Raw genomic sequence first — 72,089 nt, 5'->3', positions numbered from 1 at the left:
ACAAATTGAGTTCCATCAAGACATGCTTTGTCAGGGTTGGTATGGAAGAACTTGTGTCCTGCACAAAGTGCTGACCTCAACTCTGAACACTGTTTGAGATGAACTGGAAAACCTTCCCAGATGAGTGGAGGTTATTATAACAGCAAAGGGGAACTAAATCTAAAATGGGAGGTGTAAAAGTTGGCGTGTCAAATGTGATGGTCAGATGCCCACATTCTGTTAACCAAGTAGTGTACTAGTGTATTTCAAGTAGAAGGCATATATGCTAAGCCACAGAGAAACAGGGCACAGTGCACACATTATTTTGCTCTAACAAGAATCTGAACATTTTACATTGCTATACTGGCACCTGCTGGTCTGAAGGGGTACATTTATGTAGCACAGGTCTGTGAATCCTTAAGGTATACACCTGAAATCTTAATAATACTACTAAATTTAGAAATGCGTCCATCTAGAGTCTGTTTTATTTGTCAACATAAAATATAGCTAAATAGCAAAAAAAATTGTAAAAAGGAAGCTGCATATATCACGCTCTGATTCCTCACCTTTTTAGCTGCTCAATTTACACTTGTTTATATAAATGTACATTGGTTACTGTTAAGCTACCATGTCTTACTGAGTATTCTACGTCATCATATCAAGCTCACTAATTATGTATGGATCACTAGAAACAAATTAGTTCTAAGCATTTTATTGGAAAACAATAAAAGGTTATTTAGTCTACTAAAAGATAAATGCACCAAAAAGATGGACAAATTAAGTACCATTAAACCTTTTTATTCTTTTTTTGCATTATGCTTTGATGTCAAACATCAGTTTATAGAGCATGCTACAGCTCATCTGGGATCAGTTGAAATTGCAGAGGGTTTCTCAGACTAGTGTTAAAGTTTGCTGAGAAGTAATTTGTTCATAAATAAAACTGGTATTGATAATATTATTAATAATAAATAAGGAAACCTGAATTATTAATGCTTTACCATTAATAATGTATTTGAATCTTTTAACCTGATACCCAAATACAAATACATTCTTTTAAATAGTCATTAATCAATTTTTTTTTATTAAATTATGCAATTCTTGCTTATAAATAGATCATCACCAAGCATTAAGTTACCAAAATATATGTACTAGGTTCAAACAGCACCCACAGGCCATTCGGTCTTATCTCAAATAGCCATTTTATAAATTAGACAGTCAATGCATATGTTTCTTTTTATATCAAGGAGCTGCACTAATATTATTCCATTCAGCTAAAAGATGAAGTGTTTAGATTACAGAAGAACAAGATGCACTGTGAGACAAATATTTACAGAAATTATTTGGGGTAAGAGTGCTCATTACAAAAACTAAACAAGTACACACATTGTTCTTGACTGACAGACCAAAACTGTGTAGCCAACAACCAAGATTGTGTAGTAATAGACCTCTATTATTTGTCAGCCATGTAGCTCTAGTGTTAAAATAAAGAAGCAATCATTGGACACCAAACAAGTCTTCGCTGATTTACATGCATTTGATGATAGTGGGAAATGATTGGGATGCCCTGTAGTTGCACAGGCATATTAAAAATCTTCCACTCTCTGGCACGTTTAAGAGGTGGAAGAGCCAGGGGAAAACCCATAGGGGCAAGAAGAAAATGTGAACCTCCACACAGTCAGTACCAACATCAGTAAACCGTTGCACCTGGAGCTATGATGCAGTAACTCTACCTGCTGTACTGATGCCTTGCCCTGTTAATGAACTTCAGCCAAATTTATACAAAAAGTCCCAGAAACATGCAGAAACTGAAAATGCCTGAGAGCATTAATATAAAAGACGCTTGCTCAACTAGACCAACAGTACATTCACCTCCAGCAAAGGTTATGGCATTATTAACCCTCACTAAACTAACTATCTTGTCAATTATTATTATTATTATTATTATTATTATTATTATTCATTCATTCATTCATTTTCTACCGCTTATCCGAACTACCTCGGGTCACGGGGAGCCTGTGCCTATCTCAGGCGTCATCGGGCATCAAGGCAGGATACACCCTGGACGGAGTGCCAACCCATCACAGGGCACACACACACTCTCATTCACACACTACGGACAATTTTCCAGAGATGCCAATCAACCTACCATGCATGTCTTTGGACCGGGGGAGGAAACCGGAGCACCCGGAGGAAACCCCCGAGGCACGGGGAGAACATGCAAACTCCACACACACAAGGTGGAGGCGGGAATCGAACCCCGACCCTGGAGGTGTGAGGCGAACGTGCTAACCACTAAGCCACCGTGCCTCCATATTATTATTATTATTATTATTATTATTATTATTATTAAAATGATTTTGAACTTTTGACCCTTTTTTGTCATTACAAAATAAAGTACTTTATGTCCATTAGATATGGGACATATAAACTCTAGATGGCAGTATAATCACAATTTTAGAATTTTAGATAATGGATGTAGTTTAATGTTGTTTATTCTATCCATTTTCATTGTACGTCTAACAAGTGTCTTTATTTATACTCCAACCTGTCAAAACTTATAAAGAAGAATTTCATCTATATATTATTTCTTTTTTTTTTTCAAACTGATTATAAGTAGTGCTTTCTCCTTCATGTCTAAAAGAAAACAGACTATTAAAACAACCCTTTAGAAAGTTTAGAATATTTTTATATTAACAAGACTTATTTATGAATCAGAGTTAATCTGTAGATGTATGCAGCTGTAATCCAGTCAGAAAATCAGTTTTTCTCTGTTCGTCACTACAGACTCTGTTAACCCTCAGACTGTAACAATGTTTATATTATCGTAAGTCGTAATTTGTGAGGATTTATCAGTTTAGAATAAATGTATACAGTGTTTATTTATGTTCAGCTGGGCGTTTCAGCCGTTTCTAGAGGATCCAGTTGCAACCCATGACGCGTGGTGGATCTTCTTGGTAGAATGTTGGAAAATAAATCTGAGAAAAGTACAGGTTTGACACATTTGAATGAACTGTTTCTGTTGCCTTACTGGATTTATATTAACTAGCCTGACACGTGGTACTTACTGATATACGATATTCAATACTTTTTTGACATTCATATTTTATAAATCGTTTAAAGCGTTTATTACCTGTAGGAACATAATGATATTCTTTATAATTTAGTGACGCAGCTCCATTTTTCAGCAATAAGCTATAATAAATGGTTTGGTTGAAGGAGGTCCTTGGGACCTTAGCCTAAAAAAATATTTACTTATCACCATCGAAATGTTGGGAAACTGATTTATATGGTTAAAACTGTGGGAATCACGTGCATGTGTTTTCTTTTTAATTTAAAATGTTCCCTGTCTTGTGCACGTTTGTGGATATCAGATTCACTGTAGCTATGTACCATATCATTAGTGTAAAAAGACAACTCCAGTCAATATAGTTTTTAGTCAATAGTTGTATATTTTATTCATGTATAGCAAGATATATCAAAAACTATCAGATGATTTATAATGACTTATCACGTAAGCTTAATATTGAAGGTGTACCTCCTCTTCTTGCCTGTAAGGCACAAACAAGATGAATGTCGCCCTTCGCTCTTTGGTCTTTTTTTGAAAATCGGATATTGGTTTTGTAAGACTACACGGTGTCCCAACACATAACATTTTCAGTGAAAATAGTCTGGCAACAAACCGTATTTCAGTTTAACAGTTGGGAAAGTAATGCATGGTTGTCTTCGTCTTCTTTGGTTTCAGGAGTTAAATGGTCTTTTTACGCATGGATCAGGCGCTGTAACACCGTCAAAATTGTTAGGAGCCAAGCTCCACAAGGCTGGCCGCCATGGGGTTGAGGAGAGCGTCGTGCATAGACAGATGCTGCTGCTCATGGTGGCTGTGCTGCTGATGAGGGTGAGGGTGATGAAGATGATGATGAGGATGATGCGTATCGGTGGCGCTGGGTCCGGCCGGGGGCGCAAAGCTGTGCAGTGGTGGCAGGCCTGAACTGGTGGGTAGAAGCAGAGCAGGACTCATGGATGGGTGATCTGGGGTCCCTGGTGGAGATTTATCGTCGTCTGAGCTCTCGCACTGAGATTTGCTCTCGGTCATTTGAGACGGCAGTGTGTTGTGCCCGTTCTGATTTGCGCCCTCGTTTTCCCTGAGGAGCAGATAAATGGTTCATTAAATAAGCAGTACAAACAAAACAGCTATGGTGTTTTCATTCCTCAAATAATAGATCCGTCTTCAGCTAAATTCGTACCTTAATTTGTTACGTAAATAAACTAAGCTAAAATAAATGTAAATTACAGCCCGAAGTAACTGTATATTAAATAAAACCTTATGATGATGATGATGATGATGATGATGATTCTTATTATTATTATTATTATTATTATTATTATTATTATTATTATGTTGTTGTTGTTGTTGTTGTTGTTGGTGCTGATACTGGGCTGATGATGATGATGGTGATGATGATGATTTCATTTTTAAGTTCATTTTCAACTTGAGTGTACTATAAAAACACTTATAAACCTGCTAACCTGCCATATGATAATCAACTGATGAGGAAATGTGGATATTGCTAGTGGTGATCATTTGAATGTCTGAGACTGGATGCTGTACTGTATCCTGGAAGTGTGAGACTGTCCTTTTAGAGCATGACTTAGCAGATCTCTAAATAAGAGGGATCAGTCTGAGTTCCCCTGGGTTCGACTTACAACAAATTCAATTACACCTTTGCAGCAGCCTCAAGCACGTTTCTGATACTTGCAAGGGGCACATAGTTAGTGTCAGTTAAACTAGTTTTACTTGGATTAATTCGTGTCCGTGTCACTTCATTTGGAGGATGAAAGAACTCCAGTAAATCAACCCCTCACGCATTTATTTGTGTTTAGATAGATGTACATAAGCTAAGATCAGTTTTAAACCATTATAATCAATTGTAATGTTTACTGTCCAAATTACTGCCAGTAGAGAAAGCTTATTTTCAGTTGAAAAAGTATACAAGTCTTTTTAAGAAACAAAGATCTTTGGTATATTTACTGTAAAACACAAAAGTCTCTAGATTGTAAAAAACACCTATAATCCGAACTACGCCACATAGAAATGAAGACATACAATAGAGTTTTCCGTGATAGAAAAAAGTAATTTAGTTAAACTTGAACTAAAAGTCATGCGCTATAGATATCAAAATGATTTTTCTACTGCATTGCGCAAAAAGACCATTTGTGGTAAGATCTTCAATAATGTAAAAAGAAAGGTTGAATATGACGAAATATTTTTATATGAAAGTTTAACGGATATTTAAATATAACACAAAAATTGAGAAGCTTTTAAAGCCTGTGAGAGCTTGTAAGTGACACAAAATATAAGGAGAATGTTACCTCTCCTTGGCCTCAGCGGCGCGGTCTCTCTGCCTGCGGTTCTTAAACCAGTTGCTGACCTGCGTGGTTGTGAGCCCTGTGGCCTCGGCCAGCTCGCGTTTCTCTCTCGGTGAGGGATAAGGATTATGGGAGTACCATTCTTTAAGTACGCAGCGACTTTTCTCCTTGAAGCAATAGCTCGTCTCCTCGCCATCCCAGATGGTGCGCGGAAGCGGGAATTTCCTGCGCACCCGGTACTTGCCCACGGCACCAAGCGGTCTCCCGCGCAGCTTCTCTGCTTCGATGTAGTGCGCCTTGAGCCACAGCTGCTGCAGCTTGGCGTGGTTATGCGGCGAGAACTGGTGGCTCTCCAGCACCTTGTAGAGTTCGCGAAAGTTCCCTCGGTGGAAAGCCACCACGGCCTTTGCTTTGAGCACAGACTCGTTCTTGTGCAGGTGCTCGCAGGCGGGCAGCGACCATAAGAAGCGGCCAAGGCGCTCGATGCTCCCTCCCTGCTGCAGCACTTCGCACACACACGCTACTTGCTCCTGCGTGAAGCCAAAGGTCGGTGGCACCGCGGCCATAGTCGCGCGCGCTTCGCGTGTCCTGTTCCGTGCTCACTCAACTCCGCTGGCACGCTACAACTTAACGTACATTCACACGTTCACGCTTGTGACTCAGGTGTCCGAGTTGTTCCCACGGGCGAAACTCGATTCTCTAGGGGTTTCTAAAAAATGCATGACCGATGGGACTGTTGAAAATTATCCGATTGTCACATTAATTGCTATGCGTAAAAGTGGATCATTGTGTCCATCGGATAATTACATGATCTAATAAAGCTAATATAGAGTGCAGATGATCTTATTCCTGCTGTGCGTCTTCACGTTGTGCGCAGTAGTCCACATTATTTCCTCGATGGTGTTGAGCTGTTAGCCCGCCCTTCGGTAACCGAATCTTCTTACAGGAGCGCGTCCTTATGAAGGGCCATTCGGCCAAGTTTGTGGAGCAGTTGTGTATATCGTCACGATATGAACAAAATACTGTGTATATGGCTATATATTCCAATTTATTAAAACATTTGCTAGCCAGTAAAATGGTATGACATGTTTTCAGAATTTCTTTCTTTATTCTGGGCATCTCTAATTGACCTGGGTCATGTGAACAACACTATCTATTTGTTTAAAGCTTCTTTAGCATACTTCTCTAATTCCAATATGGTAAAGGCTGATATCTTGATTGATAATAATAAAAAAAATATAGCATATATTCTTCAAACTATAGGGCACAATCTGGCCCTCTAACCAAGGGTAGCACAGTAAAAACTTGGCACATACAAACTTATAGTATAGTTACAAACAGCCAAAGATAACTGAAAACAAATGCAAAAACCCTAAAAGAATCATATTTAGCAAATAGGATTTAATTTGATATACTGATACATATTAATTTAACAGGCGATAAATCCTTTCTGAAAATGTCTATAAGTAAATAAAATATCAAAATTTAAAAATCAATCTTCCTATTTTTACTAATCAATACTTTTTGTAAACCCTGACACTGTTGTAAAATGTATATCATCAACAAAAAGAAATATATAATAAAAAAGAAGAAAAAAAATGCTGTCATAAGTGCTACTCAGTTGGCCACTCTGAACAGTCAGCCACCAGAAGTGTGTTAGACTGATAGATGTGACGAGAAGTCACCGGTATCATGTATCTGTTGAGTTATTTTGGAATGTAACATTAGGCCTGCTTACTTTTTCATATGGACACTGAAGCATTTGCTTCCAAGGGTACAGTGAGATGTTTACTAATTTAGTTTTACTGATTTTTTACCCTCAAATATCACTCAAACCTTATTAAAATTGAAATGTAATTTATTTGTGTTTATATATAAATATTTAAAAATAAATATACTCTAAAATGTGAAAATCTAACCAATGAGTATGAATAAGTGATAAGATATGATGAGAAATTTTAGACATTCAGACAGTTTTATTGGAACAATAGAGCTAATTTAAAAGGCCAAAATCTATATCACTGTAATAATTAAGCACTTTCAGCACCACAAATGAGAATTTGAACGTGAACGGTGTGCAATGTATGAAGTTATGTAGATTAAGAGATTCAGTTAATGTTCATCAGAACATAGAAAACAAAGTGATCTCAGTGTTTTTAGCCATGGAATAGTTGTTGATGCCAGATAGGCTGGTTTGAGAATTTCTGAAATTTTGCTAAACTATTGGGATCTCACACACCAGTCTCTAGAGATTACAGAAATTGTTACCAAACAGACAGTTTTGTGTGTGGAAATGGTAATGCCATGATGAGAGAGATTAAAGAAAAATCGTCAGATCTGTTCAAGACAACAGAAAGGATACATCAACTCAAATAACCACTCTTTACAACTGTGGTGAGAATAAAAGCATCTCAGAATGTGCAATATTTCAAACCTTAAGTTCCATGCCTGTCAGCCAAGAACAGGAGTCTGAACCCACAGTGGGTTCCCAAACTGAACAGATTCAGGAGTGAGGTCTTTTGCTTTTGAAGTCCATCCACCTCAAGGCTTGATGTTTGTGTGTTCTGGGATGCTTTTCTGCTGACCATGGTTTTAAAGAGAGATTATTTGAGTTACTATATCCTTGAACCAATCTGGCGATTTTCGTCTGATCTCTTTTATTAATAAGGCATTTCAAACTTAATAAATGTTTAATCACTCACTCAGTATTTTTTTAGCAGCTTCAGAAATATTCAAAACAACAACCATGCCATGGTCAAAATCACTGACATCGTATTTTCTTCCCTTTGTGATGGTTAATGTGATTATATATTATGATTGGTTGATTTAATAATTACACATATAAGTACTGTAGATGTACATGTGTTCTTAATAAAATGCTTGATAAATGTATATTGTTATCAATGCTACAAGTCTCTGGGACTGCACTGGTAGGATGAACATCATTAACTCAGAAGATTGCATCAGTTGGTGTTTTGATGATTGTGCTATAGAACACTGTCTGATGTCACTCCAAAATCTCCTGTAGGTGCTAAATTTTGTTGAGATCTGGTGACTGTGAAGACTAAAGCATGTAAACAATATCATTTTCATTCTTATGAAAGCATTCAGTGAGCCTCATGCCCTGTGGTTGGGGTTGGAATCATCTTGGAAGAGATTACTCCTATCATGATAGAAATAATTCATCACATGATACATTTGATCTCAGAACATTCAGTGTTGAAGAGAGCTTTATTTTCTGTTAAATAGTGAACCATGTTAAGTGATAAATTGTTCATTTGTTTATTCATTTATCTTCAGTAAGATGAGTAAAATCTGCTTTATCCGGCTCAGGGACAAGGTGGATCCAAAGCCTTTCCTGAAACACTGAGTGTGGTGGGAATGGGACAGTAATAGATCAGGTTTCTGCATTTTATTTGCAGATCCAGAAGAAGTGTAGTTTGTTATCCAAGAGGTCTGGAACAACTTAGAAGCTTGTTTTCTTTTTTCTGATTTTATTTTATCAGTTGCTTTACTGTTTACTGCTGAATATAGTGAATGTAAAATGTATGTATAAAGGCACACTTTAATCGAATGATTAATTATTAATCATTTAATTATTATTATTATTATTATTATTATTATTATTATTATTATTATTATTATTATTATTATTATTATTAAATTTCAAAATATTCTTGAATATCTTGGAACTAAGCATGCTTTATTTTAGGTTTTTATTTTTCTATTATAATATTTTTAGGTATGTTTAAATGTCACAAAATGATTCACATACCAACACTATCTAACATAGAGTTTGCAGATTTTGCAGTAAATAGGGCTGATTGATTGTACATGGTCAATATCAGTTTATTGTACATGGTCAGTATCAGTTGATTGTACATGGTCAGTATCAGTTTTCCAGACGAAGGGTAGCATTGGGGTAGGAGGAATGCATGAGCAAATGATGACCGTAGCAAAAGAGCTGTTGCAAGTTTGTAGAATGTACAAGGGTGAATTGGTCTATTCTAAATAGTGTTTTTTATTATTCAGAGGCCTGATCTGCTTCTAAGCATGCTGTGTCATTCTAAACCCAATAGCCAAAACTTTAAACCAGGTCTGACTGCTATAACTAAGCTTGCTAATGAAGTCAAGAAGACTAAGAAATACAGAAACAAAACCTTCCTGGTTATAGCAGGTGAAAATATCACAGATATATTTTATCTTTAATTAAGTTTCCATAAATGTAAGTTTAATTGGTATGACAGTTCATAGTACTGTATATAGACAGGCACAGAAATCTGGATTTTCAATGGTTCAAAATTGAACCTTTGGTCTGGGTTGAAAAAGAAAAATATACATATTTTAGAATTTTGCCACAAATGAAAGTTTCCAAAACCTAAAGCTAACCCTAAAAAAATATCCAAAGGATTATTTTGCTATGCCTAAGGAAATTTTCTTTTAGTCCATGAAGATTTCAAACTTTTGAACAAAATTATGTGTATGCCAATTTCCTTACATTAACTACTTCAGACTTTAACTACTATCCAATTATCCACACCTGCTTCCTTAAGAGTCTGCCAAATAGAGGAAGCATTTGGCACTATGGAGTTGAGCTTCCTGTAAGCACTACATCACAACCTGGGCCAAAGGTAAGAATGAGTAGGTCAGCCTGTGCTCTGCCTCCATCTGCACCTGGCTCCTGTTTCAGTGGACTGTGAGAGAGGAGGAACTCTGTTAATCCAGACGGCTCTGCTGTGCTCTGTTTCAGTAGAGGCCTGGTTCTGACTGTGCTATGGCCTAAGCCTTTTTTTCTATTCAAATCAGGGCAGTTGTGTGGGGGCCATGGGCAGAGACACCCTACACTCAGCAATCACACTGACCTCCACTCACAGCGCACACTCTAAATGATTCATGAAGCTGGCTCACCTTCCCTCTCGGGAGGGACGCGATACCTGATAGCACCGGGAGAGGCTGCCGCTAAGCTCTGTGTGTGTGTGTGTGTGTGTGTGTGTGTGTGTGTGTGGTGTGTGTGAGTGAATATGGGGGGCTGGCTAAGTTCATAAGTTTACTTCTAGCTAATTTAATATAAGCAGGATTTACTTTGGTTATAGTTTAGTGTTTGTTTAAACATTGATTAAAGAACTTTAAAAAAAAAAAAAGCAAGCCACAACAATTGCTATATCATAAGAGCATTCAGTTCGCCCAACTACTTTACATATTCCTTTTGGTTAATGCATAGGTGATGATACTGGTGATACCACTTCACCATTAGCTAACATAAATCTTGTCAGTGCTTGTTCTCTCTCTCCCTCTCCCTCTCTTTTTGACTGTGTCTCATTCTCCTTCTCTTGTCCTCCTGTCTGTTGGCCCCTTGGGAGATTAGGTTTCTCCTCTCCATCCTCCTGGCAGGCAGAGGGATTAAATGTGCATGCATAGGGAAGTGACACCGCCAGTGTCTGGGCAGGAACATGCTTCTCAGACTGTAATCAAAGCAGTATCTTTCATTCTCTTGCTCTTTCTTTCTCACTCTTCAGCTCTCTCATAGATACTGACTCACTCTCTGAATGTCTCACGCTCATTCTCTTAATTACTGCAGCATACTTTCATATAATTATTTAATACTTTCTGAATAAGATCTATTTCTGGGTGTGAAAGAAATTGTGATCGGAAGATCATCAACCACTCCCTCCTAACAAACAAATTTTAGCTTATGGTAATGAACAAGGTCCCATTTTAACACTTTGGTTACTGCATATGTTGTGATGAGTGGCACCTGTTGTATATAAATCAAATATTTCCACAGCGCTTAAGACTAGCTGATCTTTTACATTCCTATAGGTCTTTATTGAGAAGGCAAAGCTGCTTCTTTGCAGATGGACACTCTGGTGAAGTCACTCCTATCTGTTATGTATGTGAAAAAACCTATCCATATGCTCACAGATTGCATATAGCTGCTGCTATGAATATTGAGATCTATGAGATATATGAGATCTAAAAAAATATTAATCAAAAAAGTTTACTGCAGTATTTCCTTCTCTCATTCCCTGTAAACCTTCAAAGCAAATGACAGGCTGACACACTTCCATTCATTAACTGCGGTGTCCAGTTGACTCATGGTCATATTCCAGGTCAGCTGGGCTTCTAACTCCCCTCTTCCTGTCCATATGCCTAATGCGGGTCAACATGTTTAACCCTAAATTGCGAGAGCAATTTGAAAAATAAGCAGAGCAAGTTTTTCAGGGCACTTGGGGGATGCAGCATATGATACACTACATGCCTTCTGACCTATCAACTGTGTCACTTTCACTGCCAATTCAAATTCCAGCCATGTTCAGAAACACAATGAATACTTATGCCAACCAACTCCATTTGCCAACTTCACCAAGCTTCATCAGATGAAGGTAAAAATATATAGCAGGGTGTCACTTTTGGATGATGCTCTCTTGCGTGACTGTGTGTTATTTATGTTGAAGAGGAGTGTTTTGTATATGGAAGTGTCCATGTTTAAACGAGTTTGTCATACTGTACCTGTGTTGATATGTCCAAAAGTGTGCTATGAGAAGGTGTTAATGGAGGTTTCGGTTTCCTGTGTCACTCAGGTCCTAATTTGACAAATAATGATAAGCATATTTTATGTACAGTTAAAATGATGTTACTCCAGACAAATGCTTGTACTTGACGAAAATTTATTTAAGAAAGCTTTCTTAAGTGGGGTTTTTCGTTAGAAAACTGGTGGTGTCACTTGTGAAATCTAACCCACAGGAATCTGGTTAATGATAATTTATAGTGAGGAGGTGTAATATAGCTTTAAATGAACTGATCAGGCTGCATTTTTCTTCTTGTTATTGTCACTGAAAACTGAAATGTAACTATAGCCGGACAGAGTGTGAGGAAATGTAGTGACACAGATTACAGCATTTCAAGTAAATAATGAAAAAAACATACTTTGAAAACATGTATTCGGGCATTATTATTGATAAATATACTTCTGGACCAAATGACTAATCTTGGGACTATAAGGGACTATCAAAGAACAATTAATTACATGTTAATTGAATGAGAACTCAACATGAGAACATCAATATGTAATAACATGTAGGATTTGGAACTTCACACTACAGTGATCAGCAATTTTCCACATTATTCAAAATACATTTGGACAATGATGTAAATTGATCAAAACCTCAGGTTTTAGTTTGCTTCTGCAACTGTTAGCCGTTGAAATGAGTTCTTTTCTGGCCGGTGACACATGCTAGCCTGTTTTGGTTGCCCCTCCTCCACCTGTCCTGAAACCCAATGCCCTGAACCCAGTCAAGCTCTGTGGGGGCTGAGAATAAATCATAAAAAATAACACATGCTATATTTTCCCCACAATCACATTTTACACCCGTACAACACCAATTACAAATAAACAACAACATTAATTAATTATAGTGTATCGATTCTATAGTTTACACTAAATGCAGACACAAAAGCAGGAAGATATATACAGCTGTTTTGGCTTCATGCTGCTCTCCCCCTTGCTTATCAGTATTCATATTAATACACCCACACACTTAGGGCTTTTTAAGCACAGCCAGTTGGCCTGAAATCAGCCGGCTAAGATTTATTCTTTGGGAGAGTTTGGGGTGTATATGTTTACAGTTTGGGCCGCAGGCACATCCTCTCACTAATGTTACAATGCAACGCTATACCTCCATTGTTCACATCTAGAAAATGACACTTCCCCTAAGGACATGCACATCAACTTACATCCCAACCGCTCCCTTCATGACCAACCTAGACCTAGTTGAAAAACAAGAAATATTATTATTATTGCTTTATTTCTTCACCAACATGTTAAAAAACATAATGTAAAAATCCACTCTAGACCTAGACTCTGATTTGGTAATAACATGTTACTTCTTGAACCTGAGACATCTCTTAAGACATTTATCCATTTATCCACCTGAGGATGGAAATATGTGCAAACGCTGTGTCGGTTCCTAACCCTAACCTTAATCTTTAAGGTTTACTTTTCATTACTTTTCATTCTAATTATATTATGCCATTACTGTATCATTACACCTTCATCATTATGCATAGGTCTACAATTTTCAGATATTGAAAGCTCCAAAACTTGGCCATTTATCACGTCTCTCCACTGCAAGCACCTTTTTTCTGTGGGACAATAGCACAAAAATAGTGCCATTTTTGTCTTCTGATTCTGGAAAATTAATCACAGACTTTATTAAACCATCTATCAGAATGCCAGCCATAGTTCATCAATGCCTCAATTAAATCAGACTTTAAACCCTTAATATCCATCCTTCACAAAGCTCATTGTCTTTCTCCAATCACAACTGCAATGGAATTCCTGCCTTATCAAAAATGTTTTGTTTCTAGAGAAAATTGCATAAACATCATCCAATAACTTGGTGGTCAGAGGGCAAGCTGGTTCACCTGGGAAAGGTCACAGTGTGTGACATGCCCTGTTGATAAAAAGACCACACATTTTGGGCAGCTGGACCTTAGGGTTAGTCCGCTTCTTCTATCACTGAGGTCCACTTGTGGAGATCAAATCAATAAACCATTGTGCTTCTCAAGCAGAGAGGAACTAATGCGAGCCATAGCTGAAAACTCAGACTTCTTTTAAATCCTTTACAAGAGACGTTACAGGAGTTTGTTATTAAATGCATGATTTCTGAAAAGAAATCATAAGAAACTACATAATTAAATGGTTGATGAACGATACTATTTAACGTGTCTTTTGCATTAATAATTATTTCGGTTAGTTTCTTCTAGGCTTGGAGCTAATGGTTGGCTGAAAACCAAATACAGTGTAATACAAGTGTTACTGCACACTGAGCTCAATGCAAAATAAATATTGGCTTCATGTTTAGCCAATTGCAGCATAGTGTATATAAGTGGCTCAATGGAAACCCATTTAAGGAAAAAAGAGCACCAGAGAGTGTATCTTACACATCCACACCCACAGCCATACAGGCCATCTTTGTGGGGAACATGTTGATTATTGTAATGGAAGTATGATTAGAGAAATCATGTTCCTCTCCTTCATTGTTCTCTGGAGAGCTTGTATTTCAGGACAGCTTTGCTCCAGCTGTAGAGTGATTCAATCATATCTGACTATTGATAAAAAAACCATAAAGAAATTAGTAATTTAATAATAAATACTGTATAAACAAATAAACGATACGTTACAATGACCAATGAAGTAAATTAATAATAAATAAATAAACATGAACTTAGATCAGGGTTGTCAAACATACAGCCCATGGACTGGAACTGGCCTGATAAAGGTTAATATTCTTGCCCATCACATGAATTTAGGATCCTAAATTTTCTAAATTAAGATTATTTTGTGGACCATAATTGAAATATTTAAAGAAAAGTGCTACTCTTACTTCTGCTATGGTGCAAAACAAAGCAATAAACTCAGGGCTATAAACTATAAACTCATCTACAGACAAAACATATACTAATGATATGAAATATTCCTTTGAAAGTTTTGACTTATAAAGTAATCCATTTTAAAGTAATCCATTATAAAGTAATCCATTTAATCTTTATACAGTTTACGATTTTTTATTGTAATGAATTATAAATAAACATAATGGAACAAGCATTACATGTATTTATCAAGGTAAAGACAAAAGCAAGGAGCTGATCTGAGATGATGATAATGATGATGATGATGATGATGATGATGATGATGATGATGATGATGATGATGATGAGCTTACATCATTAAAATGCAGAAAAGACTAGATCAGTATCACAGCAAGTCTGTGGGGAGAGCATCAGCCTGTCTGAACATGCCTGCTTTGCGCTATGGTTAGGATTGATTTCACCACTGTAAAACTGAAACATGTACACACACACACACACACACACACACACACACACACACACACACATACACACACACACAAATTCTGTTAGCCCTTAAAAGGCCAATTAAACAGTAATATCTCAGTGTCCCACCTACTGTCTCTAGTTCCCCCTGAACTCCTTTGCATTTTTTGTTACTCATCACTCTTGATGCTGTGACTGTGCAGCTTCCAACCCTAGCTGGCACTTCCCCCTTCAGGACAAGTGTAGAAGTGTGTGGACTTAAAAAATCTGTCCTTTTCATTCTTTGTTTGTTCTCAAATTTTAAAGGTAGGGTCTCTGTTGTTTGAAATGTTGACATTTGAAATCACCAAAACAAACACGCCCCTAACCAAAATGGATCGCAACCCTGTATTGATAGCTCCACCCACACATACATATGTAACCCAGGCAACTAAAGGAAAGAAATGTGTCTTTATCATAGCTGAAGGGAAGAACAATACGATTGCAGATAAACAAACAAGCAAAAATTACACACAAGCATAATCATGCAAAGGACGGCATATATTAGTTCTGTGAAACAAAGCAAAACCAACGTTACTCACCTATCGAGAAGGAAAAAGCGCCTCGGCGTCTTAAGTAAAGTTGGCCGCATATTCACAGATTGGAGTTTCCCGAGTCAATAACTCCTGAGTTAAACACTGTTACTACACAAATAACACCTCTTTTCTATCGTAGTAATGTAGAGAGGCAGCTACAATCGCGTTTTGTGTAGTAACAGCGTTTAGCTCAAGAGTTATTGACTCTGGAAACTCAAATCTGTGAATATGCGGCCAACTTCCCGCTCCTTCAGTTCTCTCCAGCGCTGGAAATCTGATCCTATATTAACTTCTTGCCTTATAGTAAGCCTTTCTTCGCTTTCTTTGTTTTTATCCTCCATGTCGATGTTAAAACCGCTTTCTGCTAATGTCACACATGCGCACTGAACACTCTCTCCACCCTTATTGACAAGACACGCCCCTTTCTGCTCATTGGCTACAGGTTAGTTTTGTATTTGTTTTGATTGTCGGCCCGACGCAGTTTTCTGAAGCATTTCTCAAACAACGGAAACCCTACCTTTAATGTCACTATTAAGAACGAGAATTAGCAGATCATCTCGCTGTTTATAGATCTGTTATACATCTAAGCTCACACATTATCTCAGTTTCACACTGATTTTAGGTGGATTGTAAAATAATAAGATAAGATTTCTTCGTACTCTTAAAGGCTTTTTCAAACTCATTTATATTTAAAAGCCATTTGCTGACAGTAAACTTGCACATACCATTTTAACCACTAGAGCTCAGCAAAGTACTAAAGAAGTTCACATGTTTTCTGCAGGTTAGAGGACAGGCCTGACTAGGTAGCTGCATCAAAGCACTTGCACTTCCTTTGAAATGCCTGTGCTGTGATACACACATGTCCACCAAATACCCCCCACAAACAAACAAACAAACAAACACACACACACACACACACACACAGGCACACACACCCCTACTTTTTTGGCTTCTGCAGTATCCAAGCATATGCAATTTACTTGCTCCCATGTATCTTCCCATTTTTTTCATGAGCTCATTGTGTGTGTGTGTGTGTGTGTGTGTGCGTGTGTGTGTGTGCGAGCAGAAAAACAAACATTAGTCCAGCAGCAGGACTGAGAAGTACAGTTCACACGACCCTTTCAAGTAACTTACTAGCTTTCTTAGTTGCCATTTTTGTTAATGTTTCACAAAAAAGTTCAGTTTTGCATGAATAGATGCAGCTAGTTACCAAACTGTAGTTTTTCATTAGGCTATGATGTAATAACATATAGAGCTGGTCAACATGAGGGTATAATGCTAGTAGTATTTTTTTTTTGTAGACATAAAATAATAATGTCATTGAACTGAAGAACCTTAAAGAGAAATCTACTGTTTTTCTGTCTTCTATCAACTTTTTCTTTTTGCCATAACACCTTCCCTTAACGTGTTCCTTTTTAATGTTAAAAAGAAATTTGGCTCTTTAATGATTCTCTGCACAGGAGCTTCAATATGCTTTATTTCTTCTAGGGTCCTCTCAAGCCAAATGTCTATACTCAAGGCCTTTGGTTCACTTTCCTAGTGGCCCTTTAGGCCCCTATGGCTCCTCTAAGCCCTCGTTATCTCTCTTTCCTAGGGATCCATTAATTAAGCACTTTTGCTATTCAGCGATCAACATCATTCCTATCTTCTCCATTTATGGAACCCTATTCTACGAAATGAATGAAACGAAACAAAAACCGCGTGTTCGGTTCACTTGAAGGAATTTGCGCTAAAGAATCGGTACAGTAACGTGAGTCCTAATACGCGTAATTATTTCCAGCAGTAAGAACAATAAAATGTAAGGCAACAGTGTGGCTGACTCAAGCAGTAGGACTTGGAAACACAGATGTGAGGTGCTCTTCGCTTGTATACATACACAGACTCCCCCCATCCGGCGCGGCGCGATCAACCGACGCGTTTTGCGCACTTCCTGCTCCGGCCGTCAGGCGCACGAGAGAGAGAGAGAGAGAGAGAGAGAGAGAGAGAGAGAGAGAGAGAGAAGGGGGGCGGGGGGTTAAGGAGAGGAATGCTGCAGGAAAAATCAGCACAGATCTGGTGTATCCACTGAACGGACAGGCGGCTCAAATGCCGCGTAGGATTCCTCACGCCCATAAAACGCGATCGAGACAAGCGGACTGTGAGCCTGCGAGCTGCTCGGGAAGAAAGAAGATCCCTGAATGGACAGCATGGTTTAATCTTTTTTCTCTCTCTTGATGGAAGAGGAGTAGCTGGAATGCACCGCTGCTTCTGCTGCTGCTGCTGCTGAAGACCTTAACGTTCCATTCGGGGCCGTTTCCTCTGAGCTCAAGAGCTCCGGCAATTTATGTTGGCATCGTTTGATTGCTTTAAGCATAGCCCCGATTCCAGCTTGTTATCGCTTTAGAATACAACTCCATCGAGATTCTTGTCAGAGACAAAGAGAATAAACACATAGAGGAGAGGGGATTCGTTTGTTTACGCGCGTTCACAAACGTAAACAAAAGCAGGAGAATCAAAGTCCTTGCTTTCCCTGCGTGTTCCTTTTGCGCTCTTAGCCCGCATTCATTTGAAGAGACTCTGGGTTACTGGACGTCAGGTAAAACGAAATTTTAAAATACAAATCAAAACAGCATCCATTAAAACTCATCCTTATTAATGACGTGATGGTAACTAAATGCAAAACATTCCCTCTGGATTAAAGTTTCACACTGTAAAGGTAAGCAGTTGCCTGTTCTCGCATCATCATGGTTGTTTTCAACGGCTTGCTGAAGATAAAAGTCTGCAAAGCTCTGGACCTGAAGCCCACACCATGGTCATTGCGCCACGCAGTGGGCCCCAAGACCCAGACCTTCTTGCTGGACACATACATTGCCCTCAATGTGGATGATTCACGTGTAGGCCAGACCTCCACCCGGCAGAAGACCAACAGCCCGGCATGGAACGATGAGTTTGTCACAGAAGTTTATGATGGAAAGAAGATCGAACTCTCAGTTTTCCATGACTCCCCAATCGGCTATGATGACTTTGTGGCCAACTGCACCATCCAGTTTGAAGATTTGCTGCAGAATGGAAGTAGACACTTCGAAGACTGGGTATGATTCTGAGTCAGGCCTGACCATTGCTCCGAAACAGATGTAGTCAAGTTTGGTTATTTTCTTGCTTTAACTGGTCAGAATGAGCTCTTTGATTAACTGCCAGATTTAACAGACGTGTAAGAGAAGGGAAGTAATCAAACTAGATTTTAACCGTGCAGGTCAGCAGTTGGATGCAATCTGAGCTTTAAATCCTACACTGAGTGTCTTGGTGCTCACATAGTCCTTTGGTAGAGAGAGCAGTCTTTATAGCCAGTGTTTTCCACATGCTCTTCTGGGCAGCTTTCTGACCTATCACCAAACATATCATGCTCATTGGATCAGAGAGCGACATTTACAATTTCCATCACATGAAGCTATTTTGCAAACTCAAATCATAAGATGTAGCCTCTCAGTTCAGTGTATTACATCACAGGATTAGATTTAATTTTGCAGAATTTCTGCCACATGCTTAGTTTATAAAAAAGTATTCAGAAGCATATTTTAGAGTAGGTGTGATTAAAGAGGTAGAGGTAAAGGTTGCACTCATTTGGCTTTAAACATCTATTTACTCAATGTGCATCTCTCCATTGTTACATACAATTTTGAAATATAAAACTATACCTCACTAGACTCTTGTTCAAGCTTATGAAATATTACCAGTAACAGGCTTTCAGACAGAGACATGGTGTAGAATAATCAGCAAGTTTTTCTTGTAGAGGAAGGTGTTGTCAGTTTGGGGAATAAATAGTTCACATCTACTTTTGTTCCTTGTAACACCCAATCTAATCTTGGACACCACTCACAGACTGACTACTGTGCACTGTAAATTGGGACCTATTATTGAGTCACATACAGATGGTTGACAAATGAAAGGAAAATTGTGGCATGCTATGTACAGCTTTTTGTTGAACTGAGATAGTTTGGGTCCACTTGTCATCTTAAAAGGAAGTATCAGAGCAAATTAAAACAAATTTCTTATGGTGGGCCACCTTCACCTGACTGTGAAGGCAACGGCATGTAGTTTTCAATGTTTCTAATCTGGTAGTGCTTATGTTCAGGATAAACCTGCTTATATCTATTGTTCATAAGGTCAAACTGAATAATTTGATGAGGATGGAATCATATGCTGTGGCTTTCAGTACAGTTGTACCTCAGCAACACTTATGGGATATTTTTGAGTGATGTCTTAGAGCACACTAAAGCACCATCATGAACACACCAACTAAAAGCATATCTTTTGGAAATGTGCTGAATCTATTACCAAAGGCACACTGAAGCTGTTCTAGTGACTTGCGATGACCTGGAACGTGTAAGATATTTTATCTTGTTCTTTTTTCTTTCATTTGTCAGCTATCCTTTGATGGTTAGCTTCGTTGTGAGCGATAAAGTGGTTTAGGTTATTGTCTGTAGGCAAAAATAAAATTGATTTGCATTACCATCATTCCTTGAACAATGAGCTGCCATCATGTTTTATAATCCCAGTTCAGCAAAAGGATGTGTTATGCATCCAGGGAAATGTCAGTGTGAATTGATTGTGTTCCTGCACTGGTACGTCTTCCCATGTCCATGTCGTCACCTCACTCTATGATGACTGACACAGATGTGTCGTGAGAGTGTGATAGGAGGAAATCAATTTAGTCTCCTCTCTGCTATTAGTTATGCTCATAGACACACCTGTCTTAAGTGCTACTGGCCCAACATGTCTCTTGCTGCCTGATGTAGACTGCCAAATGCCAAAGGCTGCTTTAAGCATGACTGAAAGTATATTAGCAGACGTCTATTTTGGAGCCTCATTTCTGAGTGTATTTCTCAGTGATGTAACCCTGGTTGAACTGAAATCAGTGTTTAAGATAAAGAATGCATGTGTGATGAGAGAGCAAAGCATAGTATTTTGTGTTGTGAGCTGAGGCTCAGTTCTTTAGAGCAGGAATTTTTAGATGAAATGCTGTCTTTTGTGCATATCAGCAGGTCAGTAGAACATGTGGCTAGACATTTACAGTCAAAACCAACTCCTAAAAGACAGCATACATCAATACGCCCACTCACAGATGCACGCATAGACCTTTATTTTTTTCAGACTACATTGTTTGTGTCCATGCATGCAATATAGGGCTTTTCAGGTGAAAACATCATCCATGTGATACAATGATGTTGTGTCAGAACATGTGCAGGACAATAATTATACATATGAATTTTGTAGTGAGAATTCAAAGGTGGGGTTTTTAAAGAAGCAAGAAGTTGTTGGTGTTGTGTCATATTTGTTACATAACTACTTCTTTTTGGTTTTCTGTCACAAACTATACTGAAAACTGCTCAAGAGGATGGTAAATGCTGTGAACCCATAACAATTTCAACATAATCTTTTGCCTGTAACAATTTATCTGTCTCCCTGGATGCCGGCTAAGAGTGTCAGATTTTGTGTTACTCATGGTCAGTGTTGAACTGCTTATAAATAGATTTTTAATGTGTTATGTGCACAAACATTGTCTGCAGAATCAATCCAGTGGTGTAACTAGAGCCGAGGGCCATGTGTTTGTGGATGTGTTTCAGACAACAGCGAGACCTGCTCTCCTGTCTTTGTCGTGTGAGGCAGGAAGGACTTAATAATTCACAGGTCTAATTCAGTCAGACTCTTTGTGTAGCACTCAGGACTCTAGTCTACATCTATGGTTACAGGCGTTTAGGTTTGATATGATCCTTTGCTCTTGTTTTCATTTCTGTCTTAGTTTAAATTGCACTTGTTTGTACGAGGCTTGTCCTGCTATGGAGGATTTCCTAATTGCTTTGCAATGGATTAGGATACTCTTAGATATCAATTGTGTGCTGAGCTTTAAGCATGGTGTTAATGATGCTTTGGGTTGTTGGAATTTGGTCTGATTTGGTTGCACAATGCACAGATCAAAGCAGGCATGTAAGACTACTATGTAGGCTAATGTAGTGTGTGCAAAAGAGCAGTGCTGGAAATATACTTTTTTATTTATAATTATGGCCATGCTCATATGAGCTAGAGCGCTGTTTTACTGAATGTCAGTACTATGTATTATATCAGTATGATATAATATGATATCAGGCTGTATAGACTTGAAGCTGTAGGTCATCATAGTCCCATTGATATTCAGTGCAACAGTGTAGTGAATAAAGTTGCTGACAGCCCATAGTGAGTGCAATGATGGTTTTAATGTAATAAACTCTTGCTAGAAGTATTGCTAATTTTATGTAGCACACAGACATGTGGAGTGATACAAACAGTTAGCTATCCTAATGCTTTTATACTAAATATTAGCGTTCTTGGTGTACATATACACAGAAAGGAATAAAAGTTAAAAGAGAATTCATTTAAAATAGATGAGATGGCAGCATATTTCAAAATGTTGCACTCAGCATTTAGTTTTGTAGCTTGCATATAAGGAAAAAAGCTATAACCCACAATATGGGTTTCATGTCTGGGTTACATCATGTTAATCAAGATTGAATCTGCTCAGCAAAGTCAAACCACACTAGGGTTCATTTAGAATCACACTAAGCAGTTCAACACACCAGATTGCAATTTAAACAGATGAAATATGCTTAGTACTAGTACATTTTATAGGAAATTTGTGTGTGTGTGTGTGTGTGTGTGTGTGTGTGTGTGTGTGTTATGAAGGTGGAGAGGGTAATGCTCTGGCTGGCAAAGGGCTCAGGCTAAACGGGGATCACCCATCTTCCAGGATTACCACCCATTCACCTCATTTCTTTGTTTAGTTTACTTGGTCTCCTTCCTAGTATTGTCTCCCATTTTCTGTCCTCTTACCTCTATCACCCTTCAATCCTGAGCTTCCTTCCTGTATTTCCAATTTTTTTATAACAACTTCTACCTTTTAGAAATTTTCCACAATTCAACATCACTTTCTCATTAGCTCTTATAAAGTCTCTATTTGGATTCCTGGAGACAATTTCACACTGAATGCTTTGTGTAACTAATGGCATTACACAGAAGATCTGCTAGTTGTCTAGTGTGGGCTGCATTACAGTGATCAATGGCGCTTGGTGCTTTAGTGTGTTTTCTGCCCAGCAGCCTCCCCATTTTTTCTGCATTAATATGGCAGGCTGTATTGGAGACGCCATCCACTATATTCCTCTTTGGCACATGGTTGCTATGACAACTCATGGCACTCCCTTGCCAAGGCAGAGCTGTTAACAAGAGTCTTCACCTGCCAGTGAAAGGATGAGCATCTGTTGTGTTCACACATATTTCTCCCTTGACCTTAGCATTTTAACTGTATAAATATATTAAAATACATTCTGTTTAGAGAGAAACCAAGGCATGGATCATTCTGCACTGAAGGGTTGTGAATGTAGCTGGCTTGTTCTCGGCACTCAGGATCTATGTAAAGTGCAGTCAGCCTTGGTAGGCTCTTTCTCTGGTGGATGAGGAAGATAGAGCAGGGCATACACCAGTTATAAGAGGTGATGTGCTGGGGAACTGTTATCTTATTTTCCATGTATTATTATCTTTAAACCTGGTCCACCCATAGGCATGTTACGTTGTATTTGGAGCACAGTTGCTCACAGATTATACATAAAGTTTGAGTTGTATGAAACTAGAGATATTATGATAACTAGCAAGACTCAGTTTGTCAGAATAGACCACTTCCTTCTGTTGGATAACTTCTGCTTTCAGATCTTATCCACCATCTTCATTAGTGATGATAAGCATATTGATTTACAAGTTATAGAATATTTTCACAGGTTGCATCACAACTAAGCAGACTTTATAGTGTATCATTCCAGATTCTGTTGAATTCTTATTTCAGATTGGTCAGAAAGTGTGGATACATTTACTGACGCTGTAACACTTACCTTTACAGCTGCCATAGATTCATATCATGTGTATATGAATGCACTCATTCTATATACGTTCTTTTTACACTAATAGCTAATTCTCAAGGACTTTGTAGACATATACGAAGCCTAGTAATAAACCTAGTTTAAAAAATACTTTTTAACAAAGACATATAATAGTATAGTATGCAAAAGCTGAAAGGTTTTATGCAATAGTATGCAAAAGATGAAAGGTTGTAATGTAGGTTTGGAACTTCTCCTTATATCTTATGAAATATCTGTGGATACTTGGTAGTGAATAGGCAACTATTACATCCCATACTAGACTTAAATGATGACTAAAACCCTCTTCACCGAGTATTAAATGAGCACTTTTCCACAATTCCTTATATTGTGTTTTTTATACAGTTCTGACTTCCTCAACAGCACTTTTAGACTGATGGTACTCTTAATCCCTGACCTAGTGAGCAAGCATGAGGTTGTTTTTTGATAGAAACATCACAGCACTCATGTAAGTTGCTCTGGATAAAGGCATCCGCCAAATGCCATAAATGGAAATGGGAACAAAAGGAAAATCAAGACAAATGAAAAGACAGCATTGTTTTTAATCTCGCTTGTTTATTTGATTCTACTTTAATTTGTTTGCTTTTTAGATTTTAGTTAATGGATTAGGTAATGTTTGTTGGTTGACCTTTCATTTTTTAGCTGATGCATCTTTGGGTGTGGTTGTGGTGTGTTTGTGTGTCAGTTCTAATAAGGGTGTTGGATGTTTTACTGTCACATGTTGCTCTGTAATGTTGCCCAGGGCTTGTGGATTTCACTTGCACTTGGTGTGACATTCAAGTGCTTTTGTTCGCTAACAAATACACTAGAGCGGCCCTACCCTCTGGAAAACCACATAACATGCACCACCGTCATGCACATGGATATATTCACATACACATTTAAATGATTGCATTCTCATTTCATTCCATCTATTCATTTATTTTCATTTAATTCAGTCACTTCATTCTTATTTACTGCATATGTACTTTCATGTGCAGGAAAGATTTAAATGATAATGTAGGCAGTGGTGAAGATTAGAAGTAAATCTAATAAGAAGTTCAGATAGCTGGATAGCTAAGGTGTGTGTATCTACAAGGTAAGAACTTGGTGTTGTCCCACTTCTTGTTAATTCACTCTCATGTGGAGTTGCATTCTGAACAGGTGGATGAGCCAGGCGCGCTCTCACCATCTTCATTAATGCCATCATCATCTCTGCGGGATTTTATAAGGGGCCTAGTGAGTTTTCAGCACTCCATTCACACACAGCGTATTCACACTCACACGTCCACCCATGCAGTATAACTGCCTGTGTGTGAGCAGACATACACACACACATGGACCAACTGGCCCTTGTCTCTGTAAAATTCCATCCCATAATTGTGTCTACCTAACTGTCAGCCATTCTTCTTGTTTGGTGAGGATCTGAATTTTGTTATTTACCAAATGAAAGCGTCTGAACTTTTCTCTGAGAAACAAGTATTTATTTGAACACATTCCCAATCAGAACTTCAAAGGAGCCCATTCTTACACCCTCCCATAAATTATGCTAAATTAGCCCTGGGTGTTTGTTGATTAATAATTCATAGCACTTAAACAGTCACACTAGTGTGTTTGAGGCTTGAACATGCACATGTTAGTGTACAATGCACTCTTCTTGTATTGAGTGTGTGTGTGTGTGCATGTGAGAGATAGAGAGTGTGAATGGGTTCCAGGCGTGCGGCCCTGTCTTCATACTGAGAGTGTGCTGTTGACAGATGGGCGTGGGAGGGCTGTTACTGTTACCAAGCTCCAACTGTCCGAGAGAAGTTGGGAGGGGGTCTGGGTGTGTGTGTGTGTGTGTGTGTGTGTGTGTGTGTGTGTGTGTGTGTATATATATATATATATATACACACACTGTATATATATATTATATATATATATATATATATATATATATACACACACTGTATATATATATTATATATTATACTGTTTATATACTATGCATCCTATATATACTGTATATATCCATATCCATATGGATGTAGTGAGGAGTTGAAGGAGAGAGCAGGGAAGCGAGGGATTTCTGGAGTTGTGTAATTGTGGAGGAGTTAATTTTATTAAAATCTGAGCAGTACATGTGTTTAAGGCTGCCTGCATTGCCAGGACCTATTTTTGATTTCCCCTATGCACAGTGGAAATGAAAGAATTTTCAATCACATCACTCTTATTCTCATGGGCTCTCTCTCTCTCTCTCTCTCTCTCTCTCTCTGTTTCTCTTTCTCTCCCCCTCCCTCTCTCCTTTCCTCTAGATGATAACAATTGAGTCTTGTGCTCTCCTGACAGAATAAACAATTTAACAGACCTAAGAGTCTATTGCACTTTTCTATTGTTTCTTCCTCCTGTTCTTGGATACCTCAGTGAATTTTACAGACTCAGCTGCTTTGTGTGTGTGTGTGTGTGTGTGTGTGTGCATTGTTATCTGGGGTGGAACAAATAAGATCTGAGACATTAAGTTGTGAAAATTGTTCTGTCTTTGTGTCATTATTCAATTTGATTCAATTTTAATTATTTCCATCTCTAATGTGTATTTTTTTTATTAATAGCATTGTGATTTGTTTCAGCATGACCATGTGTTACTTTATATTAATATAATTATAATAATTATACTAATTGTTATTATTATTATAATTATATTACAATATATTATAAATATATTATTACAATTTATAAATAAAATATACATATATATGTGTACATATAATATGTGTAAAAATGTGTAAAAAGTATATATAAAATGTGTAATAGTTGCTCAAGAGTATCTAACAATCGATTATTTTCCCATCCCCACCTCGTATATAGCAGTTATGCAAAGCCTAAGATTTAACCTTTATTGGAGAACAACATTCTTAGAAAGTATTCAGAAAATGATCTGTGTTACACAAGCATTTGGGCGTTGGGCAAACTATCAGAGAAACATGTTATGTAATGCTGTTCATATACTATGCACCCTATGTGCCAGTGTTGCACTCTGTGGTTTTACTCTCAGCCTCAAGTTTGAAAAGAAACAAGAAACACTCTGAGTAACTGTGTCAGCATTTTGCAAACATTTGTTGCTACGTTATGCAAAATATCAGAAGCATGATCATGGCAGAATGCTTAATCCAACTCAATATGCAATATGTTTACATGCAGGAGTGTACATCTAATGATCCAGCATTTCAGACCAGTATCAGCCTGCACAGATATTGGCAAAACTGGAAATTGCAAACTTTTGTCCAATTATTTGTCAATATACTGTACATGAAAATGCACAAAAAACTACTAACATCCAGACTAGAATTATGAGCATGAGTTAAGTTCACAAGATAAAGACTTGCAAAAACCTGAACTTAATTCTGATTCCTTGCTTATTTCTGCACTCATATTAAATCAGTACATCCTTTTTTTCCAATTATGTCAAATATAACATATGACCGGTTATGTTGTTAGGCAAATAATCAATGATAAGGTAGTGTGATGCAATTGGCAACACTAGCAGTTTTTTTTTATTAATTAAAGAGCATTGTACAGTGTATTAAAGCATTGATTGTTTTTTTAATGTTTGTGGTTATGGATCCAAAGAAATTTGTGTCTCAACTATTTTTATCACAAGCAAAAAAAAAAATAATATCATGGAAGAACAAATCAAATCAAAACAAAATGAAAGAAGCATTCAAAACAAGTCTAATTCAACCAGCCCTGCTTGTGATAATCATTTATGTTAAGAATAATGCTGAATATTGTAAAGTTTAAGGATGACTAAGCTCTTTGTCTTTTAATTTATAAGACAGCATTAAGTTCATTAAAAGACAGTTAATATTAAAACTTGAATTTATGCAAGCTTAAGAGACACTAGAGAAATGAACTGAGTCTATTTTGAGTCACAATTCTAATTGTGTGTGTGTGCGTGTGTGTGTGTGTGTGCGTGTGTGTGAGTATGAGAGAGAGAGAGAGATTATGTGTGTGAAAGTGTGACCTGTTTATTCTCTTTGATATGTACCTATGTATTTGTACAACAGTGATTGGAGCGGAGGTGCAACAGAGATGGGAGGAGAGCACAGGATGAATGATTTGTCTATGTCCGAGTATTAGAGCATGTGAGAGAGTGCAGAATGTACAGATGGGCAAACAGCATTGACAGCAGCTTAGATTTTGACAAATTACAGGAAAAACCAACAAAATTTTTTCGGGATGTGTTAAGATACTGTGTGTGCGTATGTGCATGCTAAGGATGAGAGTGAGCATAGGTTGATGCATAAGAGGATCTGCTGCTGTCCCCACCTTATCCTTTGCTTTATCCTTGCACCTTATATTCCTTGCTCACACACACAAACACACACACACACACACACACACACACACACACACACAGTCCTTGCTTCCTCTCTCTTCATCTTGCACTGTCTCTTAAATGAACTCAGTTACATTCTGTATTTTGCCCCTTTTACACGTTGTGTGTGCATAAGTCTGTGTTTGTGTGTATATACCTGTGTGTGTAATGTGAGTAGGTGCTGAGCAAAGCTGCTCTGCATTATTTAGCTGACACAAATCAGCTGATTGACAGGTCTGTCACTGTGCTGCATGCTCATTGTTGATGATTTGCCCCCTGAACTCTGGTTTGTTTTAAGAGTAGAATATGTTTTTGTTAGTGCTATGATTTCTCTTAAGTGTCATTTTCAGTGTATAATGTCAGAAACACTGACGAACCGGGATTGTACAATAAACTAGCAAACGAACGATGGCATCAATTATCATATTATGACCAAACTTTAACACCATGGAGGTTTTGTAGGAACTGTAGAGAGTAATTTTAAGGTTTGTTAACTGGGGCCTTATCAAATTACATTACCTTCTTCACTTCATTGAACTTTGGAGTGCTATAGTTTTAACCAAAGGCCTCAGTCACAAATGCAGTCTGACTGATCATGATATAAAATACAAATTTTATTAGTATTTCCCTTTAATCCAGGAATCCAGATATATCTCGAGACCTCTGATGAGCAAGGCAATGGTGAAAGTGGCAAGAAAAAAGCTCCTGAGACAACTGAGACAACCACTTGAGAAAAAAACCTTTAAAGGAACCAGACTTAAAAGATGCATCATCTTCTAGGGGCACTGGATAGTGAGATTATAAATCATTAAGGTATTCAGGTGTAGAAGACTAAGTAGGTTGAAAGAATTCATTCTGCGGGAGTGCACAAGGCAGTCTTTATCTTTGCAGCAGCAGTTGATGCTTCACCCTAAAACAAAGAAAATTGATGTACACAGTAGAGAGAGAATAATGTGAAGGAGGGATGAGCGTGTTTTGAACATTGGGCAGTGTTCTCTTTATAGTTAAGGCTCTGGGTTACTGATTAGAAGATTAAAATTGCCAGCGCTGGGTCCTTGAACATGGCACTTAACCTTCTTTTTGTATCATCTCTGACCCCAGCGATCTCAAAAGCTGTAATACACAAATAGTCTCTCCCCTTTAATTGACTTTCTACAAGCTGAGTTTCTTCTTTTTTTTTCTGGCTGATATGAGGAAATAACGATTGCTCTAAATATTTGCACAGAAAATACACTGCTAACAATTATGGAGTTTAGGAATCATTTATTCACAAATTGACTGTATTATCCAATTTATTTTCTACATATGAGGAATTTGTCCTGCTAAGTGCAGGTGCATTAAATAAAACATTATAATAATGAAGGCTGGATTGCTCCTTGTAGTAGGATGTAGTTTAGTCATGTGGTAACCCTTCATTCATTCATTCATTCATTTTCTACCGCCTATCCGAACTACCTCAGGTCACGGGAAGCCTGTGCCTATCTCAGGCGTCATTGGGCATCAAGGCAGGATACACCCTGGACGGAGTGCCAACCCATCACAGGGCACACACACACTCTCATTCACTCACGCAATCACACAATATGGACAATTTTTCCTGAGATACCAATCAACCTACCATGCATGTCTTTGGACCGGGGGAGGAAACCGGAGTACCCGGAGGAAACCCCCGAGGCACGGGGAGAACATGCAAACTCCACACACAAGGCGGAGGTGGGAATCGAACCCCCAACCCTGGAGGTGTGAGGTGAATGTGCTAACCACTAAGCCACCGTGCCCCCGGTAACCCATCAGTCAAATTGATTTAAGGAAACTTAATGATGAAATGATGAAATAAATGATGAAATAAATGAAACATTCACCAGGATTATATATAAAATATTAAAACATTTTATCTGTTAAACATTCAAGTTAAAAATTATGACTTGCTGTCACAGAAAAGGACTTTCAAAATATGTTAGCTATAATTGTGACACCAATTAAGTGCACAGACAATTTCTGGACTTTATTGAAATAATAAAATGGCCACACTACATTGTAGTGCATAGTACAAATAGTATGTTTAATATGAAATTTTTATATAGAACTCTACCAAACATTGTAAGTGCCACTGCAATAAAGTCATGAAAACAATGAAAATGTCAGTAACAGTAAAATGCCTAGTGTTTTAGACACCAGGCATGTGAGAGTGTCTGGTTCTCTGCCACAGGCTTTGTTACTTTCAGTAATGGAAGACAGAGTTCTGGTGACTCTAGGCTTTGTTTATGTGTGTCGGTGTGTGTGTTGTTCAGGCGTTGTTTGGCCTGGCTGGGAGCACTTTCTGGGTGTGTGAAGTGAAGCGAGGCCATCGCTGGGGCATCGCACTTCTGCCTGCACTCTGTTTGTGTACGTGTGTATCTGTGTGTGTATGTGTGTACAAGTAGTGCATTGACTACAGTCTACAGTCCTCCAGCACCTTCTGATCAGAGTGACTTTGGAAAATAGGACACACACACATACACACACATGCACACACCCACTTGGAGCCAGAGAATCTTGACTGTGTCTTGCCAACATTGTTTAGCTGCAAAGCGTTTACCCCCACTTATACAGACAGTATCATCAGACAAAATTGCACACGTGGAACAAGTGAGGACATACACACACATACACAGGCACGCACACACACACACACACAAACACAAACAAAAGCTTTTCCTTCCTTTGCTATATTTAGTGGCCATCGAACTTTAGAGACAGCCTCACTCGAAGAGTCAGCAGTTGAATAGAATCAGATGACATCACCAGAAGGGGGAGGGTCTTAAATGACAGGGCACTAGACATGTCATCACCTCATTTGTGCTTTAGATGACATCATCAGCTATTCACAGCGAATCTGTTTTTCAACTTACTCCACTGTGACATTTCCAGCAAGGCAGCTTTCCTTAAGCAGGAAGACGTTAAGACATATTGTGTGTTTTGTGGATTTGGCATTAAGTCATGGATATTTATATAAATATTGTAACTTGATATTATGTTTTTTTCTGAAGAAGAATCTGTTTTCAATCATGCAGTTTGTTTAAACATGGGAGAAATTTTAATGCGATGCTGAAACATGGAATTAAACATAATAAATCAGAGCATTATTAAATAACAGCTATCAGGTCAGTCTGTCAAGAGTAAATCTATCTCGTTTCTATGAAACGTTGATAAGCCCCAGTTCATGTCTATTTTCATTGGATGTCTTATTCCCAATTGTGTATGTTCGTGATTTTTTTCTAATCGGCTGATTACATCCAAAAAGGAAATGACAGAGAGAAAGACCTAGCGCTTTCACACCGTACCATGTACGACATCATGCTACGGTAGCTAACTTGAATAAAGGAGTCTGATCGAGTACCTGTGTGATTTTCTCATCACATAATTGTAGCCATGATTGCATGGTGAGTTCCCTGGAGGTTGTTCAGTTGTGGTCATTAGTGATTAGCACAAGCAGCACATACATAAAAACTGGCATGTAGGTTATTTTATTTTAAAATGCCTCTTACACTTGTATTCATTTACATCTAGGGATGTCATGATTTTTCAGAAATTAAGCTCATCGATATTAGGGTGAGCTTGAAGTCACAAAAAATCTGTGAAATCCTGGAGTGACGGTGTATCACAGAGCATCTACAGTGCACAAGACACAGCAGGTTTGTTAGAAGAGAGCCAAGTAAATCAAAGCCTGCCAATACTTTAGCCTTATGTTAAAATAAAGAGAATGTAGTGTGCTAATTTTATAAGACAATGTTATAAAAAAACAGATAAATTGTTATGGCTTACACTTTAATTTATTTTCATCGTTTGTTTTATAGTCATTAAATAAAAATTAGAAAATTGCATTTGAAAAGATGAAGTTTCTGATAATCAGTAATTCTACAACTGAAGACGGTCGTGCTGTAATGAATGGCCGCTATTTGATCTATCTTCTAGTTCTGACATTTCTGTCCCAATTATTTCAGGCTCCACCCATATGTCAGTGTTTTGTACTCTTGTGTAATCAGATTCAGCACTTTATCACGGGATCTATTATGTATGCTGAAAAACATGATCTTTGATGTCTAAATATTCTGTGAATATCTATGATGTAGCATCATGTTTGAAGCCACAGAAAGGGGTAATGTATGTATGATGAATAGCAAATAGAAAATTGTGCTGAAATTAGAAATAATCCTGTTCACAGTTTTGATCTGAACCATCCAAGTATCCTGATTCAGCCATCTTCCTGACAACCCCATCCTCCTCCATCTATTGGACATGCCAGAGCCTTCACTCTTTCCATCCCCCTCATCTCTCACTCTCTTTCTCTGACTGTCTCTCGCTGGATAATGAGATTAAGCGGTGGTTTCCTGTCAGTGTGAAGCTTTTCCCTCTCGTGGCTCAGATGCCCCATGCTGTGCCGATGGCAGGGTGGGCGTCGTGGTAGTGCAAATGATCTGAAGTGGATTTATAAAACATCAGCATTCTCCATGCTAAATGTCTGTAGCTCAGCATGTCTATAACTGAGAGAAATAGCTATATAGGAACATGATGAAGATGCTACAGTGTGGCAGTATAGCATGATAAGAAAATCCGGCATACTTATCCTGTTATGCAACACTAAAATAGATCACGACTGCAAAACATACAAGTGCAAAAATAGTGCAAAAAAAAATTAACCATGGATGTGATATTTTTGGTAAATAAATCAGATTAAACAACCTATTGTAAATCATTCTTGAGCATATAAATATAACATATTTTTTTAAATTATTTAATAGATGCGATATATAGAGATCACAAAGGATAAAAATATTATTGAATGTTTATTTGAATCTTTTTTACTAATAAATTAATAGCACAGAGGTTGATGAGATGCATGGCATTATGAAATGAGCAGTGAATAGTGCTTTCATGTCAGACAGTGCTTTGATGGTTTAATCTCCCAAGCCATCATCTAGAGTGATATTTTCCAGAGTACAAGTCCTCTAATCTCTGATCCCATGTGTGCTCTCTTCTCAGATTGACCTGGAGCCTGAGGGCAAAGTCTATGTCATCATCGAATTGTCAGGATCCTCCAGTGAAGGTAAAAATTAAGTACATATATACATACATATGTACGCACATACATACAAACATAAATACATATGTATACATACTGATTCTAGGTGTCTGAAAATCTTGAAATTGTCATTGTGTCATTTACCGGAGCAACATTTGTTCTGATAAAGGTTCTGTTTTGTTTTACAATATACCTTCTGATACATATGCATTAGAGCAACAGGTTTGGTACTCCCTGTGCTAGCCTGGCTGGTGTGTGTGTGTGTGTGTGTGTGTGTGTGTGTGTGTTGGAGACAGTGTTGGAGAAAGTGGCAGCTATCTGCAGGGAAATCCCACTCTTTTAAACTCTGAAAGTGTGTGTGGGTGCCGGAAATGTGAGGATCATAGCGTCTGAGCAACCTGAAGAGCTCCCACGCAATACTGCAGCTCTCAACTGCAGGCTGGCACACACACAGGCTTCCTGTGCACTGGAGCAAGTCTAATGAACCTCCACATATCAGTTTCAGGATATCAAATGTGCACATTTTGGCTCAGCTTGGCTTTCTTCAGAAGCTTAATATAAAAAGAATATCACTCTCAGAACTTTAAGAAATTGTTTTAAGCTATAGTGAGCATTTCTTTTTCTGAGTAGCAGATTGTTCCTGTGTGAGTTTTCACATGAAAAGTTTTCCTTTGATGCTGAAACACTGAAACACTGAAACCTCTACTGTATATGGACCATATGCTACCAGAGCCAGAATCAGATCTTTATTTGCCAGATTTATTTGACTCATTGAGACTGGACCTAACACTGAGTACAGCATTGAACATCATGCCATGTAGCAGTATATACAAATGCCCTCACACAATAATGAACTTAGAAAATAATGCTACATTTATACTGTACTTAGCTATTTTCAAGTGGAAGGATCATCCAAAACAGATCGTACAGTTTTTCCTGAATGCATGAACAATTTATTAATAAGTAGCAGTCAGAGGCTTATCAACGCATTGCATTTTTGTTTTAAATTCACAGTGCAATGCACAAAGCAGAAATATCGTGTTTACTGATGGTCAAAAATATGATTACATTGTAGGAAAAAAAGCCTATAAATAAAAAATCACATAATCTCATAAAGGTGAAAGTGAAAAATGATTATAAAATCATAATTTTATTGCAAAATGTAATGCTTTATGTTATATTTTTATTTATTCACTAGAAGTAATGTTTGACACTGTTTTATAGTGCGCACTTATTTTAGACACTACAACATGCAGTTAGGTCAAATCCCAAATGGTGTCCTGTGCACTATGAAAGCTCACTGCATGACATCTGATGTAATGATGCTCTTGAAACCTATGTAGTGAATTAAAATACCCAATAGAATGGCATTTGAACTTGAAAATTGTCTGACTTCAATTCGTGTCTGTTGGAAATTAACTTCTGATATAATGATTTTTTTTGTAACTTGGTCATAATTGTATATAATTTTAAAATGTAAGTTAAAAAACTTACATTACTTACATTACTTCCTTTGAAATGGAAATGTGTATTAAAATGTGTTCTAACTAAAAGGATCACATGAGACCTTAAACAATGTAATATTTTTCTTCTATTTTCAGACACAGAAAAGATTATGAACATTCACATATAAATTTGTTTTGACAGCGCTAATGTAGATAAGGCTTTAAACACACAGAGCTGGTTTACCAACATCCTGAGATAATATCCCCTTGAATTCCAGAGGATACTGCCAGGATTAGCAGACACACACACACACCAAAAACAAACACACAGATGGATGATTAGTGTGTAAAACGATAATGGTGGTGGTGTGTGGTTGACACTGTAATCACAGGCCCCTGGCGCGTGGTGTTGGTAACTAATTTCAGTTTAATTCTAGCTTGTCTGTGTCTCACTGCAAACAGCCGTTCTGTGCTAATGTGTGGGTATGGCTCAGCACCCTGTGTACAGTGCCTGGTCACTTTGCATGGACCGTTAATGAAAGTTCAGCATCATTCATGCCTCATTTGAATGGTCTTAAGTCTAAGACTGTGCTAAGCCTGGGCTGTTATATCACCTCTGTTCCAGGAAGCCTACTGCAGTGTGACTCTGTTCGTTCTCATGCCTATTGATTTCTGGTTGATTTGCTACATCGACCGAGAGCGCAGTGCTTTCCTTGGATGGATACCATTACCAGTTTGGGCCTCATTCAAACTTGTAGCCTTGTAGGTGTTTTACCTGGATGCATGCACACACAATTACCATTACATCATGTGACTTAGAATTTATGTTTCAAACACTTTTTGTCAGTCATTTGTATCTACTCTTTACTTGCAATATGTTTTAAGGGTCTGCTTTTGATTTAATGATAAATTACAAAAATCTCACAGTATCATTCATTCAAGGAAAAGTTGTTGCTTTCTGCACAAATGGCTTACAAGTTCTTCTTTTTCAGAAGTGTACACGTTTCTTTTCACACGTGAGCCTTCATGATAGTTTCACTGTAATCATCCAGGAGTCTTGGGGCATCATTTTCCCCAGAATTTCAACTTAAACTTTCAGCCTTTAAAGTCCAAGTGTGATTTATACAGATATGATGTATAACAAATGGAATTTGTAAAAGGTGTATTTTTAAGACTTTAGTTTGTCTTTATTTATCTGCATCGTCTCTTTACTTCCTTTCTGCTGATAAAAAACTGCATCCTGCAGGCCAACTTATTTACACAATTAAGCTTAGCCTTGGCAAATAGCTCTGCCATTTTTTAAAAACCCCACAGTTCCCAGATATTTCTTCAGTTCTTCTTTGTGTACTTTATGTTTTCACCTGTTCCACTACTCTATTAACGTTTGAACTCAGCTTCCTCCATAGGTAGCAGAGCACTGCATCATAAACAGTCATCAAGACGTCATGCTCAAAATTTGCAGTAGGTCATGACCTGATTGTTGTTCTTAGCATTTTCTCATTTTCAAGTTACACCTGTTAAAGCCAATATGAAAAGAGTCCATTAACAGATTATTTCCCTAGCGATGACCCCAACATGACCTTGCTCCTACTCCCATGCCAACAAAAGTGCACAGTATGTCCTTGTGGCAGTATAGAAAAGAGAAACAGATAATCTTTTTCTGTTTCCACAGTCAGACCAATCGATGACACACACAGACACACAAGAGAAACTCTCCAACGCTGTGAGGGGGAAGCTGAGCTATTTTCAGTAATGCCTCAAGCTATGCAGTCCTGAATAGCTTTCTCTGCAGCTCCCCACAATCCCTGAACCATTACCCATAATCCCACCTGCTTGACCCTGTCCTGCTCAACAGTAGTTCAGGCCTGAAGATAAAAGTTTTATCTCCTTTCAAAGCTCTGCTGACTCCACAGGCCCTATGCCAGAAAGACAGACTCCATGTAATTATTAGATTTGGAGTGAGTCCCATTTGGAGCAGACTCATATTCCTCTATACTGCCAAAAAACCTTTCACAGAAACACTGAATTTCATACACAGTGGGCTAAAATTAAAGATGCTTGGACCTGTATGTTGCATCCTTAGGGGATGAAGTTAGTAAAAGAAGATTCACTCAGTGCGACTCATCTGGGCTTTCTGAATCAGTCTATTCCTGATCATCACAGATGACACCGGAGGGATATTTATGATATCTGCCCTTCTGTCATAGCGCTAAAACAAGCATATCATAACATATGTGTGAGACTCACTTATCAATGGATACAAAGAAGATCCTCTGAGAGTATGACATGAGAAGAGTTCATCACACAGTACATGGTCATGTATTTGCTTTTATATATAGACCCAAATTACTCACCTTCTACTAACTAAGGCAATGAGAAGGATTAAGTTAATTAATTAACACTGCCTGGGGAACTTGTGTGCACTAGCGGTGGGCTTCTTTATTGTATATGTCTGTATGTGTGTGGTACATGCACGTATATGTGTGGGGTATGGCTACTAGAAATGTTTCTGTGAGGCTCATTATATCGGCTGACCAGGGTTTATGTGTCTCAAAATAGCAAATGAGATTAAGCTACGGATTATCAGACACAGATACACGCACACTCAACTGGAATCCAAGGGACGTGCAGACTTTACGTTATTTGCTGAGCATCAACTGGAAAATGACATACCTCTGTATCTATGTATTTCTAAAGAGATCATTTTTTTCTAGTTTGTTTGACACCAATCAAAGTTTAAACAAAATAACTGAGTAAAACAAATATGACACAATTATGTAAAGTAAACATTTGTACACCTGCTAAAAACTTACTTTTTCAGCAGCAAAAATAATTCTTATAATTATTGCTCAGTTTAAGATAGCATTTTATGTCAAACACATTTTTTGGAAGATTATTGGCATTCCTAAAGTATATTTTGTATAAATGCACAAAAAAAACTTTAGCCTTGAAAAAAAAAAAAAATCAAAAAACTTTATTTTAAAGTCCTTCTAGGAAATCTACTTTTGCTCTGTTGAATTATAAATATGATATTACACACATGACACAGTTAAACGTTTTGCATTGATCAATTCATTCTTCGGATGTTATCTCAACTGAAACGTGTCTGACCTGTCCACATGAACCGATCATGTAATCACGTGATCATGAGTCAGAATATAAAGGTGTAAATATCTTCTATAAGTGTATTCAAACCTTTTCCGACTGTCAGTGCTATTATAATATATATATATCAATGCTATACACTATATTTGTAAGCTTTTATTGTCTTATTGAATCTGTTTTTCTATGAAGGTGCTATTAAGGGTGGAAATAATATTGGATAATAATCTCTCTCTCTCTCTCTCTCTCTCTCTCTCTCTCTCTCTCTCTCTCTCTCTCTCTCTCTCTCTCTCTCTCTGTCTGTCTCTATCTTATTAACATTATTGGTAATATGGTTGGTTTGATATTAGATATATATTTTTAACATTCACACACACACGCACACACACGCACACACATGCACACACACACACACACGCACACACACTTATGGCTTCTAGCTAGACAACACTCTTTTTTGCAGCCTCAGTGCACACATTGAGGATGAGATATTAAGCCATTGCTTCAGCTAAAACCTCCTACTTTCTGTTCTGTTCTGTTCTGTTCATCGTTATATATTCAGTGCCCATCCAAGTCCTGTTTTAGCCTCACCTAAACTTTCTCTGAGGCTTAACTCGTTTATAATATGTGCAACCCATCACCAATTACCATGCAAACGCATGTGGTTCTGGATAGAGTGGTACAGCGAGAGGTCTATTTTTAGACATACTCACTCTTTCTCTCGCTCACTCTCTCTCACTCACGCTCACTGTTTTAAGCCTAATCTTTTCCCATCATTCCTTTCTCTCTGTCTCTACCTCTTTGCTCAGATCCTCACTGCTATCTTTGTCATGGTTGAATCGATCGGTGCACAAGTGTGTTCGGGGTCTTTTCCACTCTCTCCTCATGTTTGTACAGCAGGGCAGCCCTGGCGCGCTGATCGTTTAGATTGTGGGGGTCGTCATGGAAACCAGCCTGTGAGCTCACAGGTTTCCAGGGATGGAAAAAAGGCGAGAACAAGGTCTGGAGAGGAAAGGAGAAAGAGGCCAAGGGATGAGACACATGCATGTTAACGGGACTGGTCTGAGGTTCTCATCTGTTTAGAGTCTGTTTCCAACATACTTATAACACCTTAAAATCCAGTTAGCGTTCATAGTGTTTTCATGGAAATTGTAGTTTTGCAAATGTAGTATTTCTGCACAGTGGAGTAGTTCTTGTCTGCTGTAATATGTTGAAAGAGATCAAGTGAGAGTGATATTTGCCAGATGGCTTGTTAGATAACACCGCTTCTAGACACAGCATGTCCATCATATCCCTGAATTTATCCTTAGCCAGCTTTCAGTGCTTTTCTGAGAGAAACAGAGATCGCGATTGAAGAATAAATCTCTGTCCCCTTCTCCAAGCCTGTTTTTTTTTTTAATTCTAAGAAAGACAAATGAGGTGGGGCATCATAGGTCTCAGTGAACATTATGAAAGAATGGTTCAGCAAAATATCAGGTTTACACAATGTACCTTGTACCCAAAATATGTGGAGTCTTCCTTCTTCAGATTTTTCGGTAACCATTACTACAACATTCTCATACCCAAATTATATTCTGTAAATATTCACTACAGTTCTATTTGTATAGTGTTTTTTTTACAGTAGATTTACAGAAATCTGGATGCAAATTAGATCCTTAATGAGAAAGCAAAAGACCAAGAACAAACCATGGAACTCATATTAACTAATTTCTAGAGAATATAAATCATTACAAAATAAATAAATTATTGTTGAAGACTAAACTATTGTGAATAAAATCCTGGGATGATCACAGGAATGATGATTATAGCAGCAGTTTTTAGGTACAAATCAACAATCCAGATAAGACTGTCCACAGAAGCATGAGTAAGATGTTAATTGTTTTTGGGCAGTGCACATTGTTAGGGTCTCCATGTGAGACCATCTATAACAGCAGATGGTGAGTTGAAAGTGAAGAAAGCTTGCAGCAGAAGTAGAGCATTAGAATAAAAAGGCATCAAACTGTATTCAGTTCTTTAGTAATGTAATGAACACTTGCTTATATCTGCTCATACTTACCTGGCAAGGGCAATACCATGATCAAGGAGGTTGTTTGCCCATAGCGAGGCTCAGCATTGAACTCAGGGTGTGCTGACCTTTACGAATTCCCTCAAATGCGTGAATCTTTCCTGCATCCTGATAGTGGGAGGCTGCGTTCATGCTCTCCTCTTTTTTGTTTATATGGACAGTGGTAGCTCAAGTGGAAATGACTCTGGGTTGTTGACCGGGGTTCAAGCTCAGCACTGCCAAGTTGCCACTCTTGGTCCCCTTAGCAAGGCCCTTAACCCTTTCTGCTCCAGGGGTGCTGTGTCAAGGCTGACCCTGTGCTCTGTCCCCAACCTCCAAAGTCGTTATATGTGAAGTAAGGATTTCACTCTACTGTAATCTATATGTGACCAATAAAGGCTTCTATACCTATGTAGCTTAACACCCAGTATGACCTACTGCGATCTATGAACATAATACGACTATGTAAAAGAATTTGTTCCAGCTCAAAATACACGATCACATGGCTCCAGTCTGAACTTGAACGCATTAATATTGAACAAGTATATGGGGATTTGTGAATGGATTTTTAGGGTGGGACAGCCTTCCATTATGTGTTTGCTACTTTGACCTTGTGGCTTCAGTGTAAACTTAATGACATCTTCACACAAAACCTGTATTGATTGATCGACAACATGCTATATATCAAATTCCTTTGAGTATTAAACATACCCCTGAACACAGTGTTTAGTAGTGAGATGTGTGTTTGGCCAGAGCCAGCCAGCTTAAACCAGTATGCCACTGTGCCATGATGTTTTGCTTTTTCCTAACATAATTTCACTCATATTTTTAATAACGTGTTAGCATCTATGCTTTGAACTATGAATCAGTCTCAGTTTGATAAATTGCAGCTGTAGTGTAATTGATTGACCTCAAGCTATAATATGGCTGTGTATTGTGTTTCCAGCAGATGTGTGATTTTTCGCACTCTCTTTCTCTCTGATTAATACTGTTTTTATTGATGTGTGGCTGAACCATGGCTGGCTTGGAGTGTGCTTATGTTGCCTGTTTATGGTTTGTCTGGGGCTGAAGTGGTGTTGGCGTTGAATTGTTGTCCTCTGGCTGTCTGGCAGTGGGCGAACATGGCCCTCTGTTCCACTCGGACTGCCCTCTCATCAGCTCAACCTCCTGCACTATTCATCCTCCACTCCATGCTGATAGAGAGAAGGACAAGGGAGAGAATTTACAGAGAGGAGAGTGAGACTTAAAAACTTCAAACTGAGGAGTGAGGATGAGGAGGGATGATTTATTGTCATGGACAAGGGGAGACGGTCTGACTGTACGTAGGCGTGTTTACTTTTAAATGCTTCACAAATTTTAAACTAATTACTAAGTTGGCAACAGAACGTGGATTGTGTATTCTGTCTTTAAAAAACCTGTAAGAAGGTGTGAGTTATAATTCTGATCTTGTTTGCCGGTTATGAGTTGAGACAGTGTTAGGTATGACATGTTAAGGAGTAATATTGTGTTGGTTGTAGAGAAACTGCACTGTTTTGAGGTTACACTATATTTTTGGAAGTCTATGCTGCCAGAATTTTGAGCATTGTTAAGGTATGGAGTAGGCACTTGGAATGACATTGCTTATTTAAAAAATACACTTCACTGCTTTAGGTTACATTGTGCTTTATTGGAATGCCTGTTTTCCATCTTATATTGTTCCTTAGGCAGAGATTCATCACTTTTGGTAATTCAATTTAAGTGGACCAGTTTATTTAGACATCGTTTTAGTTTTCCACGTGCTGAATGCTGTCATGCTTTCATTTAAGTACAAGTGTTACATGCGCTTGTATGTGTGCGTGATTACCTGAGACTTAATTCATGGTAAAACATTGAGTGTTTGGGGGGTTGCAGGCTTTGTTTTCACCATACAGTCATGGATGAACATCTGGAGGAACATCTGGAGGTGAAAGAAATATGTAGCACAGAAGCATACATCTTAACAGTCACAGATACTATCACTCCCACAAGCACACACACACACACACACACACACACACACACACACACACACACACACACACACACAGTCATTGTATTAGTCAAACATTTCTTGCATATTTTAGCATAAAATAGGAAAGATACTAGTGGTAGAAAATCATAGGTCCAAAATTAGCTTACAAATCAATTGGAATGCAAAAGTATGTATACTTTTTTAGGATCCTATACATTCTAAGCACTTGTTTGGCTTAACTCTACTATGTGTATTTGCATTTGTTAAAGCATGGTTTGTTTTCCTGCACTCTGTTACAGTCTGCTCTCTAATCAGATAAGGCATTATGTAAGCACGTCTATCCTGCTAAGGAGTCCTCTCCTCCCTAGCAGCTACCCTTGCTGCAAAATATCCAACAACGCATATGCAAATATTAAACACATTCCAACAGATCACTGATATGAAACTGACAAAGAGGCAACATATGACTTAATAGTGAATATGTCTGTGTAAGTAGGTAAAGCAAGACAGAACACAGTATGGCACTCTATTTTTAGTAAAATGGAGAATTGTTTATCCACAGCTTACACTATAATGCCTACACAAACAGATAGAATTTGAATAGAATTTTATTCAGAGCTGAACAACCAGTAGCCAGAAAACTTTCTGTTTGAATCCAGTAAATCCCACAGCCAAAACATCAAATCTAAACATGACTATGGCATGAGACATTTCTCTACACTCACAAATGTTGCTAATAAGAAACTGAATAAACTCTAACATTTATTAATGATAGCACCTTGTAACAGTTACAGCCGTTGTCAGATCACTGCTAAACAAAACAAAAATGATTAATATTAGACTAATCCACATACAGGATAACAAACAATCAGATTTATTCTACACCTAATACACACTGGACTTTAATCAGATCTAATTTTAATGTGATTCGTTCATGGACTGAAGAGTTTCTAATCACAAACAGAACAAGATGCAACACTAGTTCATTGATTAAAGTGAAACTTGTTTGTTATTTCCTGCAAACTCTGCACCAAATGGATTTAATGTGTTGTCCAAATGTGAACACACACACACATCCACACACACACACACACACACACACACACACACACACACACACACATTTAGAGAAGTCACCCCAGTCAATGCTATTCTCCATGCATTGTGATGTCCCTCAGGCTTTGTGATTTGACCTGTGTTAAGGCACATGGCTGAGCAGAGCACATGTTTGGTCAGGTGCTCTCAGGCCTCAGGTCTCTCTCTCTCTCTCTCTCTCTCTCTTTCTATTACACACACAGTGTGGAACCTTCAGGAGAGCAATTAAGTGAAGGAATGAAAGATGCATTTGTTCTGATCTTCTGCTGCCTGAGGTGACCTCAGACAGTGGTCTTGAGTAACTCCATTTTAAAGTGGAATAATTCTCCACAGCCTGTGTGGGTGTGTTTCCCCTGTGCAGCTTACAGCTGGAGATGTTTCACTCTGCATGTGAGAGAGTGTGTATGAGTATGAGTGGTCAGATGTAAGAGTCAGACTGGTGTGGAAATTTACCCAGACACTGTACTTGTGACGATTCCTAGAATTTAAAGGTGCTTTAAAGTTATAGTCAGTTATTTTTCTTTTGATAATAGAGTTAATAGACAGCTACAGAAACCTGATAATATCCTTGACAAATATTACAAAACATTCTCAGTTCTCATTTAAACATCACTGACTGGATCTTCATAGCGATTTAAGTCCTATATGAAGTATTTTGTAAGTTTTGTGTTTGTGATGTAGTGCTACAGTAAAGTAGATGTGTCATTGTTTTAATTCTTGGGTAATTTATCCTTTGTGTCACTATGTGTCTGACAGCTGCTACATCTGGGGAAAATGAAGAGCGAGTGTTCCGTGAGCGCATGCGACCCCGTAAACGTCAGGGGGCAGTGCGCAGACGTGTCCATCAAGTGAACGGACACAAATTTATGGCCACTTACCTGAGACAGCCCACCTACTGCTCCCACTGTCGTGACTTCATCTGGTAAGATTTCGCTCTCTCTCTCTCTCTCTCTCTCTCTCTCTCTCACTCTCTCTCTCTCTCTCTCTCAGAGTGCATTTACATTTACACTAATATTTTTTTGCGATTATCTGTTTACTGAACTGGTCATGTAAAAATGAATGACAACCCACAGTAGGACTATATTATATAAAATCTGTAACTATTCACTGTTTACCTGTTTACTTTGTTAGAAGTCGGTTGAGTCAACTGTCATGAAATACATGAATCCACCCCCTCCCTAAAAATAAATGTAGAATTAAATATTAAAATTTCTTTGTATCAATAAAACAATTTTCTGATAAAATCAATGTGATTATTATTAGTTGACTCGTGTAGACCAGAGTTTTCCTGTTATTGGATTACTGAAGTGTGCTGCTAGCATGTTGATTAAATTATTGCCCAAATCTTATTTTTGGCCAGATTTCTCTCTCTCTCTCTCTCTCTCTCTCTCTCTCTCTCTCTCTCTCTCTCTCTAAATTTCCGTCCACCTGTTCTTATGAAAATATCTGAATGTTAATGCCAGAAATAAAAAAAACAATGCCGAGACAAAGTGATAAAGGGTGATGGAATCCGTGTATACTGTATATTATATTGTTTGTTATGATAGTAAAATGTCAGTCATTAGGGCTTTTCCCACTGTGCTTAACCCTTAGTTGTCAGTGTATTAAACTTTGAGTTTAACCCTAGGTAGTGTTTGTTTCACACTTAGAATTTAGCACTGCTTTTGCAGCGTTGTGGTGCCAGACGTGTACACCATTCAGACCCCAATCAAAACTTGAACAACATGTGCCTCATATCACATAACAACCTTAACAACACTTAACAAAAAAAAATCGGTATGTAGGGTCAGTCAACAAATCACTGATCATCGCTGAATTACGTGCCCTAGTGAGGGTGAAAAACCTGGAACTGAATAACTAGCAGAATATCAGTAAAAAGCCTGGACTACACAGCAAAAAAAGGCAGAAAGATGTAGAAAGCTGTGAAAGTTAATAATAACTGCTGGGGTGCAGAATGGCAGACATGTCCTTTTTTCATTGATGCAAAATTGTGAGATTTTTGCATGACTGAAAAAAAGAGCTTATTTAAAGTGGTTGTGTGCAGGATTTATCCAATCATGACTGCTGACTTCGCAAATATACAAACGTTAACCCAGGGTTGAGGAATGTATTGAGTGAAACATGAGATTATGAATACTTAGGGTTAATTGTTAACCTCGGGTAAAGTATAAGCAATGTGAAATGTGAAAACAGATATCCCAGGGTTCTGTTTAAGCCAGGGTTTAGAATCCAGGGCTAACTATCTATCTATTAAGTGTGAAAAGCCATATTGTGTGCTTCTGAAGAGGCTTCTAAAAAATGCTTAATAAATTTTTACCCTGTACTGCATTTACCTTTTATATTGTATGTAAATGTAAAGCATATTAAAGCCTAATATGGTATAGAGATCTTCTTTAAACAAGTCCCTTCTGGGACACAATAAGATGTGCTGATGGAGTGAACAGACAGCTGTGGGTATTTTTACTCCTCTGCACTTTGGTTCTTTTTTTGGTCTCAAGGCCGTACAGTTAGTCAATTTGCATAACTGTGTGCCTGTGTGACACCAAACAACAGCATGTCTGTGTGTCACAACACAACGTTGTCTTTTTTCGGCATCACTAAGCATGGTTTGATTTTTTTTTTTTTATAGCAAACGGTGTCCTCTGCTGCTCACAACAGGCTGTACACCTTAATGACTGTGATTCTGTGTTGTGGAAAATTCAGACATGTACACGTGTTGACAGAGCGTGATATCAGATTCGTCTAACATGTCTTTTCTGTGTCCATTTGCAGGGGTGTATTAGGAAAACAGGGATACCAGTGTCAAGGTTGGGACCTTTCACATTTACATGTGTGCTTAGCTTTCTTTACACTTTACGCTTGAGCTCTTTTTTCTTTTGGAGAAAGACAAGATGTACCAGTATCCAGTATCCATATAATTAATAATCTTGTACCAGAGCACAAACCTTCACTTTTTTTTATCTTGAAAGTGGTTTTTATGTTCACCTTGTTTTGTTTTTTTTTTACAGTGTGTACCTGTGTAGTCCATAAAAGATGCCACGAGCTCATCATCACAAAGTGTCCTGGGCTAAAGAAGCAGGATGACACTCCAGAGGAGGTCAATCATTACTACATTTTATAAATGTTTACAATTCAATACATAAGATAGATTTTTTTTTTACAGAATAAATGAACAGAGAGAAATGGATGTCATTTCTGTGCACAGGTTGGCTCTCAGCGCTTCAGTGTAAACATGCCTCACAAGTTCAGTATTCACAATTATAAAGTACCGACCTTCTGCGATCACTGTGGCTCTTTACTCTGGGGGCTGATGCGGCAAGGGCTGCAGTGCAAAGGTAAGTCATGAGGTTATTAAGGGGGTTGTTATGCCTTCTGTTGTTTTTATGGCAATTAATAATGCGAGAAAAACATCATTCAAAACATACTTCAGATCTGAGTAGCTCTATTCTGTCTGAAGGCAGAGCCTATTTTAGGGCTGGAATTTAAAAGATTTAAATATGAATAAATTTCACAAACCACTATTTTAATGATGTTTCAATATTTTAACTGTTTTTAAAAAAGGACACATCATGTCATTGATTACGTGTGCATATGATCAGCTCTGAAATATGCTGGTCTGGGATGAATATAGATGAGAGCCTTTCCTTGATCAAATGAAAAAGTTCCTCTTCTTTTTATATCTAGTGTGAGAACTAGTTTTTTTTCTCTCAGACTTGAAACTGTATGAATGTAAATCAGGAAGCCGTTAGATATTTCTGTCTGTAGCTGATTAACAGCTGTGTGTCTCTGATATGAAAACCGTTCCTGATTGTAGGCACTTTCGTAATGAGTGCAGTAAATGGTTGGAGTTTCTTTATGTATGTACAATATATTGTGCAAATACAAATATACATATAATGGATAAATCTAATCTGAGTCAGCTCATGTGAGGTCCTTTCCTTCAGCCTTCATGTGCTCAAACGTTATTTGAGTAATAGTGCCCCCTGGTGGGGGATCTTTAGCCTCTCACTCTCTCACTCACTCATTTTCTACCGCTTATCCGAACTACCTCGGGTCACGATGAGCCTGTGTCTATCTCAGGCGTCATCGGGCATCAAGGCAGGATACACCCTGGACGGAGTGCCAATCCATCGCAGGGCACAAACACACACACACTCTCATTCACTCACACAATCACACACTACAGACAATTTTCCAGAGATGATCTTTAGCCTGTTAAACCTAATATCAATCATTCGGTTGTAATCAGATGAAGTGACCAATCAGTGAGTTAACTACAAGCCTTGAGTTGCTTGAGGTGAATTAAAACATTAATGTTGAAGATTCGCAACCGCTGAGAGGCTCTAGAGAGATTTTCGTCTGAAGATTTCTTCCTGATGTTTCTGTCTGCCTGTGTTTCAGTTTGTAAAATGAATGTTCACCGGCGTTGTGAGACTAATGTAGCTCCTAACTGTGGGGTGGATGCGAGAGGGATCGCAAAGGTTTTGTCCGATCTTGGAGTGACACCAGACAAGATCTCTAACAGCACCCAGCGCAGGAAAAAGGTAAATATAACTGGAGCTGTAAAAGCATGATAATACTATGATATACCATACTCACTGAGCACTTTATTAGGAACACTATACAAATGCAGAATAGGGACTCCATTTGCTCTAAAAACAGCATCCGTTGTTCAAACGTTCCTCAGATTCTGGTCCATGTTGACATGATTGTATCACAGCTCTGAAGATTTAGCAGGTCAGGTGCACTTTCATGCTGTACATCTCGTGTTCTAGCACGTCTCAAAGGTGTTCAAATGTACTCAGATCCTGTGACTGTGAAGGCTGCTGAAGAACACCAAACTTATAGTCATGTCTAAGAAATCAGTTTGAAGTGATGTTTGTTTTGTGACATGGTGCGTTATCATGCTGGGAGAATCCATTAGATTATCTCCAGGAAGGGATACACATGGTCTGCAACGCTGCAATACTCAAATAGTCGGCGGCATTCAAGCGATGGTTTATTGGTATTAAGAGGCCCAAAGTGTGATGACTAAACATTCCCCACATGACTAAAAATTACACCACCTCTGCCAGCATGGACTGTTCACACAAAGCAGGTTGGGTTTATGGATGCTTGCTGCTGATGCCAAAATCTGACCCTACCATCTGTGTTCCTGAACAGAAATTGAGATTCAATGTGTGTTCTTTTGCTTCAAGGTTCTATATGTTGTGTATTCTGAGATTCTCTTCTGCTCACCACAGTTGTACCGAGTGTTTATTCATTCTCTTCTGGACACCATTGTACCATTCTAAGAAAACTCTAGAAACATTTTTTCCCTTTATTTGGATGCTTGACATGAACGTTATCCAAACCTGCTGGCCTGGAACCAGAATGATTTTATGCATGGCAAAGTCACACAATTGGCTGATTACTGTAGATAACTATGAATCGATAGGCATGTCTTATGTTATAATACAGTTCTCGGTGAATGGGCAGCATACACATTTCTTAAATAAACATAAGTCTAATTCTGAGTGACAACATGTGATGGTGAAAATGAATACAATGAAGATGGGTGGTAAAAGATTATAGACAGACAGCAATGACAGTTAAATTCACCAGAAGAATTGAGGAATGTGATTTTTCTGTTCTGTATGCAGTTGACTCCAGGGCAGGATGCCCAGCCATCCACCTCAGAGCCAACCTCCTCAGAAGAACTGGATCGCTGCAAATCAGCTCCGACATCACCTTGTGAACAGGGTAAAGAACAGCTTATTAACGCACTGAGTGTCACTCTGCGTCTTTATTTCAGCGCAGTGGATTTTGACCTTGTTGAAGTTCAAAAAAATTGTTGAACGTACTTATTTTTACCATCGGAATTGTTATTCTCCCTAACACCATACCAATTAAATGTGAATGTCTGCTTTTAATTTTTTTTCCTTTTTTTTTTTTTTTTTTTTGCCATTTTACAAATTCATGAAATTATTTCATGAAATTATTCTTATCATGAAAATGCTTCATAAAATTTTTTAAAACATTGGTATGGAAACAAATGTTTTAAGCATTGAACTGTTTCCTTTCATCCTGTCTCAGAACTGGCAGAGCTAGAAAGCATCCGTAAGGCTTTGTCATTCGGTCAAGAGCACAAGTCTTCCTCGTCCTCTTCTTCCATGGCCACTGTGCTCCAGGGCACAGAGAATGAGGGCCATGAGAATGGAGATGTGAAGAGTGTTCAGTCGAAGAGGATGAGCCTTGATCACTTTTCCTTTATCAAAGTGCTGGGCAAAGGCAGCTTTGGGAAGGTGAGGAAAAGTGTTTTGTCTTTATGTACTGTGGAACCTAGTGCAAAAGGAAATGTAGATAGTTAGTTTTAATTCTAATACTGTGTGACAGATTTATGATTGCATGAGTGCAAGATATGCAAGATAATATTGTTATTATATAAAACACTATTGGAAAGGGATTTGATGCTGAGTATACACGGGAGTGTAAAATTAATATTTAGGTCATATTGTTACAAAAAAGACAACGATTTGCATAAAAATTGCTTAATATTGATCTCAGTCTTCTTATTGTAAGACTCTAAAATCCATTATGTAGTAAATATTATATTTTCTTTACAGTGCAGAGATCAGTACAGAATTCTAGATGCAGCTAAAATACAACCTCATTTGTATTCTTATTATGAAAAAGGATTATTATGGATCCTTATTACAGTTGCTGATTTAAACAGGGTATGTTTTAGAATGAATTCAAATAATAATAATAATAAGGGTGTAAGGAGGAAGTGTGTAAAATGGTTATAAGGCCATATATTTCTATCATCTTTCCTTCCAGGTGATGTTAGCTGAACTGAGAGGCACAGATGAGGTGTATGCTGTGAAGGTGTTGAAGAAAGATGTCATCCTGCAGGACGACGATGTCGACTGCACCCTGACTGAGAAACGCATCCTCGCACTGGCCAGAAAACACCCCTACCTGACCCAGCTTTTCTGCTGCTTCCAGACTAAGGTAAACACTAGAAATCCCACATCCAGCTGATTTAACTAGAATATGGTCAGACCACTCACATTGTACCAGGTAGCAAAGTTCTCCTCAGGTTCTGGCAAATATCAATAATATTTAGTAGAATAATATTTATAAAGGAATATCTGTGGACACAAAAAAATACTAACGAATATTTTTATGCAAAAGGATTAGATTAATTTTTAAACCCCAGTTTAAAAATTAATCTAATCCTTTTGCATAAAAAATAGATGCCATCTTCAAGAGAGACATTTTATATCTTTAGCACTGATTTTGTTTATGGATAATATTATGAACTGCACTTACAGAGAACAGTAACTGAAGAAGAGGAAGCTTTGGTCAGATTCACCTTTAAGTCACACCTTTAAGTCTGGAATTATTTGATTAATTTGACATCTCAAAAGCATCCCACAAACATTACTATTGCAAGACCATATCTCATTACAATTTTAGGTGGCCCAAGTGTTATGTAATAAACTGTTATACAGATATATTGGTAAAAATGTGCAATGATTAACCTGTCGGACTGTATCTGACTGTAGAAAGCACATTATTCATAATAACACTGTCCAGTGTTTATAACAATTTATAATCACACCCTTTCACCCAAATGAAGAATTTCTTCCTTTTGTATTTAAGGGAGTGTTTCCTTGACACAGTCACCTCAGTCACCTCAATCACCTCAGACTTGCTCATTAATACATACATTTAATATAAATACAAACACATTTAAATATAAGTCTAACATTAAACTTGAACTTTTGTCTGATATTAAACTTGAACATTTTGTACTATATTTCTTATGTTCTGTAAAGCTACTTTGAGACAATGTCCCTTGTTAAAAGTGCTACAAATAAATGGAATTAACCTGATAAGTACAACTAGTACTTTAGAAACGTGGCTTAAATTGGTCATTGTGCTGAAAAGAAATTTATTTCAAATAATATTTACTGTGATCAGTGAGCTCAGGTGTTTTTCACAATGGACACACTCGCCCCCATATGCACAGGTTAATTTACTTCCAGAAAAAGTGAGTACTCAGAAAAACCAGAGTACGAGTTTGAGAATTAAAGCGCAGTTCCAGTTCAGCTGAATGTTACCAGAAGAGGGCGATGTAGACTCAGGAGGAAGGAAAGGAGGCATGTTTCTGGCATTATTTGTCAGCAGGCTTTACAGTCAGTGGTATAGAGTGATGCTAGAGTTTTGAAGGAAATGGACAGATTGCATTCACTGGTAAAATTCAGCAAAAAAAAAAGGTAAAAAAAGTATGATTTATTTTCTGATTGATCATTAAGTTGATGTATGAATGTTAAATTAAATAATAGTTAACTATACCGATCTTTTCATCTTGAGGAAAGCAGAGAGGCAGTCATGAAGCAGCATGTGTTAGAATACAAGAATAGCAAAGAAGACCTAGAAAGATTCAAAGAGTCCTGAAGAAATTGGAGAGAGGAAAGGAGGAAAATAAAAAGATGAAGCGATCAAGGTTGCACTCTAGATGAACCTCAGACTCTGTGCTTAATCAGTACTGGAATCGCAGCTACACTCTTATCAGTCATAATTACAGCGCAGCAATGTAAATAATGTTACATAGCGGGTTCTAAGAAGGCCTGTTAGGACCACAGAGAGACATGTTGGTGCAGAGAGAAAAAGCACCAAAGCAGGAGGGGATTAGAGGAGATGAGAAGGGAAGTAGAGGAATGGCAGTTGAGATGATGTGTATAGTTGGAGTGAATTGTTAATGGCATTATGGAGTTTAAGATGCTTGCACGATAGCTTGGTGTTAAGGAGAAGGATCAGTGTTAAGCAGGTTTAAGAACACACACACACACACACAAACACACACACACACTTAACATTACATGTAATACCTTTTAAGATAAACTAGGGAACTACAGCGATGCTAAAAATATAATTTGCTCATACTGTAAAAATCTTAGACTAATCATTTATAATCAATTATATTTAACAGTATTATATTATATTGCAAATTGTGTAAAGTATAGAACGTATATTATGTTTATTATATAGATGTATATTAAACGTCTATGGTCTACGGTAAAACCCTATATATATATAACAACTATATATATATATATATAGTTGTTTGGTGTATGTTTAGAGTTTATTGTTTATATATACATTGAAAATCCAAACTTCTACCACAATTTGCTACACTTCACACAATGTACAATATAATATTATATATAGGGTTTTCTGCAAGTCTGAATGGTATACAGAAAGAGAGAGAAAAAATACACAATAGAAAGAAAGGTTTGGGTGTTGAACATCTCTGGCTCACCATTCAGATGTTCAACACCCAAACCTTTCTTTCTATTGTGTATTTTTTTCTCTCTCTTTCTGTCTCTGACATTGTGCTACAGTTATAGGCATGTGTAAAACCGTAGGCAAAGCCGTAGACATGAAGAAGGAGATGGATTGTTTCTATATTGTTGAAGCTTGAGTGTAGATAAGTTCTAACCTATCCAAACTGTCCAAGTTCAAGTTCAAAACTCTCTCTTACAAAATGAGAAAATTCTTTGTGTTCAGCAGACACTTTGAAACTTGTCTGTAAAAACTCACACGAGTGGTTTTGCTGCATTCTTTGAAAAAAAAAAAAAAAAAACAGAACTGAAAAGCTAATTAGAAAATTTGTGTGATTGGAAAAAATGATCATACATCATAAAATATAAGAACCAATTAGGCTTTAAATATGCAAATACAGACAATGTAACACTTTATTTAGATTCAGGAGAAGGAAGCGTAATGTTTGTATTTGGGTTCAAACTGGAGTGTGTGTGTGTGCGTGTGTGTGTGTGTGTGTGTGTGTGTGTGTGTGTGTTTTACAAGTTTTTCTTTATTCCATTTCTTATGGAATATTTTGTGAAGGAATGACTGGATCTCAAGCCTGCCCCATGCTTATGTGCCTGTGCGAGCTCAGAAACATTAACCAAAAGCACAAGTACGAGCAAGATGAGGTCACTGTATGTGTGCTGGCTGATTGCTAATCCAGCCTTGTTCCAGCCTGTTTTCTAAGCATTGTCTTTACTGACCTCTTTAATGTTTGATCAGTAATTACATCAATATAGAACACTGACAATGACAAATTTAGCTGTCAGATATTTACTACTACATGAGTAAATATTTAACAAGGCTGTGCATCAGATTTTTTTTAGTGCGTGAGTACAACACTAGAACTACATTTAGAGTACATTTAGTCTGTTTGTGTTTTATATTATAATAACTTTGATGTTTGCAAATTCTGTTAATTACAGGGTCGTTGATGTGGAAAGTGTAACATGCACTCTAGAAAAAAAAGGTTGCTTGATCTGGTGTTGCAGGATTCAGGGTCAGACTGCTACTGCTTGCTGGACCTACTGCTTATTTCTATCTCAGTGATGGCTGTTTAGTTTATTTACTTTCTGCTCTTCTTAGCTGATGCTCTGTGTCTTGAGGACAGGTCTGTTATGGGTTACATTGGTCTATGGTTTACTGGCCTGTGTATTACAGAACTCTTTATAGCTATGTCGGACTTGCTATTAGTACTCGGTGATGAATACAGTTGTAGATGATAGGCACATTTCAACTGTTTTTTCTACATTTTTTTGTTATCGTCTTCCTCAGAGTCTACCCAGGAGGCACAAATTATTATGACTTGTTAGATTTGACAACCAAATAAATGAAGCTAGAGAGGAGGCAGGGTTACTTGCACCTTCAGTTAAATAAGTAATGTATTTCTTGTTGTCACAAAGATTACTAAAATAAAATTCTAAAAATATTTATTGCATTTTTACACCTAATACACTGTTCAACAGAAACAAGAACAGGTTTAGGATTTAAACATGACATTCATCTGTCTTCTTATCTGTCTTATCTGTCTAAATAAATTAATAAACAGTGATTTTAATCTAACCACTCAGTAGTGCAGGGTTTATGTGAGAATATCTGTGCAATTCTGTTTCCCTATTTGACTTTTTCTTTTTTAATGCACACTTGGCACCACCACATAGTCTGTCTCCATCTTACAGATTGCTCAGTTTTGGTTCCTTAATTTGCTTCCTATGCACAGCCGACACATAACAGAATATGAGTGACTAGTTCTTCCTAAAGTGTTTATAACTTTATTATTATATTCATTCTCACCCCTTTATCTAGAGTTTCACTTTTTTGATGGGCAATTTTTTTTCTCTAAAAACCATGACTCATTTTCTGCTGATGTGCTGAGTACGTCTAGTGACCTGAAACATTTGACACTCGGTTAGTTTTTGATGTTCTCTGTATTGTTAATCATCCTGTTACAGAGAGCTGACAGACATTGTGCACTTCAGGCTCCGATCTGTTGTGCCATGTCTGCTGTACTATCTCCCAATCAGAGCTGAACTGCTGCAGCTCACACTTCCCGGAAGACATTATTTGTCTGTTTCTAATTAGGAGTAGGGACTGTTTGTTCACATTTTATTGGGTGGACCTCCTTCAGGATTCTTGGCACATTTAAACAATTTCTAAGCATCCTGTTTAAAACTGTTTCCTATATAAAGAACAAGACATACTCTGTGCACTGGACATGTAGTTGACAGTGTAATGGTATCTGTGGTAAATACAATTAATTATAACATAATTCCTAAGGGCCCTGGGTTTGAACATGAGTTCTGGTTACTGTCTGTACAGAGTTTTACATGTTTTCCACATATTTGTGATTTCCCCTTCCTTTGGGAATAATTGGCATGATGTCTTCCTCCAGGACTCCTTGCCTGACATCTGTACCCAAACTCACTAATGCTCATGTGGCTAAAAGGGCAAATTCACACAATCACACTCCAGAATATATTGGAAAGCCTAACCAAAAGAGTGGAAGCTATTATAACCACAAAGGAGCATTAATTCTGGAATGGGATGTCCAAGCATATACTGTATGAGCTGATGTTCAGATGACCAAATACCTTTGCCTATACAGTATAGTGTATTTATTGAATCCACTGGTGGTTCAGTGTACTCAACTTGCTAGCCACAGAACATTAAGCCGTTACATTGTGTTACAAGATTTTAAACCTTAGACCGTAAGTAAGCTTTATTTTATTGTTGGTTGTGGGCTTTGTCAGGGTCAGCAAACAGTAATTTAAACTTAAAATAGTTTTGGTTGCTTCACTCAGCTTTCTCAGTGGGAGGAACCATGTGCCTTTTGGCTCGTGCCCCAAGTCATTCACACCATTTGATTTTAGATGTGACTGATTATTAATGATTATAGAATAATAAATTTGTAATATTCAACACTATTTAAAAAATCATTGGGCCCTAGGCTATGCTTCATAGATTCCACTTTGGGAAACATTGACACCCATTACTTTTTTATTCATCCGGCAGTTTTTATAGTTGCATATAAATCTTTTTTAAACATATGAAGTATAGTTTTCTGATATTGCATTGATAAAACCATCCAGTGTGTCCTAATTTTTATAGTGTGTCCCCAAATTTTTAATTTTTGCTAGGACAATTTTTTTATTAAAAGCTAATTTTAAAGGTCTTAACTTAAGTTCTACTTGTAACTTTTTATAACAGACAAACACTCTGTATGGTTGTTTGTTTCTACATACGGTTCAAACTTTCAACGTTCACACAGAGAGGCAAGTGAAAAACCCCTTTTTAGGCTTTTTTAAGTGAATACTTAGATGTGCATTGGCCACATTCAGAAGCCCTGTAATATTATACTATATAACGTTCCCAGAAATCCTTCCATGAAACACAGTTGTAATAGTTAATTGTTTTACCCAATAAACCAAAGATAATTTTCTGTACATTCAGATCTGTCCTCCAAAGTACTATTCGCTTTCTCCACACATTCTTAGAAGTTGTTTGGCCTTGATGTATTAGTGTGTAGTTCATTGTCACTAAGATATTTCAGACCAGATATCTACTGTACAGATCTTACTTTATTAACCTGGAAGTCTCCTCCTTTTCACCAAGCCTATACCATTGTTTCACTGTAAAGACATTGTAAAATATGTGTGTCACCTTCCTTATTGCAAGCCTTATAAAAAAAAGCAACAATGGCATGTGATGGGAAATAGTGCAGTGGATATCTGTATATATTCCCCCAACACTTCCCACTTCGGCAAACAGGAATGCAGGAAGGTCGACCTTTCCTTTTCTTATTCCCCTGGGAGGAGAAGCTTCATCAGGCTGGATTCTGCTGTGCTGTTAAAACTCTATTGTTATTATACCTTTGTACTTGTAGTGTTTGTAGTTTTGCACTGCACAAGAGCAACAGTGGAGCATTAATAAACTTATCCATATTATAATGAGAACTTACCTTATTTTACAGATAAGTGAAGTGACATACGGCTAAGTACGATGACCCATACTCAGAATTTGTTCTCTGTGTTTAACCCATCCAAAGTGCACACACACAGCAGTGAACACACACACACACCGTGAACACACACCCGGAGCAGTGGGCAGCCATTTATGCTGCAGCGCCCGGGGAGCAGTTGGGGGGGTTTGGTGCCTTGCTCAAGGGCACCTCAGTCGTGGCTGGCACGAGACTCAAACCCACAACCTTAGGGTTAGGAGTCAGACTCTCTAACCATTAGGCCACAACTTTTGCAACCACGATGAGGTGCAAATATCAAGTATTATTGGTATCATATCAGTACATTGCTAAATTTTCTTTCGTATGTTGATGTTTTATTGTCCAGAAATAAGTATTCTTTTGTTTAGATGGAGCAGCACAACCAAGTTGTAAATCTGCTGGCATGCTGATATTTAGGTCCAGTTCATAGTAAATGCCAGAATTACCAAATTTAATGCTATAATTGGGGCAAATATAAACACTGTTATGTAAAAAGCTTATTAAATTTACATCGGTACATCAGTTCCATGTGACTGAACTGAGTTACTTTTACATAATTATTTTCTTTTAAACTGTTACCAGAATAGAGATTTGATCCCAAGTTGTAGGAATCCTGCATCAGTGCTGTGCCGTAGTATATCACACATTTTACTGATGTTAATTTAATACTCTAGCTCCCGAGTCTCCCAGTCAATCTGCTGCTTTTTTTACGTTCTCCTCTGAACATGTGAGGGTTCCCCCCAGGTTCTCAGGATTCTTTGCACCTCCCAAAAACGTTGTGGATTCTTACATTTTCCTTCTTGTTGTCTTTGTCTCACCACAGGATCGGCTATTCTTTGTAATGGAATATGTGAACGGAGGAGACCTGATGTTCCAAATCCAGCGCTCAAGGAAGTTTGATGAGGCCCGTTCACGTTTTTATGCTGCTGAAGTCACGTCTGCCCTCATGTTCCTGCATCAAAATGGAGTAATCTATAGGTATTATGATGAATACACACTTCTGCACTGAGAAAAACAACTCATTGAATTTTTTTTAATTGAATGACATTAATGCAGTTAGTTTTCGTTCATACAACATGGTTTGCGTGTTTATTTTAAAAGTCTGGAGTGAAATCAAACACACACCTTAGCTGGGAATCAAACCATCAACACTGGTGATTTGCAACAGATGCATTACTTTGCTATTACCATACATGTGCTGATTGCCTAAATTTTATACTACAGTATACTACAAAGTTTGAATCGGTGTCAATAACATTGTTAGATTTCACAATGTAATTATTTTACTTTAAACAATAAAACCAAGAAACATAATACTTTTATGTAAACTATACACAATAGCTTTTCTAATATTTTTTTATTTATTCGCATCTCTCTTTATCTAATTCAGCACTACAGAGGTAATTGACAGATGTTGAACCCTTGATTAAATGAACATTGAGTGATTGAACACTTATTCAGCAATTCGAAGGATCTTTATTATCTTATTATCAGCAACGGTTGTGTGCGGTTGGGGAGGAACAACAGATATGCTGCCTTTCTTTCATTCCTCGTTACTCCATTCTTCAGAAAGTTTTCAAAGGATAGGTTTACTATCTGTGGTTAAAAATGCTGACTGTACCAATGTATCAAGAGCTCTTCTATCTTCTGTGTAGCTCTAAGTTTATCTCCCACAGTACTTATTAACTAGAAATCATTATACGTTCATCAGAGTTGTTATTTGAGTATAGACTGATGTTTTACTATACATTTTTATTAACAGTAAATATAGTTGAACTATAATAATATATATAATATATATAATGTTGAACATAATGAAATGGGGGACTAAAGGAAAGACAGAATAACTTGTTAGAGTTATTTTAATCAGAAACGTGTACTGGGAGTTGGTGAGTAATGGGAGGAAGGAATGAACCTTCTGAACTCAACAGAATTTCTATTCTCTCCCCATCTGATTCTTTTGACTTAATCTAGATTTCTATGCATGAAAGTGGATAAAGATGACAGCTCAGCTCTTCGGATGCCCCACCTTAACAAAAGACCATGATTTGCTTTGATTGCTATGCAAGCTTTTACATGTGTCAAGTGCAGAAATGCATGAAATAACTGTCATCATGACATTTCAAGCTGTCATCATGTCATGTTTTGGATGTTTCTTTGCATTAACATGCAAAAGAGAAAGCAAACATTTTATTTAATACTTGTGCACTATGTTAAAGTGTGTGTGTGTGTGTAGTAAGTGATCATGCTTTTTTTTAAGAAATACTTTTTTTTATAGAATTATAATACATATTGTAAACTTATAATGCATCTAATGTAGACACGACTGCTTATTCATATGATGTGACTTTATATCAGTTCTAAATAAAGTAAAATGTTTAGAAGCAGTTCTGAAACGTTCCCAACATAAGAGGCTGCATCAGCCTGCAAAATTACTGAGGTGTCTCACTGAATAGGACCAAAATTGTCAGAGTAGAAAACTGTAGGTAATTTGTTCCTTGGAAAGAAGTAAAACACAGTAATGGCAGATCTGGACAGAAATAAAATCACAGAGCAACACCTGCAAATTATTTACCTCAGTCATTTAAATCTAATCTTATCCAAATAGGGTTTACGACTGAATGCTATAGTAATGTAAGAATAACCGAGCCTTGCAAATGTTGTTGTTGGTCTTTTCATCAAAAAACACCAGTTTCATAATGTAGTTAACAAGACATTCATCAGAACAACGATAAGTTTAAAAGCCCGATTATAAAACAAGCTTCAACTCCCACCAAAAGCTGCCAAATCTGGAAGCACTTTCCTGGAATAAGGAAAGATTACAAAAAGATGAAAACAAAATTAGTTTCACTTTTAATAATCCCATTCTGGATCAGTACCAGTGTAAACTGTTTTCTATTTACTGGCATTATCACTCTGGGCTTTCCCTCTAGTGGTGTTTTCTACAAAGAAGTATTGAGAAAGTTTGGAAGGATTTTTTTCTGTCCCTGAGGAAGAGAAAGCAGGAGAATGACTGAAGCATGCTGTGACTTGTTGTTCTAGCTGTCCAGTCTGATTTGAATCTCCGGCCCTGCAGCACTTGTATTCTCTCTGCTTTTCTTGACTGTTTGAGCTACTGTTCAGAATAGTGCGAATTCTAATCCCAGCAACACCAAGCCAGATTTATTAGGTCCTTGAGCAAGGCGTCTAACCCACAACTGCGTAATTGTTTCATTGAAATGTTTACGCTGTGGTTAATAGTCTGTATGATGTGAGTCCAGGCGTCTTGGCTGAACATTGGGTACTCATGGCACAGGGACCTGAGTTTGTCTTCAAGTCCTATGGAACAATCACTCCACACTAATGAGGAACACAGGAAGAGTTTTCAATAGGGTCTGATTGAGTTTGTGTATGTGGATACATATGTGTGTATGTTTGTGAGACTGCTAGAGGGTGGGGGAGATGGAGCAAAAATAACATCATCAGGGCTTTGTAAACTATATCTACAACATGAGAGTCCAAGGGAGCATAGGACAATGTGTCATGTCTCCAATCAGCGGATGTTAGCTTGCGTTTTGTCAGGTTTAAGATAAGAGTCCAGTTGCTTAACTGGACCGATCGTAATGCAGTGAGTTGCTGAACGTCTGACTGATTGATTCCGGTAGCTGATATTTATGTCAGGGTTTTTTTTTATGGTCATGTTGAGAAGCTATCAGAATTTAGAGCACTTAAAGTACAACCTGCTGGGAATAAGGCAATTTTGTCATGTTAAGTGCATATTGTTTTTTTTTAACCATTTTTCCCATAGTTGTTTCTGTCTCCAAAATAGAACAGTTACATAAAATCAGTCTCCTGGCTCTGGTCAGAACAGTGGCTCACAAAAACACCTCAGCCGGAGTGATGCTGGTGAAGCCATGTTGACATATTTTACCATTCAACCATCAAAGCCCAAGTCTTTTTCCTGGGAGACTTTATCTGGACATCTGTACACACACACACACACACACACACACACACACAAGAGATGACAAGAGATAGGTATAAAAAAGGAACATTTACAGACAATGCTGACCTCATTTTACTAATTACCTCATTTAAATTTTAATGAACATAATTTATTGCTGTTTAAAAAATAAACACAATTGGCCATGCTGTTACAGGTAAATAATCACTGTCAAGTTCTGCCCCAACTTAAAGTTGATTATTTTCTAAAAATTCCGTGCTATTTAGAATGATTTTTGTTTTTCTTATACCACAGGAATTGTTCATCGCTAATATATACAATTTAATATTGTGCAATGTTTCTCTGACTTGAAGTAAACATAATAACATAATGAGACAATGAAATACAGTTTATGTTACTGAGAAACTGCAAAGCATGAAATCAGAAAAGTTACAGCTGGCTTTAACTCTGGCTGATACTAAGCACCGATACTGAAGGGTCCTTCCATGTTACTTGTTACTACAGTTTTGCTAACATTACAATGAGGGCATTCATATAAACACCTTCTGACTAATTAAAATCAAGAATTCAACAGCATGGTGTATAATTGATTTTAATCAGCTCTTAGTTTTGCAAAAATGGGTTATGTAAGTTGTCCTTTATTATTCTTCATAATCCTGTAAATTATTTAAATTCATTTTCTGAAGTCATAAAAAACTGAGGAAAAATGTAAAGGTGGACAAAATATACTAGAAATATTATTCGGGAAATTCTTAAACTTGCAGGACCAATCAGCAGATCCAGATTTTGATTCCTAATTCCAGTTACAAACTATTAAATATGAGTTACTAATTAATTCATTTTCATTGCTGTGTACCTGTACTATGCAATGACTGTAAAATGGTATCTATCTATCTGGAGCTAGTTAGGGTCACTGTCTAGATTACGTCACCCAGCAGAGTCAGTTTACTTAAACGTATTTATGTACAATATTTTAAAAGAAGAATTCTATTGAGGTAGTTTTTTAGCTTTCTTAAAGGAATTGGTATTGTTAAAGGGTTTAAGTGTCAAATTATATGGATTTTTCTTTTCATACGATCCACAAAATCTGAATGTTGTTCATATTTTGTGGATCGTATGAAAAGAAAAATCCATATAATTTGACACTAAAACCCTTTAACAATACCAATTTTAAACAGAATATGTGTTGAGGAGTGGTTTGTCTGAGTGTATGAGTGTGTTTCAGTGCTTCAGCTAAGGTTCGTTAGAGTTCATGTTGTTGATTTTAATGTTAAAGATGTTGGCAAATGTGAGTCATCCGTGTGCAGCGGCTGTCACATATATGCCAAATGTTCTAGAAAGTTCCCGGAAAATGAGTTGATAAAAAAGGCTGGAACCATTGTCATGTCATATGATGCTATTAGCACTGGAGAACTGTCACTTTATACTGTCACTTGTATAGATATTTACTCTGGTAAGGAAATAAAGAGCATATTCCAGCTCTCTCTCTTACACACACACACAAAACTGAATTTTTACTGAATCTACATCAGACACATCAATGCTTATGGCAACAAATGATAAGGTAAAAAGGCAACATGATGTCTCCCTCACTATTCTTGTAAAGCCACAGAAGTAGCATGTGGCAAAGTGTAAACTGAGTTCACTTTCACTGCTTCCTGGCCTGTTCACAGGTGCTGAAAGCCTGGTGAGCTGCAGCATGACAAACAACAGTGAGCATAAATATTAAAGACTCATCTAGAGTAGTCTGTAACCAGATTTTCTGTTTTGTAAAATGTTCCAGGGCTTTGCTTTTTCGTAAACATTTTGAAGTCATGCTGGAACATTCTCAAAATTGTTTTTCATATGCTGGTGTTTGCAGGGAATGTTCTTGATCTGTTTGAGTTGAGGTTTTACTTGTAGATTGAAATAAATGCTTCCTTCATATGTCAGGTCATCTTTATTTCCAGGTTCACCAGCATTTGCTTTATTCCTCATAATAGGTGTGGATGATACGGCTAAAATACCCTGATATGGTTTAAATCATATACGTATATATATATATATATATATATATATATATATATATATATATATATATATATATATATTCTGCTGTAACTTATCATTAATATTAACATATCAGCATATTAGCACCGCTCATCTTTGCAATTGTCTAATTGCTCCAGTTTTGATTTTTCATAATTGCTATAATTGAAATTTCAGTTTCAAGAATAATGGAACAAATTCTCAATGAAAATGTAGAATCAACAGCAGATTTTTGTAAGATTTCATGTTAATTAATTATGTAACTACATGCCAAGAAAACTGACAGTAGATTTTAATTCCATTGTCTTTGGTTAGCTGAATCTAGCATGCTTAATAGAACCATCCAAAAATGTACATGTTCCAATCATTTGAAGATATTACACTTTATGTCTTATCAGTAAGCTTTGTCATATCCTAAACAGAGAGATTATAAATACATTATATACCCAGGACTGGGCTGGAGCTTATGAACCGTGTTTCCCCTGAGACACTGACCACTGAGGACAATCGCATAAGCCATGTTGTTCATTCATGTCTATGTCACCATTTTGTCAAAGCACATGTGCCAATCATACATACACCTAACCAGTATTATATATAGACTCACATGCCAATTTTAAGTTTGACCCGCATGCTGGGTTTAAGTTGTGCTGTGATTTTGCTTTTGTCTGTTGGCACCAACGCATTACTGCATACTCTGGAGAAAAGAACCATTTGTAAATATGAGATCCCTCACATACAGAACCAGTGCTGAAACGACTGGCATGTTGCATGTGACAGAAAATGTCACACAAGCTGACAGGTAGAGCTCCTATTGATACACATTCAGATCCCTGTCCTTGGTTTAGATTCCACTGTGTAATCCTCATTGGTGTGTGCACATAATTATAAAACTACAGAAACATACATTATATAGTTCACCCCACCCTCCATGTGTTCTTTCCAGTAGCTGGTTATTTAATCTCAGAGATCAGACCTTTTCAGTTATCTCCAGTGTGACTGTAACACTGTTAAAGCTTTAAGTTACAGTCAAATGACTTGAGTGTGCGTGTTTATGAGTTAGTGACTGAGGACATAGCCTAAGGGATGGAGATCTGGTGGAGGAAAAGCAGGATTCTGGGTGGAATGGGTGGAATGGCAGAACAGGGGAAGGCAGCTCAGATGGAAGGATAAGATGAAAGCTGGCACTTTGGGTGGTCTGGTAGGTAATGGCCAATAGCCTGCTGCTTAGTGTATTGACACAGTTTTTACACACTCATTCAGTCAGTGGCTTCAACGTCTCAAGCACTTCTGACTTTCACTACTTTCATTCATTTCTCAGAAATAAGGGTTACATATATTGCATGTATATTTTAAGCCCATTTGAAAACCAGTTGTTACCATTAGCTGTGTTACAGGAACTCTGATTGACTAGAGTTACAGAATACTTAAAATAATGGATGTTCTACATGAGTGTGTGGCTTGTATTTCCACCACACTTCAAAGATCCCATTTATCAGTCTGCATTTTTAGTTTAAGTAAAGGCAGTGATCTCAAAAAACATGAAAACTTCAGTCATGAATCTGCTGCAGTATCTGCACTTAGGTAATTGTTATAATCTGAATGGGCCAGCCATAAAATCAGCATAAAATCAGCATAAAATCAGCATAAAATCAACTCCTGCATAAGCCAGTTGTGAATACGGAATAAAATTTTGCAGTGTACATTTTTTTTAACTTGTCAAATTAAGTCACTGTTTGTATGCTTGTTAGAGAAATGTCACTCCATGAAGCTTGTGCTTCAAGAGTCAGCCACAAACAATATGGCAAGGTCTGCCACAATAGTTGATTGGTCCCTTTAAACATTAGCATAAAATGTACTTTCCTTTGTTTTTTTCCATTTTTCGGCCCCAATTTGTTGATCTGCCAATTCCCACCCACCACTCAGACTTCTCCTATCTACTCTCTGCTACATACATGATCTCTTATGATTTGCTACTGTCACTATAATTGACAAGGTAGAGACAGTAATGCTATTGGAGAGATCACAGGCAATTTTGGTATCTTGGCTCACTGCCATGAATAACTGTGGCATCGTTGGGATTCAAACTTGTAATCTTCTGCAGACAGGGCAACTGCTTTTCTGTTATGCCACTTGGGAGCCATTTGCTGGTATTTTTAAAAGGATCTTTTTAAGCACGCTTTGTTTTGTAATGGTAATATAATGTTGGGAAATCTCACATGGAGACATAAAAAAAAAAAAAAGAATAATTATACTATAACACTTAAAATAGATCTTCTTAATGTCCATATCTGCTCAAATTGTCAGACTGGTCACTATTTTTTAAAATTAAATATTTTTTATTATTTTTTTTACATTTATTTAAAGTGCTTAAGCTGCACCCTTACAAATCTGACTATAATGAGGCCATTATTGCTTGTGTTAAGACCTGTTAAGACTGTAAAGACATATCCCTTGCAAATGCAAACAATAGTGTGTCTCTGCCCCCTCAGGGTAAGTCATGGTGCTAAACCTTAAATAATTGTGGTACTTTGGGGAACTATTACTTTGAAATTGTCTTGCAGTTATTGACTGCTAACTGCTAATAACTGCTAAAATGGTTCCTCATGTTGACATGTTTTATGTACAGATGACAACATTTTTCTAAACTTTTAACACCCATAACCTGACATGCAGAGCTTTTCTGCCAGTGTAGGTGCTAGTATGCCCTGGTGATCTGGACTGTTACCAGTTTTAATGACTTAATACTCTAAAGCCTCATTACTGTCTCTTTCTGTTTTGTTCTTGCTGTGTTTATGTCAGAGACCTGAAGCTTGATAACATTCTCCTGGATGCCGAAGGTCACTGCAAGCTGGCGGACTTTGGCATGTGTAAAGAGGGAATCCTAAATGGTGTCACCACCACCACCTTTTGTGGCACTCCAGACTACATTGCCCCTGAGGTACAAAATGCAGAATTCAAGAAAAATGTCTTTGCTGTCCGCACAGCTTGTCCGTGTATGTAATATTTCACACCTCATCTCAGATTCTTCAGGAATTAGAGTATGGCCCATCAGTTGACTGGTGGGCTCTGGGTGTGCTGATGTATGAGATGATGGCAGGTCAACCACCGTTTGAGGCTGATAATGAGGATGATTTGTTTGAGTCTATTCTCCATGATGATGTACTCTACCCGGTTTGGCTCAGCAAAGAGGCAGTCAGCATCCTCAAAGCAGTGAGTGACCTCTTCCTTACGAGCTACTGTTTGCACTTTCTGTCTAGTGCACTTCTTGTCCTCATTCTTTTCATGTATCACCATCTCTGTGTGATTTCTCTGACGTCTTTCCTTTATTTGCTTCATTTCCTACTCTTTTACCTCCTTCACTCGTTTGACCTCCTTGATGGTGTTTCCAGTTGAACAGGTTCATGTGTTTGTGTTCATGTTTACTTCCTGATTCTCCAATCTGTAAACCTACATGTTAACATATAAAGAGTGAAGCAGAATTGGAATAACCTTTTCAGAGGAAGGGGCTGATTACTGTGGGTTAACTACATTGTGTTTAAGAAATTTTCTTTGCAGCTGTCAGCTCCTGCTGTTTCCCATATATACTGTAGACATGCAAAAATGCTCACAAAATGTCAGTAAATAGTCTTCTTAAGCAGTACAGATTGCATTTGCCTAAATTGCAGTTGTTCATCTGAGATATTCTCAAATATGGTGGTTAGTTTTTGCGTCTTGTTTGCAGTGTAACTCAGGAGTCAAGTCACTTACCTTGATGTAAAGTCTAAAAGTCTAAGAGTATGATAGAAACAGTGCTGTACAGAATGGTGTGATAAATTTTATTCCACTGTTTGTTGTTTACATTGTGAAGTGACTTGTATTTGAAAACCTATGCTGAATACGGTTGCCTTTCTTACCAGCGCACAAGACGTATGAATGGGAAAGACATGAATTTTGCACTAGACACTAGACATTCAGTTTTCTACTATGAATTTACAGGAAATTAGTACTAGTCAGTAGTAGCAGTAGTAGTAGTAGTAGTAGTAGTTGTAGATGTAGCAGAAATAGTAGTAATAATGGCCCATGACATGTCCATTATGTACATTATGTACTGTCAGGGTGGCTGCTATTTTGGAAAAAACATGTAACATATCAGCTAGATTTTTTTATATTTCTTCTATTGCTACTGTTGTTAGAATTTACTGTTAACTTTAGTAACAAGTGGGAAAATATGTTACCTCCATAAAACTGCTTTCATGTAATATGAAAGGCAAACTGGAGCTTCTCAGAGATTTCTAGATTAAAATCAGTAACAACACTAAAGCTATATAAAAGCAATACTAATTCTCACGGTCCAAATTACTGTAAAAGCATTATGAGTCAGTCCACACAGAGTCAAATCCACACTTTTTACTCAGCACATCAGCTATATTAGGTATTAAACTTCCTTGTTCAACTCTTTTCACTGTCAGTTCTGCTTCATGTTAACTCCATGTACTCACACTTGGGCCCTGATGACATCTTTAAATATTAAATGCATAGATAATAAGTTACTGTGGATTAGCTGTTGAATGTCATTTTTATTGACCTTAATTGAAGAGTGACAAAGTAATATTTGTCACTTGGATCAGTTAACACTTGGGATTTGTTACTTAATAATGGTATTGTAACATGAGCCAGCTAATGAAAGCACATGTACACAGAGCTATAGGCCTGTTGTGCCTGAGGAAACCCTAAAAATATGATCTGCTATGTGAAGAAGCTGCTTGTCTAATTTTTTCCTCCATTTTCAGTTTATGACGAAGAGCCCGAATAAGAGGCTGGGCTGTGTGTTGTCTCAGGGACTGGAGGAGGCCATTAAAGTTCATCCCTTTTTCCGGGAGATAGACTGGGTCTTGCTGGAGCAGAGGAAGATCAAACCTCCATTTAAACCACGCATCGTGAGTGTTAACAAACACACACATACACACACACACACTTACTACTGACAAATTCTACTCTAATGCTACTGACAAACTCTCTCTCTCGTTTTCACTCTCTCTCTCTCTCTCCCTCTCTCTCTCATATACACACACACACTTTTGCAAAAAATAAGTACTAACTTTAACTCTTTTGCACTGAATATACAATGTGCAGAACATAGCAAAACTCGCAATACTCGCAAAACTCCGATTAGAAACTGCCTACTTTAACTGAAAGTGTGTTTTTGTGGTTTACACTGAAAGTCAGATGCCACAACGACATTGCTCTGCTTCTGCTTTCCCATGGTCTGTGCCTGTGTGTGTGTGTGTGTGTGTGTGTGAGGTGAGAGAGAAAACATTGTCTAAGTGTATGTGGTAAGTCATCGGGTCACAGAAAGTTTAGGTGGAGATGCTGCCACCACTTTGGTGCCTTCCTCGTGTGACCTTCATCTGACCTTCTCCGTCACCACATCGGCTTACCAAGTGTCTGAACAAGTACAATTATAAAAGTAAAGATGTATAGCTTTGTGAAAAGATGAACTAGAAATCAAAACATATGATTGTGAAATTATTCAAATAAAGTATGAGCTGATCTTTGGACTGATCAAAGCCAGGTCAGGTGATGAAATTTACTTCCTCCATTCTGCATGTTTTACACCAAATGTTTGCTTGTGTCATATAAAGAAACAAGCTGATCATTTGTCAACCTCCCTGTTCGGTTTGTTTCATTAAAATATGCTAGTAAAGCACAGTGCACAGGACATGTCTCTAGATGGATCACTGGGATGTTTTTTCCAGTCTTGATCCAGTATCATCAATTGGAGAATTAGTAAGAAATGTAGCCTGAACGCAAAACTCATGTATACACATTGCATGTAATCCAAACTAATTGAACAAATAAGAAACAACATTTAAGATAAGATAAAATATACCTTTATTCGTCCCACAATGGGGAAATTTTTCTGTTACAGCAGCAAAGAGAAAGAAATGCAAATATATAAAAGAATAGACACATAATATAATATACAATATACTGTATACACAACACAATGTCTTTTTCTAAAACATTTCAAATGAATATCTCGCCCTTGTTGTATACATGACTATGGAAATCAAAATGATTTGAAAGCTCAAAGTCTTTCTTAGTTTCGTGTTTCTTAGTATAGTAGAGATCAAGAAATGTCTGTTTTCAGTCAGTATTAAATGTAATTACAGATTCCTTTTAGTCACAGAGTCTAGATGGCTTAATTATTTTCTTTTGCACAGTGTGTAGTATGTCAGAGTTCATTTATTACTCATTACTGAGTTAATAGTAGAAGTGCAACAAGTTTGCCTAGTAAGGTACTCATGACTGTTACCACTTTTACCACTGTGAGCATATCATGTGTTCGACTTCCCATGTCACATAAAAAACAGCAAGAAGATTAGCATCAGCTTTTTAAAAGGTTTAACCTTTCAAAATACCCTGATCATCAGTCTGAATGTTAACATCCAGATGCAGCATCAAAATTATACTCACACTTATTCTTTCAATTAAAAGATTATCCATCTCGTTCAATTGCAGAAACTGACGCAAAGTTCAAGGAAACTGCAATATTACTATTATATATGCTTTTTTTTAAAAAAAAAAAAAATAACAGCAAATTTTCTGCAAATTTGGCCCAAGGTATTGATTGACATCATCACAACACACATTCAGCCAAAGTGCTCTTCAATATGAGTACAGATATCACAGAATAGTAATTTATTATAGACGATTCTACAGCTACAATACAGCTATCATAGAAAAGCAATTCCATATGTGAAACTTTTATATGAAAATTTTGAAAACATTTTTGGTTGGAACAATCACAATAAAATTTTAAATCATGAAGGGAAAGTATAATGCCTTTATATATTTCTGTTTACTGCTCCAGAGTTTTTGTATGTGTACATGTAGTCGTATTTAAACTTGAAGTGGGTGTGGGGTTTGTTTTATTAAAATGAACCCTACACTAAGATACATATGTACAAATGAATGGTGTATCCATTCTGGCTCACGACATCTCCTCAAACATCAGATACAGCACTCAAGTTCATAATTCACACGAGTTGATAATTCTGAATACGTGAATGATGTAAATGTATTTATTTTTCTTTTTTGGTTCCATTAGCTTAATATATGACTGCTCACAGCAAAACCCTGATAAGTGTGCCTCCTGTTCTGATCTGTATTTTTTCTACAACACATTATCTGTTCATTCCAAAAAACATATTCAAAAACAGTCATGTAATACACATATAACTGTCATTTCAGAAAACAAAGCGGGACGTAAACAACTTTGACCAGGATTTCACACGTGAGGATCCCACCCTTACCCCTGTGGATGATGCCATTATAAAGCAGATCAACCAAGAGGAGTTCAAGGGCTTCTCCTATTTTGGAGAAGAGGCATTATCTTAAATGTCAGCCTCTCAGCACCTGTTCAGACACACATACATCTACATTCTCTCACACACTCGCACACACACACATACACACACATGCATAAAGACACATAAACACACACAAGTGGTGATAAATGTGGACAGAAATGCTGATATCGGGGTCGAGGCAAAAGGTCCGGGTGTGCGTCTGAAGCTACTACTGCTTTTGTTCTTCTCCACCTCCAATTGCTTCCTCTTGCCTTCTTTCACCTCAGCTCTCTTTTTTTTCCAGCCTCAACAATGCTCTGTTAATTTAAAGCTACTTCCCAAACTGCTCAAAGTGTCTGCTTTTGTGGAGGAGGGGCAGGATTGCACTATGTTTGAACCAAATTTGATTATACCAATGATCGTAGTAACCTTAGCAATCAGATCTCTGATAGAAAAAAATGAGAAATAGAAGAATATTATCTTGCATTAATGACAATGAAACGTATTGTGCTGTGCAGTCTAATTCCTTTGTGTGTATTCAGGTGAACATTTTGGGAGCAATTTTATTTATAATAACGCTACTATACAGTATATTTCTTGATAGTGTTATGAAGGCCTGTTGTATGTTGGTTGTGCTGATCCGAAGTATTGACTCGGTCCGTGCTCGTGTGCATGTGTTTGCATGAGTGAGTGCACATGCCATCTTTAAATCTTTTTATTTTGGTCGTGTTTTATTTAATTTTTTTGTTTTGGATGTTTTTTCCTCGCACACATTCATTTTCTTTTTCTGGCTGCTATGTGTGTTTAGTGACTTGCCACTATGCAACAGCAGACATAGAGGCCAGTGCCCGTAGCTGTCTTGCCCTTTGTACGGAGCGTAATGTACATAATATCTGCTCCAAAGCCTGTGAACGCTTCAAATAGTGTAGTCAACTGTTGCATGGTCTGGCAAACGAAGCTATTATTTGAGTTGTACTATGTACTAAGTGTATGGAGAGGAAATACAAGTTTCTGATATTCATGTGCAATACACTGAACATATTTTTCTGTTATTATTGTTGTTTTGCTCTTGTTTGCTTTGTTCCTCTTGTGATGTCTCTTTCATGTCCATCAGCCTTGCTGATATTAAATGGAGATGAGGGTTCGATGGGTCAGAAGAACACCAGGATGTTGACTTAATGACGAGGGTCTCTCTCTCTCTCTCTCGTTCTCTCTCTATCTCATTTTCTCTCTCATGTATATAGAGCATAAACTGTGGAATGTAGCTTAAAAAAGTGTGCTTGCTCATAATTTATTTTCTATCGTACACATAGTGACCCTCTTGTGTCAGTAAGCAGGTCATTTCCTGCTTATGCATGTTTCAGATAACTAAGCCTTGTTATTACACAGCTCCATGATTCTTACACAAGGCTTTCCCTGTCCATCTTATACATTTAATAGTGAAGTTTGTTATTTATAAAATGTGAACAAACATGATGGAGAGGTCAATAAGAGAAACAGGGTACATTTCAGGCGCACTAATTAAACCTTACTGGAATGTGAGAACTTTGCTTGAACAACTCAGTGGCAATTTGACAAATCTTTAGAGTTTTGTTTTCGAGTCGTTCTTTTTGACCGTTCATCACTTCTATGTTATATTTCCCTTGGTTGTAAGTGTATATTATTTGATTATTATTATTCTTTGTTATTTAAATGTTTGTAGCTCCTTTCCGTCACATGCCAAACATTTCTTTTTCTCTGCTTTTTTCTTTCCACATTCTTTTTTACTGTAAATGAATGAATTTCGATATTTAGAAATCCACAATGGTCTGTCTTCTAAGTAAATGAAAAGAAATAGATAAAATATTACCTCTGAAATTAAGTAAAATGTTTGTCTGGCTGAATATTAAATATTTGTGCATACAGTATTACAATACATAAGCATTTCATAATGTATGATAGTGCTGTATGTATTATATACATATTGTATTAGATTTTAGTTTGTTTGGTGAAGCTTTGTGTGAACTGAGATCTCTCTCTCTCTCTCTCTCTCTTTCTTTTAGTGTAAACATTTTATTATGTGCCAAACGTACTGTAATCTAAAGGATGTGAATGTGTTTGGTTTTTCTTTTTGATCCTATTAAATACTATGATGTCAAAACCTGAGTTCTGGAGTGATTACTCTGATTAGCTTTAATAGGTTCACACCCGCACATTCTATCAAAATAAATTCTTTCTCCATTCACTTGTTTTAAGGGCTAACCTGTCAGGCTGGATTGGCTGGCTGCTATGATGATCAGCTGGTCTTGTATGAACTTTAGTCCTCTTTCTCCCTCCCACAGCCCCCCAGAAGAAATGCGCCACAGACCTTATATCCTGTCTGTCATTAAAGCCACTGGATTAAGAAATTACCATGATGTTCCAGTTTAGAATATGCATGTGTGTATACATATGCGCATGCATGTGTGTTTGGCAGCATTGTTAATTTGCTTGTTTTGTGCCTGTATAAGTAAGATCTAGAGGTCAGAACACATTTAGCGTTTCAAGCGAGTGAGGCGGTCCAAGACAACGTCAAGGCCCCACTGTGGAACGCCAAATGGATCACAAATCAGGGCACTTATACCCAGTAGATAGATAGATAGATAGATAGATAGACAGGCTATTTTGTGTAGATTCATTACTTTT

The 72,089-nt window shown here is 37.5% G+C and overlaps 2 protein-coding genes and 1 non-coding gene across 3 annotated transcripts; 2 read left to right on the top strand and 1 right to left on the bottom strand.

The window, feature by feature from the left end:
* Positions 1 to 3,567: 3,567 nt before the first annotated feature.
* On the bottom strand, positions 3,568 to 5,934 carry six2b (SIX homeobox 2b). The gene is made up of 2 exons (XM_060889899.1): positions 5,350 to 5,934; positions 3,568 to 4,121 (listed from the first exon to the last, which is right to left on the bottom strand). Exons 1-2 carry the CDS (start codon positions 5,910 to 5,912, stop codon positions 3,776 to 3,778), a joined length of 909 nt encoding a protein of 302 aa, XP_060745882.1. The 5' UTR covers positions 5,913 to 5,934; the 3' UTR covers positions 3,568 to 3,775.
* An 11,812-nt stretch (positions 5,935 to 17,746) lies between these two features.
* Positions 17,747 to 71,570, top strand: prkcea (protein kinase C, epsilon a). Its single transcript, XM_060896033.1, has 15 exons — positions 17,747 to 18,829; positions 33,051 to 33,114; positions 43,523 to 43,688; positions 45,539 to 45,573; positions 45,775 to 45,863; positions 45,972 to 46,101; positions 47,168 to 47,310; positions 48,409 to 48,508; positions 48,842 to 49,050; positions 49,586 to 49,759; positions 56,944 to 57,098; positions 64,894 to 65,032; positions 65,116 to 65,304; positions 66,864 to 67,010; positions 69,328 to 71,570. Exons 1-15 carry the CDS (start codon positions 18,482 to 18,484, stop codon positions 69,472 to 69,474), a joined length of 2,235 nt encoding a protein of 744 aa, XP_060752016.1. The 5' UTR covers positions 17,747 to 18,481; the 3' UTR covers positions 69,475 to 71,570.
* Positions 39,686 to 39,846, top strand: LOC132842061 (U1 spliceosomal RNA). The gene has a single exon (XR_009647987.1). It is a non-coding gene; the product is annotated as a U1 spliceosomal RNA (small nuclear RNA).
* Positions 71,571 to 72,089: the final 519 nt, after the last annotated feature.

This window comes from Tachysurus vachellii, chromosome 2, assembly GCF_030014155.1.
Source record: "Tachysurus vachellii isolate PV-2020 chromosome 2, HZAU_Pvac_v1, whole genome shotgun sequence".
Classification (NCBI taxonomy): domain Eukaryota; kingdom Metazoa; phylum Chordata; class Actinopteri; order Siluriformes; family Bagridae; genus Tachysurus; species Tachysurus vachellii.
This window is presented reverse-complemented; position numbering and strand designations above follow the sequence as displayed.

Bases quoted from the DNA above. Each gene is read 5' to 3' on its own strand.
- six2b (XM_060889899.1), bottom strand. From the start codon at position 5,912: ATGGCCGCGGTGCCACCGACCTTTGGCTTCACGCAGGAGCAAGTAGCG. The intron at 4,122-5,349 runs GTAACATTCTCC...TCTGCTCCTCAG, and splicing joins GCCGCTGAGGCCAAGGAGAG to GGAAAACGAGGGCGCAAATC.
- prkcea (XM_060896033.1), top strand. From the start codon at position 18,482: ATGGTTGTTTTCAACGGCTTGCTGAAGATAAAAGTCTGCAAAGCTCTG. The intron at 45,574-45,774 runs GTTGGGACCTTT...TTTTTTTTACAG, and splicing joins ACAGGGATACCAGTGTCAAG to TGTGTACCTGTGTAGTCCAT. The intron at 48,509-48,841 runs GTAAAGAACAGC...ATCCTGTCTCAG, and splicing joins GACATCACCTTGTGAACAGG to AACTGGCAGAGCTAGAAAGC.